At 33.5% G+C, this 71,042-nt stretch overlaps 8 protein-coding genes across 9 annotated transcripts in view; 5 read left to right on the forward strand and 3 right to left on the reverse strand.

The window, feature by feature from the left end:
• Window positions 1-241: 241 nt before the first annotated feature.
• On the reverse strand, window positions 242-3,193 carry LOC112280318 (uncharacterized). Its single transcript, XM_024515671.3, has 10 exons — window positions 2,823-3,193; window positions 2,413-2,471; window positions 2,130-2,170; window positions 1,930-1,961; window positions 1,697-1,725; window positions 1,506-1,542; window positions 1,325-1,381; window positions 1,140-1,216; window positions 801-874; window positions 242-639 (listed from the first exon to the last, which is right to left on the reverse strand). Exons 1-10 carry the CDS (start codon window positions 2,922-2,924, stop codon window positions 620-622), a joined length of 528 nt encoding a protein of 175 aa, XP_024371439.1. The 5' UTR covers window positions 2,925-3,193; the 3' UTR covers window positions 242-619.
• Window positions 3,194-3,950: 757 nt separating this feature from the next.
• Window positions 3,951-8,811, reverse strand: LOC112280317 (uncharacterized). Its single transcript, XM_024515670.3, has 9 exons — window positions 7,885-8,811; window positions 7,174-7,680; window positions 6,929-6,994; window positions 6,611-6,755; window positions 6,152-6,370; window positions 5,479-5,701; window positions 5,061-5,259; window positions 4,673-4,810; window positions 3,951-4,443 (listed from the first exon to the last, which is right to left on the reverse strand). The coding sequence occupies exons 1-8, from the start codon at window positions 8,556-8,558 to the stop codon at window positions 4,690-4,692; spliced, it is 2,154 nt and encodes a 717-aa protein (XP_024371438.1). The 5' UTR covers window positions 8,559-8,811; the 3' UTR covers window positions 3,951-4,443; window positions 4,673-4,689.
• A 2,751-nt stretch (window positions 8,812-11,562) lies between these two features.
• On the forward strand, window positions 11,563-14,091 carry LOC112279323 (uncharacterized). The gene is made up of 2 exons (XM_024513663.3): window positions 11,563-12,099; window positions 12,854-14,091. Exon 2 carries the CDS (start codon window positions 12,948-12,950, stop codon window positions 13,854-13,856), a length of 909 nt encoding a protein of 302 aa, XP_024369431.1. The 5' UTR covers window positions 11,563-12,099; window positions 12,854-12,947; the 3' UTR covers window positions 13,857-14,091.
• A 13,032-nt stretch (window positions 14,092-27,123) lies between these two features.
• LOC112280125 (photosystem I reaction center subunit psaK, chloroplastic) lies at window positions 27,124-28,249 on the forward strand. Its single transcript, XM_024515215.3, has 3 exons — window positions 27,124-27,311; window positions 27,604-27,675; window positions 27,971-28,249. Exons 1-3 carry the CDS (start codon window positions 27,213-27,215, stop codon window positions 28,196-28,198), a joined length of 399 nt encoding a protein of 132 aa, XP_024370983.1. The 5' UTR covers window positions 27,124-27,212; the 3' UTR covers window positions 28,199-28,249.
• Window positions 28,250-28,615: 366 nt separating this feature from the next.
• On the reverse strand, window positions 28,616-33,396 carry LOC112280124 (uncharacterized). Of its 2 annotated transcripts, none has more exons than XM_024515212.3 (11): window positions 32,881-33,396; window positions 32,008-32,320; window positions 31,512-31,808; window positions 31,217-31,256; window positions 30,966-31,049; window positions 30,577-30,750; window positions 30,253-30,331; window positions 30,062-30,112; window positions 29,497-29,843; window positions 29,266-29,340; window positions 28,616-29,064 (listed from the first exon to the last, which is right to left on the reverse strand). In XM_024515212.3, the coding sequence occupies exons 2-11, from the start codon at window positions 32,172-32,174 to the stop codon at window positions 28,828-28,830; spliced, it is 1,551 nt and encodes a 516-aa protein (XP_024370980.1). In that variant the 5' UTR covers window positions 32,175-32,320; window positions 32,881-33,396; the 3' UTR covers window positions 28,616-28,827. The 2 variants fall into 2 exon arrangements, with proteins under 2 accessions (XP_024370980.1, XP_090104786.1); XM_090248660.1 differs by having other exon boundaries at window positions 33,163-33,386.
• A 19,309-nt stretch (window positions 33,397-52,705) lies between these two features.
• On the forward strand, window positions 52,706-56,112 carry LOC112279339 (uncharacterized). Its single transcript, XM_024513687.3, has 7 exons — window positions 52,706-53,527; window positions 53,845-53,944; window positions 54,261-54,381; window positions 54,679-54,800; window positions 55,050-55,171; window positions 55,400-55,559; window positions 55,728-56,112. Exons 1-7 carry the CDS (start codon window positions 53,389-53,391, stop codon window positions 55,882-55,884), a joined length of 921 nt encoding a protein of 306 aa, XP_024369455.1. The 5' UTR covers window positions 52,706-53,388; the 3' UTR covers window positions 55,885-56,112.
• A 10,208-nt stretch (window positions 56,113-66,320) lies between these two features.
• Window positions 66,321-67,938, forward strand: LOC112279455 (uncharacterized). The gene is made up of 2 exons (NM_001426564.1): window positions 66,321-66,596; window positions 67,306-67,938. Exons 1-2 carry the CDS (start codon window positions 66,399-66,401, stop codon window positions 67,429-67,431), a joined length of 324 nt encoding a protein of 107 aa, NP_001413493.1. The 5' UTR covers window positions 66,321-66,398; the 3' UTR covers window positions 67,432-67,938.
• Window positions 67,939-69,102: 1,164 nt separating this feature from the next.
• The window catches only part of LOC112280693 (adenosine kinase), a 4,039-nt gene continuing 2,099 nt past the window's right edge, over window positions 69,103-71,042 (forward strand). The window contains exons 1-6 of the mRNA NM_001426566.1: window positions 69,103-69,343; window positions 69,978-70,031; window positions 70,238-70,284; window positions 70,408-70,439; window positions 70,614-70,715; window positions 71,012-71,042. The exon at window positions 71,012-71,042 is cut by the window's right edge and continues 37 nt beyond it. Coding sequence (NP_001413495.1) covers window positions 69,261-69,343; window positions 69,978-70,031; window positions 70,238-70,284; window positions 70,408-70,439; window positions 70,614-70,715; window positions 71,012-71,042 — 349 coding nt within the window. The 5' untranslated portion in view covers window positions 69,103-69,260. The remainder of the gene's footprint in view (window positions 69,344-69,977; window positions 70,032-70,237; window positions 70,285-70,407; window positions 70,440-70,613; window positions 70,716-71,011) is intronic.

The following is a 71,042-nucleotide window of genomic DNA, read 5'->3' on the forward strand; positions in this document are numbered from 1 at the left end:
ATGGAGAGATTTTTGAGAATTTTATGGATTATAACAATATCAGATAAGATACAAACAGATGTAAAAGGTGTCAAAAGATACAAACAGGTTATTGGAGTTATTTAACTATTATCTTCTAAAGCTCAAATAGCTACAAAGAATATCTCTCTTTCGTGGCGAGGCAAATCTTACAACGACATAGACTCCAAAATCAGCCTTAGGATAAGACAACAAGCAGAGCACAGGTAGATTGCATGCTCTATTCTTACAAAGTTCACATGGCGTTGTATTGATGGTTTGGACACACCGATATAATTACACAGGCTACTTGAACAAAGTCTACACTCCACAGCTTCTGAAAGGACAAGGTCAAATTCTAAGATCATGATCTACCCACATGCTCAAGTTCAATCTAAACTTGTGACCTAGAACATAGTTAGCAAACGGACATTCGTTTTATGCAAAGGTACATGAGAATACAATGCGTGAGCTGTGTTCTTGAAAGCCTCAATATCCGTCATCAGATTTTGAGGTAGGATTCACCGGAACGATACTTACTAAGCTCCATTTGCTTGATTGCTACTTGCTCAAATCTTCGATGCTGATTTCGAGCAAAAATTTCAGTGCAAGTGAATGGCTTTCAAATTCGCAAGTTTGCGGCTGCATAGGGCCAAAGCATGAGAAAGATAAGCTTCCACTATGAATCAATGGAATATTCAGTTGAAAAGTTTCCAAAAGTGCTCCAGCATGTTCACAAAGGCAGGTTTAGTAGCCCAAGAAGAATAGAACTAGGCTGAAGGCAACACGGAGTAGAATAATACCACAATAAACGAATTGATTGTAATCTAAGGTGATGCGCCCTTGTTTGGTGGTATCAAACGCAGTGAACAGATTCCTGAAAAATTTCACATCACTTCTATCAGGAAAGCCTGCCACATCTGCACATAACTTGATTCTCGATTTGATTACATCTTCTAGAGCTGGAATCAACGCAAACTCCACGATATGCATGGTTTGTACCTTAAAGAAAAAGCATGGAAACATCAAAGCAGTACCAAAATTCAGAAAACATCTATTGCAATGATCATTTTTCTGAATTCGAAAAGTGATAACTGAAAAGCACGAGCTTAAGAAGACGATTCCAAGCGAAAGGTGCTCACTTGGCCGATTGCAGAAAGATGCATATAGAGATGAAATCATTAATCTGGAACTTCCCTGATCGCTTCGAATCAAAGCTCTGAAAACCCACGCTTCAATGCTCATCACAGCCAGCTCAAAAAACATCATGAATATCTTTTTTTCAATAAGAGAAACTCTACAATGAGAAGAACCGCGAATGTCACACCTGACAAGTCGTAAGGAATGACGGCTGGTCCAGAGAAAATCCTGCCTGATGCAAGGCCTGCACATAATACCATCTACTTTTAAACTAAACTGCTTCATGCCTCTCAGTTTCTAAGAGATTGATAATTTCACGGAGAGTAAAGCGCACAGAGCTTTGGTGCCATGACGAGGAATCGACATACCATATAGACCTCATTCAACGACAGAGATTGTTGATTCCTGCAATCGCAAGCACATTTCCCAACTCCTCAGACAAAAATTCATAAGGATGCTTATCTTAAACCATTTCGATTAACAAGCTTCAGATACATACAAGTTGGCAGATGTTAGCCTAAAATGACGAGCATGTGAAGCAAATTTTGCAGTTGAGTACCTGGCAACATTTGAAAATGCACGATGTGTCTGCAATTCGAAAATAGAAGACCATTACAGAAAACTACTGGAAGTAAGCAGCCTGCTGTATAACTTTTAAAAAATCACAACAAATCCACTTGTAGAAATAACAAGCTTTTAAAAAATTAATCAATAAAATGTAACGTGTCACAGACCAGTCACCGTAAATTGATGAGCAAAAGCACATGAGGAAGCCAGAAATACTCAACGCACCATGTTGAGAAAATTGTGAAGCTTAGTGAACTCTGTATTTCATCCAACACCCCTCACCTATCAGGTTATACACTCCACGACAGATAGGCAATTGAAAGATGCAGAGCTACCCAAATTTAGTTCAGATCATCAACATATGAGTTAGTTGTTGTCTCGTTAACTGTTCAAGACATACAAAGAATGCTAAAACGAAGTCTTACCTTCAAAAGACATGGCACCATTTTGATCCGCATCGTACATTCTGTGCAAAAGATCAGTAAATCATTTATGGGAGGATTTGTAATCACTAATTGCATGCGAATTAACGTTTATCATGCATTACACAGTGCAAAGGCATTTAGTCGCCTTAAAAAATGTATATATATATATATTCGTAAATCGAAGCAGACAATTGGAAAACAACTCCAAACCTTAAAGCCTGGCTTTTAGACACTTGAAAGTGCAGCTACTAATATACAGAGTCATGGTTGGAGGTTTGGCTACCTGATCATCTGCGCCACAATTGTTTTAGGGAACCGTAAATTCGACGCTTCCAAAGCTACCTGCACAAAAACGCAGGTCCACACACGCACAATCTGAGAAGATCTGAAACTGCGAAAGAAATAAGTACCAAAATAAGTTTCGTCCTGATCTGTGAGAAAACACAGAGAACAACGATTCTCTATGTGAATAGAACAGAATTAACAAATGTCGGCAACTCACTCCAACCTCTTGAACCCTCTTCACAGTTCTGAATTGAATCGAAGTTCGGAATCCGGCATCTCAAACCGAACGAGAAGGACGAGATAGCTCACATAGACTATAGTATGACAGGTACAAGATACACGCTCATTCAATTACACACCCACAAGCTTACTTTTCAATCGAGCTACCACAGCATGAATTCCACAAACCTGAAGCTCATCGACGTTGATGGAATTAGAGTTATCCGTATCGACAGACTGGAACCACAACCGCAGCGACTCTATGTCCAATTCCGCAGACTGATGCTCCATCTCTCCACCTCAAAAAAATTTCCCCGCAGCCCTAATCCCAGAAAAAACGATGTCGACCTTTACCGCCAACAGCCTGGCTACCACGATTACTGCTCTTGCTGATCGGATTAGTTGCTTGCGCTATACGATTCACACCAAACTGCGAGCAATTGCCGCTAGAGACAGCTCAAAATCACTCTCTAATTGCTGAATCCGTCGAACAACTTTGTGAAAGACGATCGTTGAAGGCGTGAAGGCCTTCGTCCCGCATTGCTGCTGATTGCAGCAGTGCCTTCGACTCTGATACTCACCGATGGGCGCGTTCACACCGCGGTGTCACCAGTGCTCTGTTCGTTGCCTTTCTTCATCCGGATGGATGGGTGATTCTTGGAGAGACGACGTCTCATCGGTTGCCTTCATTTTTATAGAGCCTTGTGGGCAGAATTAATCTGAATTTATTGTTCCGTCCACTTTGTGAATGGATTGGTCTCGTCAAAAACATTTCACCTGCTAGATTTTCTTAATTTTTGGACATTGTGATGAAAAAAAAAAAATATTAGTTGTTCTTTTAGTTTGGTGTTTTGAGAGTTTCCATATATCTGTATAAATGGCAATTTCACATTATGGACAAAGAATTCTATAAAGTTCTAAATATCGATTTGTTACTTAAATTCAAATATGGATGTGATTGTATTAATATTACATTAATACATGGGTACCTGAGTGTATGCTTTCTTTTGCACTTCATACCAAAAATTTGATTTTTGAACAGAGAAAAGAAAATATTGTGTACATGTTCAAATGGTTACAACAGCTACAACTTCACTCTAAAAGGAAAAGCCTTAGTACCAAGTAAAAAAAAGAGTATTGATGAATCAATGAGTAGGTCATTTAACATATAAGTAAATATAACAAGAAAGAAAACAATTTGAAAATAGCTTAGGTTTGTGGTGAACTGCAAGGGAGATATCACCTAAATGACATTTTACAAAGCAATCAACACGTCAACCCAAGCATAGGAGAAGAAATTTGCAGGAGAAGCCTTCATAAGTAAAATCATCCTAGAATCATGGCTCGAGTTGAGCCCCAAAAAATAATTGCTTTGAATAATTAACATGCCTCATTAGCCATTGATCACAATACCACAGAATCAACACTGGCTATAACAAGATAAAGACGATGTTGCGGCAATTGCTACGATGGAATGTGTCAGTCATGAAAGAGAAGACCTTCTCTACATGTTCGAAAGCCATTTGGCTGCTTCGAAATGCTAATAAAAGCCCACCAATTGGAACTAAAAATTTCAAGAGATTCTTGTCAGCCCATCACGGCTCTCTATAAAACCTTGATTAAGAAGTAACTAAGCACTACCAACCTTGTCCAGAGCTTGTCATCTAAAATAGCCCTAAGGCACTACATACTGATTACATTCTAAGCTGCCAAAACCAGCATCCTCAGAGAAAAATGTTACAAAGAATGATACAGATATTCGTTGGATCATCAAGAGGCGATAAAATAAGACGCCTTACCCTCCGTAAACCTGAACATTGTAACAACAAGCAAGGAGACGGCATGTCCAAAGGCATCATCAGGCAAAGTTTCTGGTTCATTAACATTTTCTTATATAAACATAACCAAAACAAAACAATCGGACCTAACACGAACAAATATCATATAAGATGTTCATGTTGAGCCTAACCTCCACGTAGCCGCAAGCACCCGATAATTAAGTTGAAAACGAAGGTATGCAGGAAGGCATGTGTACTCACCCAAAACGAACCGGACACTAGGCTTCGTCATCGGAACCTGTTTTTTGCCTTTTCCATTTATAAGCAGCTTCCAATATTTTAAGGTTTGGAGCCATGCCAGTCTCCTCAGGAAAGATGTAGTCGGTATACTCCTCGAAACTTCATGTAACAAAACGATGAATGTCAAAGAGTGTGAACCTTTCGAGACTTAAAGAAAACAAACAAAACATAGCAGATACAAACAGAAACATAGCGTATTTGCAAACTAATTGAGGTGGTGCGCATAATAATAGAAAATACAAAATTAACTGAAAATTAAAATATAGAAACAACTAAATGAAATACAGACATAATAAACATCTAACTCAACACCCTAAACCAAATAGATATCGAAGAAAATAATACATACCCAGCAGGTGTTCCATCCTCTGATATTATTGGACGCTTCCGTTTTACTTTCCTTGGCAATTTCCTTTGGACAGCCGCAAGATCTCCAAATTCTCCGAAATTACGCTCTGTTTCCTTCCACTCCTCTAACAACAAGGCTCTTTCTTCTTTCTGTTCAGGTGATACTGTTCGCAGGCTCTCGTACGCCCTTTCAAACACCCCTACAAGACCACAGAATACAATGATAATATTCATCACACTTTAATGGTCTATTGGACAAAACCTACTACTGTATATGATTAACGCATGCAAAAAACAGCAATCTAAAAGTAAACCAAATCCTGAGAAGATCACATTCTGAGACAATGACCCAAGCACCAACTCTAGTCTTCATGCACTAAACGCAAACAGAGTAAGAATATTAACAGAAGTTGCATTACCTCTTGCTCTCTGAGCTCGCTCTTGAGCTTGTCCAGCGGCCTTGGCAATATCAGGTCCCCTGCCTTCTTCTTCCGCACGTGCCTCCTCCTCCAGGGGCACTGCTGCCTCAAACTTGGCATAACTTACCCAAACCTTCAAGTGCTTGGTCCGGTCCAAAAGCCTCTCGTACAGTTTTCGTGTGCGATCATGCTCCCCCTCAGAGATCTCAAACTCAATGTAGCCCTACATTATGAAAGACGGCATGTCAGTGTGGGCTACGTTTCAGAATGCCAGGGTTTTTCCAGCAACAAGTCAAAACTAGCTAAAACTTGTATGCAGTCCCTGTATAGTCATCCAAAAATATTTTGAAATTTACCAGCCGGATGTGCGCGCCTCTATTCTTCCTACGATATGGGAACAAAAATAATTCAAAACGGCGCTATGGGAGCAGGCGAAAGAAGCACAATTTGAAAGTGGTAAACTACCACTAAGCGACTCTTGATCATTTTTAAAAGTATTAAAATAAGAACACTACTCCAGCCAGGAATGTTAAAATCTACTCGGGAGTATTATCTAACTGCATGAAAAGTCTGTTTCCGAGTAATGAAGAAAGATGTGCGACCGATGCAATTACATCCTTAAGTGACAAGGTGGATAATGCAAAACCCCTCCAATACAGGATACTCCACTCACCTTCCACAATAACTCAGGCATGTCAAGGAGCGGTTGTGCAATAGCGATTTCAAAAATTGAACGCCCTCTTTCAGTCTCTCCTAAGGACCTCTCCAATTCAGCATATTTACTCCATGCATAGCAACTAGCAGGTGACCACTCCAGATATTTCTCATACAGAGTTCGACAACGGTTTATGTTGCCGAGCTGCAGTTCGATCTCAATATACGTCTTAAAAATCTGTGTCAGCCCACAATAAATGAGGTCAATGTAAAGGGTGATAATTAAGCTCTCAAAAGAATCATTTGAAGCTCTTCTTATAAACAAACATGTAAACCCATGACCAAGCCACAACAATAGCCGTGCTTATTCAGATGAAACTCATAGCATATCAGACACCACGAAATCTAGAACCTACCGTAAACCTAACACGAAAGAGAAGAGGCAGAGACACAGAAAAGATCAACTTTGGACAAGAACCTTGTCTTTCGGAGCTCTCCCAATAGCATTACCGAGAATATTTCGTGCAGCTTTAAGATCTTTCTGCCGAATCTCAAATTGAGCTGCCATGATCCATATTTTGGCAAAGGTAAACTTTGCGTGCGGAACAATACTCAAGCATGCCCTGCAATGTATTCCGGTCATAGGAAGAGGAGGTGAGACCTTGTATAAACGGAAACATTCAAGGTATGTGGAACAAGACATCGAAAAAGACCCACTTGCCCATCCAAGCAAGTTCAACAAAAGACAGCAGCCGATATGTTTAAAGTACAACTAAATAGACGAGCCGGAACATACTTGAAGACATCTCTAGTCCTGCCGTAGTCTTCAGCCTCCAGTTCCTCGTAAAGGGCATAGTTAATCCTGAAACAAACACAACAATCACAAAAAAAGATATAAATATCGGAGCCAACTCAAGCTTGCAAACGTGAGAACAAAAGTACAAGTGGAAGTGGAAATACATAGAAAACCCAATATCCCGGAGGATAATGATGTTTAACAATGCTACCAGGTGGTAAATGAAACTTTGAGACTAGAAATACCATAAATAAATGTAACGTTGCCAGTATCGCTTTTCCTGTGCAGGAGGCAGATTGGAGATCGATCTCTCGTAGACCTCTCGAACCTTTTCCTTGTCCCCGACACTTTCCTCCAAACGAACATAGTCGAACCACGAAACATAGTTCAAAGGATTCTTCTTCACCTCATCTTCATATTGAAAACGCCTTTTTCCCACAATAACATTCTCAATACCCTCCCTATCACCATATTGCTTCTCGAATTGGACAAACTTCTGATAAACAGTGTCAGCCTTGCCTTTCGGAGTATGATCTAAGGCATACTTGTAAATAACTCTTGCCCGATTCAGCTCTTTGCATCTCTCTTCGAACTGAGCAAAAGCAACAAAAAGTTCCTCAGTCTGCCCATCTTCACCCAACTGCTCCATGGAACGTTCGTAGCACTGTCTTCCTCTAGCAATCTCTCCATTCTTCACCTCAAATTTTGCATACCGAATCCACGCTTTATCACCAGGGTGGCATTCCACATACCTGTATCAATATGTATTGTGAAATTGTTTGATCAATGTAAGTGAAGCAAGTCAAGTTGACAAAAAATTGTAAATTCGCTTCGCTATGCTTGTGTCGAATACAAAAATCACACAAACATTGACTACAAGCAATCATTATAATTGACTTCAACTACTAAGATTTAAAAAAGTTCGGCAATAGTGCACGAGTTCATTCAGTGCACACCTGTCGTAAATCGACCTCGCCCTGTCGGTTTCATTATATCTCAACTCAAACTTAATGTAGGCAGCCCAGCCATGATGATCGGGCTCCCAGGTCATCCACCTCTCAAATACTTGCCGAGCTCCAGCTATATTTCCTAACATCTCCTCCATGTGAATATACTTGTACCAAAGCTGTTCGATTCGAGGAAGTAAAGACACCGCCCGGTCCCACACATTTCTGGCATGATTGACGAATTTGTTTTTCATTTCCATCTCCGTGTACTTGAGCCATAGTGTAGCATTGGTATAATCTACCTCTAAGGCGCGCTCCCAGATTGACCTTGCGCGAGGAAAGTCTTTCTGAATCTCCTCCCACTGCGCATACTTCACCCAAACGCTGGTGTTCCATCTCACTCTCCGAATCAGGTCTTCGTATTCTTTCCGTTTCCGCAATCGGTGCTCCGCGAGCTCTTCCGCGTCGATGATCTTCTGCTTCGGGGGTCGGATTTCAGCTTCCTGTCTCTCTCTGGCCTCACGCAGAATCTGCTCCGCGGTAATTTGGACGGGCGCGGGGGTTTTATTCTTCACCCGGGTGGGGCGAGGCAACTTCACCTCCGTCTCCTTCCTAGTGAGGAAGCCCAACGCCGGGTCGGCCTCCTTATTGCTAAGAGGCTCATTGTACTGCGCGAGCTCCATGTAAATGGACACAAAAAAAACCTTAATTCCACTCCAAACAAAGACTGCAGTTCCTCCCTGCTCACGAAATGAGCAAAGCCCTAAAAAATAAAAATAAAAATAAAAACCCTAAAAAGCTAACCGAGTGGGAGAAGGAGAGGAATCACATGCTGATGTCATAACGATCGATACAGGAAATGGAACCGAAATCAGAGCAACAAAAGGGTTTGGAGAAACTTCTACGAACACGATCTCTCTCTCTTTCATGCTCTCGATCCTCAGAGACAGCGAGCCTCGCACACCAAACTGAACCCAAAACCTCGCGACGACGGACCGACCGGCCGACCGACCCATTTTCCGAAAGACCGCGGAACGCCGACCGAACTTGACCAGTCAGCCGACGTTGGGAGCTTTTCGAATTTTCAAAAGTGAGTTTGAAGGAAATCTAAGAATTTACTGGATTTCGTGGAATCTTTGATATTTCTAAAATTTAAAATCATTGGCCACAAATTTGGCACTCGGCTTGTGGCTCAGAGGGATTTTTTACTTCATATAGTAGTATTAAGGGATTTGATATCCAATTTGAATGATTTAGATGGGATAATTTGATATGGTTTATTGTTTTTCATTATGAATTTTGTGGATAATTATTTTATCAAAATTTTGGGATAAATGTAAAACTTAATCAACTTAGAATCTTGAACGTTATGTGATAAATCTATCGCATTTATTTCATAATATTTGGAGTCTATGTAAGAAGAATGTAATCACCTGATTGTGAGATGTCTAGATATACATTTTATGAAATAATAATAGTTTACGTGAATACTCAAAGATTAACAATGTCTAATTTAGAATTCAAATAAGAAATATTATTACTATAGACAAACTATGTGTCAAGTGGCACATGAAATTAAATCATGCCCAAGTACACAAAATTCACGAGCTTCAACCACAGAGAATCTTTTGTTTGCAAATATATATATATATATATATATATATCTAATTTTTTTGTATACATTCATGTAGACATGTGAAAGACATATGATATTCATTATAGGGCCTTACTCTTTGATACTTTCTGTACTTAAATCATTTCATGTATGTAAAATATGAATGTTTATAATTAACTAAATATCAACTGAGTTATCGAGAATCAGGTATGAACGTTAAATATGCAAACATTCATAAATTTATTTTTGTAATATTTGTTTTTAAATTCCATTCGAAATATTTAAGTCTAATAGTCTATAATTAATTATTAACTATAAAATGTAGTGTTACAATTATTCTGAAATAAAACAATTGACATAAAACAAAAAATTATAAAGGATGTTCTAGTGGCTTTGCTTATTGAGTTATTGAAAACATGTCTGATTTTTGTTTAGTAATATTTTTATACTTAATTAATTTGATCATATCATAAAAAATCGATTTTGTTCATCTATTTTTTAAATGTATTCTTAATGGTATTTTGCCTTTGTAGCAATATGCACAAAACAATTTGTAAGAAGAAACCATTACTGAAATAATGATACTAAGAGCCCTAATTGTGAGAAGTAAATAATGAACACATCTGACAAGTTTTTTGCATGGAAGAATTTGTGGGTTTGATTTAATGGGGATTCTTTACAACAACAAAATTGATGGACTTGACAATATATTGAATGAAGTTATAAACATCTCAAGGGCCAAAACCTTCTAAGCTTGGAACTCTTGAACACAAAACTTCTCACAATTAGGGCTCAAGTAACTTTTATTTACACTTATTTTTTTGTATTGTTATTATTATTATTATTATTTCATCTTCTCCTTGGACTTGCAAGATCATATAGTATACAAATTATTTTAGTTAATGTCAACACCTCCTGTAACTATTTTTCTCTGTTTGTGTAATATTTCAGGATCTGAACCAATATGTGGTTTACCCTTTTGATTGTTTGGTGTAATTCTATAACTGTTAGATACTAATCCCAACCTGATTTTCTAATATAAAATTTTAAAATAATAATATAACCATGATTGTTTCTCAGTATTCAGAAGAATTAACTCAAACATGTTTCAATAGTATATACTTGTTGACTCAAAAAGATTCAACAATGGAGTGTTGATTCAATTTTTAATTATAAACCCACAACAACTAAAATTCAAAACCATTGAGTCACTCACATACATGTAAATAGAAAAAACAAAAAACCTAGTAAACAAGGAAAAAAATAGCAAATCTACTTAAAATGCAAAAATTGCTCACCAATAAAAACCCATCTCTTGTAATTCAATGTTAACCGAAAATATACGTAAAAATAAAAATTTAGGGCTATTTAGGGACAGTTTTCATCCAATATTTCATCGAACATCCAAAAACTGTAGGCTGGCAGTACTCCACCTCCGAATAGTAAGAACCACTTTAATGAACGAAAAACAATACAACTTCATTCATCCTATCGTTCAATTACTGACATATGTTCATCCATATACGAGCGTTCGTCAAGCCTTTTTCCTCCAACGGATGAACTGTACGACACTGGAAAGTCACACGAACTGACGACGTGTTCACATTAGGCGCCAATGGAACCCGGGTATCACCTAAGTATTAGCCCAGTATCAAAGGATGAAATGCCGGCACCGTCGGTGAGTGTTGTTGTTGTTGGTTCTACTTCTTCTATGATGGAGATCGCCTTATTAAAGCAGTTGAAAAAGGCGAAAGGAACGCCGTAGGTTGGCTAGAGCCGAGATTTACTGGAGAAAAGGTGCGGGCCGGGTCCACCACAGTCGGACGGAAATATCATCGGATACGGGGAATCGGGAACCTGGTGCCCATTGGAGGACCCGGGTAACTTTTAAAGTAGATTCCCGAGTGCCTTTTCATCATGTGGCGCTTACGGGCTCCACTCACGGTCTTTATGGCCCCCGTCTGAACACGTCGACTCTCCCGCACGTCCCTGTCCACCGTGGAGGCCCGTTCACACCTCCCACAGGCAATGGTCGGAACCACTCCTCGGCAGCTCATGGCTCACTGCAGACCAGCAGCCACCGATTGTCGTCCGCCACTGAGCTTTACAATCTTTCGCTCCTCTTCGCAATCATGGAACTGTTCGTTGGGGTTTGCGTGAGAGAGAAGGAGAAAACGAGAGAGCGAGAGAGCGAGAGCATTTTGCCTCATCTGCAGTTCAGTGTGTCCTTCAGGGGAATGTCAGACCTTGTGCAGAACCTGGCTGCGGTGCGGTAATTGATAGTGCCCTCGCATTGTGTTGAGAGTGCGGTTGGGATTTTTCTTGCTGCTTGGACTGTGAGAGAGAGAGGCCTGCGGGACCAGGGTTTGTAAGGGACCAGAGGAGCCGTCTGTAGGACTTGAGCCGGCGTGGGAGTGTAACCTGCGTGGCGTGACTAAGGAGTTGAGGCTGACGAGAGAGTGTTACGAATCGGGTAATTATTCCCTGTAGGTCTGGGCTGAGTTCGCTTTGGATCAGTTTCGGCTCCTGCGATTGTATTTATCAGGTTTGGAAAGACAGAATGTCATCTGAGATGTTGCCTCGTCAAGCGCATGGAAGCTGTTGTTGATGTAAGTTTGCTCAACCAACGCTGTCAACCTGGTCTGACTTCCTTCTGAGTTTGTATAGATTGTGCGATAAATCCCCTCGTGTTGATCGCTCTCAGATACAACGGTCCCAGTTTGTAATTCCAGTTGTGGATTCCGTCCTACCACTGTACTCGGGCGCACTAGTTACATTCGCTCCATTCATTTCATGCATTTAGGAGTTTAAGTTTAGTTCGGGGTGTAGTAATTGACTCATTTCACTTTTTCTTAACGAAGATGGTGTGCCTCAAACATTTTTGTTTCTGGAACAAAGTACTAGTGTCGAAACATAATTCTAGTGAGTTCTTCGACTGTCACCCTTACCTTCGGTTATCACTTTACTTCGTTTAAGAACATAGTGAGATTGCGTGTTGATAAGAGTAGTATGGCAGTTTGTCCAGTGTCTTGAAGTGTTTGTCAGTAGTCAACTGAACGGCCTACTCGGAGGTAGTCCAGTTAGAAAGTGGTTCTAGATTCAGGGACATGAGAATCCACTCCAGCACATTTTTGAGTACAAGTTCCAATGTTCTCGCTATGTCCCATAGAATCGAGCCGAAACGTTAACCCGTGCTCCCTTCCTTCTGAAAGGACAACGAATAGAAATATCCATACAGTTAGAATGTAGTAAACTCACCTGAATGATATAGTGCCTACATCGAAGCTACTTACAATGATGACAGTCAGTCTCTATTTTCTACTGGGTGCTTGACTAAGCCTTACCTTTTTTTTCTTACACAAGGTTTCAACTCGATTAAGTAAACCGCGAGCGCATCTCAGGCGTGTTCGAGCATTTCCAGAATTCCTGGAGGTTACACTTTCTCGAATCGTCTGCGATGGCCGTAAGTAACCAGACTAAGAAAAACTCCAGCACGAGCCGAGTATTCTTTCCGGCAGAGATGTTGGAACGATGTGCGGACGTCAGCAGGAGTTCCCAGTCTCCAGCTTCTTCAAATTATAGGAAACGAAGCGTCTCCGTTGGAGATGAACAGAAGGGCAAAAGTAGAAGAGTCTCCTTAGATGTGTCAACATGGAGCTTGCCTTCATCTCCATCTGAGACGGTCTCTGACAGAGTGATGAAAACGCCTTCGGGTTCTGCCCATGGAGGGGTGCGCTCCTGCGTCTACCCTGAGTCTCTAAATGTGTCCTACGAACCGAGCCCGGTGCTGGAGAATTCTGGCTTTTCCTGCTACGAATCAAGTCTCACCGGACTTGGATGTCCAGGCCAATATGATGTCCTAGTCCAGAATAGTGTGGAGACCAACTCTCCAGTGCCACTGCTCGCACCTCTACCGACGAAACAGAACAGATTCAACCTTTCGAGGTACCAGTTGGATGACGACGAAGATCTCTTCGCCACGATCTCCGAACCTGCAGCAGCTCAAGACGAGGCCAAACCCAATAAATTCAAAACCCAGAGAGAGCGACTGATGGTGGCGATGTCTCCAGAGAGTGAAGAGTCTGATAGCACTGCTCCTGATTGCGACGTTACGAATCTCCCACATGGGGGTGATGAGTCATCGCAGGACAGTTACATGTCCCAGAGAGAAAGGCTGAGACGCTTCAGCAATGAGCAATGTCGTAATGTGGTAATTCCCAATCAATGGGAGGGTGAGACGAAGTTGCAGGAGTTTGTGGCGTTCGGAAACATCGAGGCCGCGCTGCGACCCTTGGGATTGATGATGGCACGCGCGGCGCTGGTATCAGACTCCGTTAACACCAGGCACCACCGCCCGACCTCATGAGAGGCCAACATACACTACCCTTAGCAACCCAGTGACTTTATTAGACTCCATTTTGAGTGTAGAGCGTCGGCAGACAAAAAGAAAAATAACGTTTTTGCTTAGTGTACATTGTTGTACCCGTCATTGATTCTCGTGCGCACAACTCCAAATAGAGAGCGCACAAAGAGTCTGGGATGATTACATTCTCTGTATCATATTACATTTTGAGGAAAATTCATTCTGCATTTTTGACGATTCTAAGTCTGACGCCGCTCATTACCACATGCTTCTTGTGCTTCAGTTTTTCAGCATGTTAGCGGCAATTGCTTGGGCAATTGCAACACGAAACTCCACTACTATGTAACCATGACCCATCTGTTTGACAGTGAACACCGTTTTCTTGCTATCATTTTGCATACATGCTGTTGCTGCTGTCCAATTTTCCTCTTTCCTTTGATTTCTGCTCTAACCTGTCGGTTTGTAGATGTTCTACTTTGTGTGCCATTATACGTCGTACACCATTCTTGTGTTCCACTCTTGCTGTCATAAGCTCTTTTGATGCCTCTATGCATTAGCAGTCTGTGCATAGTGTTTGCATAGTCCTTGAACTGTTGTGGTGGAACTTGTTGCATCTTCTCATTGTCATTTCGACCACTGTCTATAAGACCAATTGTCAGCACTTGCCATGGCATAATTGTTGTTACTCCATTTTATTGTTGCCTTTCATCCTTGCATTCCATAAGGAGATGTGGTCTGGCCATCTGTTTAACTTGTATTTTGTTGTGATTTTGTGATTGATTTTGATCGAAGTAGTGATGTGAATAAAGATGATTTTTTTATTTTTATTTTTATTTTTTTTGAGGCTTAGTGCTACGAGTACAAATTGGGGTTGTGAGATACATCACTACTCCAAAAGAAACACAAGTTATCACAAAAATAAATTAATCTTTTTGTTAATCTAAGCATTACATGCATTTTGAGCAATTTTCCATTTGAAGAAGAAAATGCCAAAGATATTTTAATTTGATGGAGAAACATACTTGTTGAATGGTTTATTTGCATAAATCATGCAAATCGTACTTTTTGGGGTTGTGGTAAAATGTCTTCAACTTTTTGTTGGATATTGAAGTGTGACTTCTAAAAAGTACAAGTTAAAAAATATATTCTAATGTGCAACAATTATAAACTGTTATTTATAATTAATCTCAAGAAGGTGTTCTAAATTCTTCTTTATTGTTTATTCTTCAAAGGCAAGTTAACAACTCAAGAGGAATCTATGCTTGATTTTTATTTTATTGTGTGTGTGTGTGTATGTTTTTTTAAGGTTTTATTGATTCTATTGTTGTATACTTGTGTAAATACATTCTGAAGAGTCAAGGATCTTTTTAATGTTGTAATGTAAATAACTTAGTTATGCCAAAAAAAACGATTTTTTTTTAGTTTAAAATGATGAAGAAATTATTTAAAAGAAAAATTAAAAATACTTTTAGGCCTTTAGATGCTATATAAATTGCTATATAAACTTATAGAAAGAGTTTTGTTGCTACTACAATAATGTCAAAAGATGATTGAATGAACTAGTTTAAAATCAATAGTCTAATAAGATTTTAAATTTTATTTTAGAATTTATAGTATAAAAGATTTTTTAAATATTAGTTATTTCCAATATATTAGGATATTCATTTTATAAGGTAGGGAATTAAAAGTGGTGTAAAAAATAGAAGTCAATCAAGTTAGTTGCATTTGAATATTTTTAAATAAGAAAAAGATAGTGCTTTTTATTAAGTCTTTAGTTTTAAAGGAAAATAAAAGTTCTTCTTTAGAATAAAATATACATATAAAATTCCATGTTGAGTGTGTTTATATGCATGAGGTATGTATGTTGCAACAAAATTGGTAAAAAGTAGCAACAAAAAAATAATTATGTGGATTACAATTGAACATGATAAAGTATGTAGAGAGTAAAAAGATATGAATTATATAATTGAATAAAGATTTTATGATAAAGTATGTAGAAAGTGAAAAGACATGAATTATATAATTGAATAAAGATTTTATGAATGTATACTAGAAAAAATCATATGAAGATAATAATCACTTTTGCAATAAAATATTGATTGATAAGTAAGGAGTTAAAAAAACTATGGTGCAATAATTGAGTACAACCAAAGAGAGTGTGAATCTTTTTTTTTATGGCAACAAAATAAGAAATCTAATAAGAGACAAAAAAATAAGGCAATAATTTAAATTAAATTAATGGATTAGAATGATACTTAAAATAAATTCACAAATTTACAATAGCATCATCAAATAGGATGAATTCGGTAAAGAAAAATAATGCATCAAATAAATGAGATGAATATAGATATAAAAATTTATGAAGCAAGAAAAAAAAATTAATTAATAGCCAAAGACAAAAAGTATCATTGTGAAATAAAATGAAATTCTAGCAAAGATATTAACTATTGTATGATAACAAAAGAATAATAACAGAAGAGAGATCAAATAGATAATAATAACTATTAAGAGCATTAAATGTAGCTGATGCTCTTCACAATATTTATTGTAATCTACAATCAATACTATAGCTATAGTATTTGGAATGTAATAGAAAAAAATTATTTATCCTCTCCCCTTCTCTTTTTGTATATGAGACACAACTAGATTAATAGATTTTATGTGAAGCTCTATCTTTCCTTAAAAACTCTCTTATATGTGTATTACTTATTACTACTCTTGTCTCTTTCTAAACATTCTCAATACGTTATCAATATGATTTGCTCCTATATACTATTGTAATTTTTTGTTCTAGTCTTGCTGCTTCAAACATGTTGCTACTCCTACTCTCTGTGTGATTTTTACTACTTTGGTATGTGACTCATGATCTTGCTACACTTCTTGCTAGCCCCTCACACCTTAGCTACTTAGTAGATTGCCTTGCCTTACCTACTTGCTTAGAGTAATTGTTCCGGCCGTATCAACTATTATCATTGCATTCCAACATTTTCAAGCTCTTTTATTTCTACCATTCACTATGGATGGAAACAATTATCTATTATGGCCAAAAATGGAAAAAACAAATTTATTTGCAGAACAACTCTCAAATACCATTATGTTTAAAGAATCTCCTAGAATAAGCACTTCTATTCCTCCTGCTATCTATTGAAAAGTACTTCTTCTCTTTCGTCGTCATCTTGTATCTACATTATAACATCAATATTTGAAAATAGAAGATCTTACAGAACTTTGGAAGAATCTTAAATCTAGGTTTGATCATAAAAGACCATTTTCCTTCCACGTGCATGTCATAATTGGATATATTTATATATCTTGGATTTTCCAAATTTAAATACTTTCAATAGTGAAATATATAGTATTGTCTCATAATTATGATTATATGGACAAAGCATCTCTAAAGATCAAATGATTGAGAAAACTCTCTCTACATTTCTTCTTATATGTGCTATGCTTGTACAACAATATAGGAACATGAAATTTTAGAGTAATTTTGATCTCATGTCCTATCTACTTCTTGCAAAGAAGCAAAATGAACTACTCTTGTACAATGTGGAACCTCATCCTATTGGAACTATGGATAGTTCTAGAATTGCATGCACTTAATATTTCAAAGTCTAAGAAAAAATTATATAAACATGGAAAAGGTGCTCATAAGTAACAGGGCAGTCATAGTCATGATTATTTCTATCCATAAGGAAAGAATAAATATTCTATTATTAATTATAGTAAAAAATAAAAATCAAAGATGTATTCTTACCATAAATATGGAATAATTAGAAATTTAGCACAAACAAGCCATACTTCAAAATATTTTATTAAAATATTTCAAAAAAATAAGAAACTATGAATTGAAGCTTATGAAGTTCATACCATGGATGCATATATGGATTCAATTGATATTGATGATTTAGAAGCTTATATAAATGACAAAACTTCTAATAATGAATCAAATGATGCGCCATTGATTTTGTAACACATAATATCCTGCGGGATAGACGATTTTTTATTGAAAAATCTTCAACTTCGCAAACTAAAAATATGATGACTATGGTTGGAAAAAATGCGTTTTGTTTCCAAGAGGGAATAGTGATGGTAAAATTACCTACGAGTTCCATCATAAAATGTAAACATGTAATGTTTGCACCCTCAGTACCTTGGACTCTGATCAACTACCAAGATATATTTATCAATGGTTATCATTTCTTGACCACCAATTTAAATAGAAAAGAGATTTTGGTTCTTGTGAAGAACCATAAAGTTGTTAAAAAAAAATTTGTTACAAAAAATGGTTTATACCATATTGCAATTCGGCCTCCAATTATATTTAATTTTGTGTCATCTATCACAGAGAGTCATGCTTTTCTCTGGCATGGACGATTGGGACATCCAAGATCTACATTATTTAGAAAGATCATTCCATATATAACTGGGCATAATTTAAAGCCTATAAATGTAGACTCTATAAAATTATGTCGTGCATGCGTGCAAGGTAAGATAATTACTCGGCCTTCAATTTGGAAACTCCTACAAGAATTACCACCAATGCTTGAAAATTTGCATGGTGATATTTGTGGTCCTATTAATCCAATATTGGGACCATTTTATTATTTTTTGGTCCTTTTTGATGCATGAAGTAAACAATCTAATGTTTTATTATTATCAATCCGAAATATGGTGTTTTCTAATCTTATATCTATACTTATTTATTTTTGGGCACATTTTCTTGATTATCCTATAAAAATATTGCGTATGGACAATGCAAAAGAATTTGCATCAAAGACTTTTGAAGACTATTTTACTGCAACAAAAATTGAGTTGACATATTGTGTTTCATATGAACATGCTCAAAATGGACTTGCAGAGTTATTTATAAAGCATATACAATTCATTACTTGGCTACTTCTCCTTCACGTAAATTTACCTGCATCTATGTGAGGTCATGCAGTTTTACATGCTATAACATTGATACGCCTCCGCCCTTCTTCTCTTGAAATTGTTTCAGCACATGAGCTCATTTTGAATCATGTTCGAAATGTATCTCACTTACGAGCATTTGGTTGTCGTGTTTGGGTTCCAATATCAGAACTTCAATGGCGTACCATTAAAGCTCATCAACGAAGAGACATACATGTTGGTTTTGATTCACCAAGCATTATTCATATTATTGATTCATCAATTGGCACATTATTACATGACCATTTATAATTTTTTTATTTTCAACAGAATGTATTTCCATCTCTTCAAGGAGGAGTATCCAATCAACAAAGAAATAAAGTACTTATATTTGAAGCACCAAAAATATTTACAATGAATCGTGATCTTAGGACATCTTTGGCTGAAACCGAAGCTGCTAAGATTTTGTATCTAAAACGGATTGCAGATGAAACACATGATGGCTTCAATGATGCACCTAAGATTATAAGATTTTCTATTAATGAAGCTCAAAATATACCTGCTCAGATTATAGTGCCATTGACTACAATATCTCAAGTTATAACAACAACAAATAAAAGAATTCATGGACTAGATAAGCAACCATGTAAGAAAAAAACTATAATATTGACTAATCCTGGTATTATTTCTCAAAAAATTCTCACTCATTCTATGGGATCACCAATTCATGATGATATATCCATGCATAATGTACCTTCAATTCTTGTGAAAAACAATCTTGAAATTGGAAGGAATAAGATCGAGTTGAGTAAAGAATTATCTATTCTCTATTGTACAATAGATGATATTTGGGACAAACTATCTATTATAGTAGATGAATCATTTGCATGTATGATTATAGAAGCTCTTTCTTGTGAGGAAGACGACCTTGAATTTCAAACCATCGAGGAAGCAATGCATCGCTCTGATTGATTAAAATAAAAAACTACCATTGAGGAGGAGTATGCTTCTTTACATAAGAGGAAAGTATTTGGTCCAATTGTGGACTCTCTTACTTCTTACATTATGGAATATAAGATGGTATTAATACACAAGCGAGATGCTAAAGATCAAATAATCCACTATAAAGCTTGTCTTATTGCTCAAGGATTTATCCAATAGTATGGCATTGATTATGAATCCATATATTTTCTAGTTATGGATTCAATTACATTTCGATATATTATTGGAATGGTAGTTCATTCTACCCTTAAAATGAGTGTCATGGATGTAGTAACTGCGTATTTGTATACTTCACTTCATGCAGATATTTATATAAAAATTCTACCTCATTTGGAATCAAGAACTCTAAATGCACGTGCTTTAGGACAATATCATGGTATTAAATTACAAAAGACCTTGTATGGTCTAAAACAATCTGGACGCATGTAGTATCAATGTCTCTGAGATTATTTAATTATAAATAAGTTTGTAAGTAATCCACTAATCCCTTATTTATTTATCAAATGAGATAAAATTGATTTTGTGATCATCGCTGTATATGTTGATGATCTTAACCTAGTGGGCATTAGATTTGTATGTGTTGCAGCTATTAATCTACTTATACGTGAATTTGAGATAAAAATACTAAAAAAATAATTTTTTGCATTGGTCTTCAAATTATGCATCTCACAAATGGTAGCATTTTTTTTTCTATCAACTAATGTATATTAGAAAAATCTTACAAAGATTTAATATGATTGATACTTATCCATTGTCCACACCAATGGTTGGATGTAGTTGTGATGGTCATGACCCATACCGTCCATGCAAGGAACAAGAAGAAATATTATGAGAGCAATACCCATACCTCGAAGCAATTCGAGCACTTTTATATTTAACCACATCTATTAGACCAGATATTACATTTGCAATTATTGTTCTTATAAGACACAGTGCATGTCCAACACTTCAACATTGGAATGACATCAAACATTTACTACATTATTTAAAAGGTAGTGAAGACTTGAGATTATACTACACACAATCTAAAAATCCAAAATTGGTTGGATATTGCGATGCATGATATAAATTTGATATTGCAACAATTAAATCTCAAACATAATATGTATTTTTAAGACGTGAAGCTGTAATATCATGGAAATCAATGAAACAAATTATAACTGCAACTTCATCCAACCATGTAGAAATTATTTCCTTACATGAAGCATCCTGGGAATGTATTTGGTTGCCATCAATTGATAAACTCATTCAAATAATATGTGGATTTTTATATGATGATTCTCCAACTATCTTGTATAAAGTTAATAGTACTTGTGTTGCATAGATGGAAATTGGTTTTATTAAAAGAGACATGACAAAGCATATTGATTCAAAGTATTTTAGTTATACCCATGACTTGATTACTGATCAAACACTTATAATTAAGAAAATTGAATCCACAAATAACCTTGCTGATCTCTTTATCAAAGCTCTCCCATTGTGCAACCATTGCCGACTTACTTATGGCATTGTTATGCAGCGACTTGCTTTTCTTGAATAAGAAAGTTAATGAATTCTTTAAATAATTAAGAAAAATGATGTTGTACTCTTTTTCCTTCATCTATGATTTTGTCCTTGAATACAATAAGGTTTTTTTAGATAAGGTTTTAATGAGGCAACAATTATTGATCTTGCAAGATTACAAAAAAGTATAGATCATAATTCTATACAAATTTTATATTATGTAAATATTATGATGAGCGAAGAGGAGTGTTGAGAGCATTAAATGTAGCCGGTGCTCTCCATAATATGTATTGTAATCTACATTAAATACTATAGCTAGAATATTTAGAATGTAGTAGAAAGAAACTATTTATCCTCTCTCTTTCTCCTTTTATATATGAAACACAACCACATCAATAGATTTTGTGTGAAGCTTTCTCTCTCATTAGAAACTCTCTTGTGTGTATATTACTTACTACTACTCTTGTGTCTTTTTAAACATTCTCAACAATAACAAAGACAAACACAATAGATGTAACATATTATAGAAATAGTATTCCAATAGAGTCAATAAGACTAAGGAATCAATGAGAAAGTGATAAAAATACAAGCATGAATAGATTTGCAACTTAAGTGATAAGAAAAATTAAAAATATAGTAGTAATATTATAAAAGAGATAGCAAACAAAGGAAAATCACATATTTTATATATTGTAGTAATCAACTAAGTATTAAAGAATTATAATAGTAGCATCAAAAGAATCTTTGGAAGTAAAAATTAATCAAAAATATTATAGAAGAATCATACAAAATAAAGAAATAAGATTCAATAAGTAATATTAATAATATGTAGTAAAATTATGTCTAAAAGTAGAAATTTAAAATAAAATATGATAGAAATTTTTAACAAAAATAAAAAATAATAAAAAATAATTGGTACAATAAATAAAATAATAATAAAAAATAATTGGTACAATAAATAAAATAAAGAAGAATAAAAATCTATTTTTTTGGTAGTAAAATATAGACCATAAAAGACTTATAAGAAAAAGTTATAGTACATAAAATAAAAACAAAATTATTGTGTAATTGTAGCAAAAGAAACTTGTAGACAATTGAATAAGTCAAAAGATACATATATTTTTTTAAAGTATCATTTAACAAAGATAAAGAGAGGCAACTAGGAAAAAAAAAGTTGGGCAAGTACAAGCAATAAATGTGATTGAAGGTTTAGAAATATTAGAATATAATAAAAATTAGGTCACATTGCTCCAAATACAACTTTGCGGTTTAAATTAATAAAATGTTATTTAAGAAAGAATAATTAACTAAAGATCCCAAAGGCTAAAGAAAAAGAAATAGGAAATTTGATTTTCTAAGAGAGTTTTAACAAACAATTTATGATCTTGTATTACTCAATATAAAATAAAGTCTTACATGATCTAAATAAACTTATATACATGTTTAAAACAATTGTAACTTTTTAAAGGAGAGTAAGTTGAAACGGTTAGTATGTAACATTCTTATCTATGATATAATACTATCCTTTATGGAAACAAAATTTAACTTTTTAAAGTGAGTTTATATTCGAATTTTTTTGATTCCACTTTCTTTTTAGGACACATAAGTTCCAAACAATAAGTCAATGTTACTTAAAGAGACCTTCTCTCACAAAACTGATAAAAATCGAAGGCATTGTTCATTGATTGATTGTTGTGAAAATAGAAACAAAAAGGCCAGGTAGAAATATATAGCTTTAAAAAAGAATTAAAAAAAATCTCAATTTTTTATGATTTATAATTTTATTTAATTTTTATCTCGAAATGATGATGCATCTACTTAATACACTTGCAAATGAGGGTTTGATGGTTTTGTTTCTTAATTAATAAATCATCTTGATTTGTGGTTTATTTTTGCTCAAACTGGTGCTTAATTAGAAATAAATATGTTATTGAAGTTTTTGCTCTATTTCTTCTCAATTGTATATTATCTTTAAAACAAATATACATGTGTATGAAGCCAAGTGAAGCTATGTAAGAAAAAAATATCTTTGAGTAATAAGAAATTGATAATTTTTTTAATGTAAAGAATATCATTTGATTTTAGTTTCTATGTTATGAAGTATATAATCCATACATCTTAAAGTGAAGAAATAATAAAATTTCATTCCAAATTTTCATATTTTTGAAATTTACATTCAATTTTTAAAATTTTAATTATTTTTTTTTAAAAAAATTATAAATTTTAACTATATGTATATATTTCTAATTGTATTATATAGATTTAAAGGTGCTATTGATAAGTAAAAGACTATGTTGTGTAATATAAATTATGCATAAAAGAAACAAGAGATTATGTAGAAAAACAAAGCCTTTAAAAATAAAATACTCAAAGATTTGTGTAATTTAGAAGTTTAGATTTCCATATCTCTTTTGCACAACACAGACCTAATTGTATATCATAATAGATTTTTTATTCTTTGAAGGTGTGTTAACACTATTAATAAGAATTATAATCCACTTCATTTTTATATAGTAATTTATTTTATATATTATAAAATTTAAAGATCTTAATATATATATATATATATATATATATATATATATGTGTGTGTGTGTATGTGTGTGTGTGTGAGATCAAATACAAGAAGATGATACTAAATATTCTTAGATTTTATTTTTTAATTTTTAAAAACAATGGTTTGTAATAGCCTACAATAAGAAAAAAATATTTTATTATTATAATTTAGATTTTTTTGATGTTTTAATATTATTAAACTAGATTCTATTTGAAAGTTAATATAATAAAAAATTATCAACTTTTTTTTGTTAGATTAACAAATACTTATTTATTCTAATTTATAATATATTTACACCCACACACACACATAAAGAAAACCACAAAATATTGGATTTAATTTAATTTTTAAAAATTAAACAAAATAATTTTGTTAACCAAATCAAATAATATCCTTTAGAAACAAAAAAAAAGAATACATAAAGAAATTCAACAAAATATTGAACATTGTGTTGAATGCAAAAGAAACAAATTATTGCACAATAAAGAAGACAAACACATGAAATTATACAATGTGTCCAACAAGAAGAAGTAATTGGTGAGGAAACAAATCTACATGATGACAAAAAGAATACTATTTATAAGACTTAACATTTGAAAGTACATAACAATGATAGATGTTTAAATATAAAAACTCAAAGTCATGGAATGCTAAATTGATTAAATGAAAGAAAATTTATTAGTAAACAAAATCCAAATATATTGAAGAAAGAACAAAATAAAAGGATTTAATTGTTTATTTTATTTTAAGATCTATTATTATCAAAACAATAAGATAATAAAAGATAGATGTGACAAGATAAACGAAGAATTTTACATTGCTTAGAGTTTAAATTGAATAGTAGCATTTTTAAACATTATGGTTCTTATTGTATTCATATACCTGAATTATTTTAATATAAAATTGGTATCTATTGTAAAAATATTTTTAATCTTGTTATGCATTTATAAATACTATTAATAGATAAGGTACATATAAACCAAGAATGGCACAAATTACAATTTTTTTGGAACAAATAAAGTGGAAGCTTAAACCATGATTAGGAAAAAATTAGATATGTTCCTTTATTTTTGGCTAAACTCATAATTAATTACCATAGGCAAGACAAGAATAATAAATAATTAAAAAATAATGTGTAAATTTGAATTTTTAGGCAAATAATAACATGGGACAACATACTCTCCAATAACTTATTTTGTACTTAATAAGAAAATAAATTTAATATTTGATGTTTAACATATTTTATTATTAAACGCAACATCTTAAAGTTATGAAATATTGTCACTTTATTTACTTTGGTTACTTTGTTTAGACTTTGAATGCAATTTAAAGAAATCTAAGACATAATTATAGGATGACATAGATGATTGTTACAATGTGTTTACAAAGAACATCTAACTTATTTATCACTTCATTATATTATTATGTCTCTAAGGAGAAAAATGAATGCACAATATACATTTAAGGAAACATGTTACATAATGGAAATGAAAGCCAATGTGAAACAATAAGAAACTTTCTACATATAATTAAAAATGGACCTTTATTCATTCAACTCTTTTTTAGAAGATATAAATACTCTATTGTTTTATGTGGTAGGAAGTAATTCTACAAAATTATGGTAGGTGCAGGGATGACAATGAATAAAAACAAATAAGGTAAGGAAGAATAATTCAAGTTCAGTCTTTTCTTTATATATATAGCATTATCAAATTTAATAAAAAAATGCACAAGAATTTCAAATATTCAACTTGGATTATAAAATAATTAATCTTTTCTCTGAAATATTTGTACTCCTACACATGCAATATAATATATTTACAAGTATATTTGCAAAGCATACAATAAGACAACTATACAAATAAGATACGTCAATAATTAAACTTGACAATATATTAATATAAGATATTCAACTGCTTTATAAGTTGCATGGCATTTGATTAGAAAGTTATGAAATGTTGTGCAAACTGCCTTACATCTTTCAAAAAGTAAGATTCTATCCAATTAATAATGATCAAAGTATTTTTATAACACGTGAAGAAATAATCGTAAGCATTCATTGCACTTTTTGAAGCATTTTTCTCTATTAATAATAGTTATATATATATATATATATATATATATATAATTCCACAACAATACATTCATGGAATTTTTTAAAAACAAATGTGAAAATTGTCAATGTGGATTTTCAATAAGGAGCTTATTTTTATTTATTTATTTATTTATTATTTTTTTTCATAATGCAAGTGAAAGATTTTATCTTAAGTTTATATTAATGAATATTCAAAATTTTCAATAATTTTAAGATTTAAAAACAATAAATTGAGTGATTCATCCAATATTTAAGAACCCTTAAATTGGAGATGGAATTATAAACAGATAAAAGAAGACGCATTCAATGTCTTGACATAAAATCAAAAATAAAATAATAAAAAAATAAAAATTGCAAGCAATCACAAGCACAATTTGTTAGTTTTTTTTTTTTTTTTTCTTTTTTTTCTTCAATTTACACCAGTTTTTTTTGCAAAGCATCAAAAGTAATACCAAACACTTGTCACTAGTCATTTCAATAACTACTTGATTTTTGGACATATGATCCAAAATTCTATCTTTGATCCAAAATTCTATCAAAGATAAAATATTCAGTATATGGGTATAGTTTGTTCCCTTTCGTTTCTATATATAAATATATATATATATATATATATAGGGTAATATTAAATAGACCCACTGTTGGGTTGATTTAGTAAAAACTTTGGTCTATTTAACATTCCCATATATATATATATATATATATATATACATATATATGGGAATGTTAATCGCACACACATCGCACACACATACACATTCTCTCTACTTTTTTCGTGGTATCATTAAAAACATGGTTTCAAAATTCTGGGTTACAACACATGCATTGTGATTCACATTGTAAAGCGTGGAATAAACATTGAATTCAAAGCCATTTAACTTACTCGCAGTCCAATACCACCAAAACCAGGTGCAATAAAACTTTACTTCACGATCCACGCAGCAGGAAGACAGGACGAGCTGGCACTGAGCTGGCACCCAGGGCATCATCCCATTGGTTGAGGAGACTCCTCACCCTTCCCACCGGGTCCAGGTCTGCAGAAAAAGGCGCGGGGCCTTATCTGAAGGGGGGGGGGATTTGGGGCAGAGTGTGTGTGTGGGTGGTGCTCGAAGGTCGCGGCTATGGCGATTGGCCCACGGGCCCCCATAATCCACATCGCTATCTCGACGACGGCAACAAGAGTGCCGATCCTCGCTTCGCCGTTCCCCGCAGCGCATTCTAGCTCTCTTCTTCTTCTTCTTCTTCTTCCGCCTCTGCATCCCGTCTCCATACCGTTTCGAACTTGTTTGTGCGGCGGAATCCATCTCCAATGGCAGCCATGGCCACCACGATGTCTGTCGCCACCGTGCGCCAGTTCGAAGGCCTCAAGGCCACCACCAGCAGCTTCAGCAAGCCCCTCCCAAGCTTGGTACGTGATTTTGCGAGCTGGGTCGCTGTGGAACTTGTGGGTCTCAAATGGGTTCGAGTGTCACCATTATTGCCTTACTGGGTTTTCATGCATGGACTGGTTCAGTTCCAGGCAGCCGAGTGTGGGGGGCTGTAGGAAGTTCATGTAGTTTATAAATTGTTGCGTCAGTGAGTAACCTACAGGATTATACTTTGGGAATTGTCTCGATTTACAGCTGCATGTTGCTTTATCATCCTGAGTTTGATTAATCACCTGCGATTGCTGTCTTACTGGGAAGTACTTTGGAATGTAGGCTTTGAGGAAGACCGCCGGAAAGGGTGCTTTGGGTGCCCGCTGTGACTACATTGGATCATCCACGAACCTGGTATTGACCATTCTTGACTAATACTGTGATGGAAAGTTGATTAACTCGGGATGCGCAATGTTTGTTTTTGACGTAAGAGCTGGTAGTTTCCAGGAGTCGATGACTCACTCCTACTGAGTGTGCGTGAGTGTAGTGTTAATCTTCAGCGTGATTCGCCGAGAAACAAATCCGCATTCTAGGTTGTCAGATGCTCCCACTTTCGCTGGTCTCGCTGTGGATATCTGTCGGATCATGTGTTCTTCTATGTGCATATAATGAAACCTATCTGACGGGATTTCAATGTGCGATGTTGCAGATCATGGTTGCTTCGACCACTTTGATGCTGTTCGCTGGAAGATTTGGCCTTGCCCCTTCAGCCAACAGGAAATCAACCGCTGGACTGAAGCTTGTCGACAGAGATTCTGGCCTTCAAACTGGTGACCCCGCTGGATTCACAGCAACCGACACCCTGGCCTGTGGCGCTTTGGGACACGTGATCGGTGTAGGAATTGTTCTAGGACTTAAGGCCACTGCTGGTCTGTAAAGTGTACTGTTCGCTGATTTGTAAAGAATTTAAGTTTGGAACACCCTCAAATCTTCTCTTCCTGTTGGGATATCTTATTGAACTCGTCCTTTTTTCAATAGCAGTCTCTTGAAGTTGCATTTGCCTATCATTCTTGCTGGTATTGTATCTTCTTTTAAATCTGAGTCTAAGGTTTCAGTTGTAGGGTCTATCATTCTCGGGATACTCTTGCCCAATCTAAAAATCTGAACTACACCCATCCCTCACAGTTGACTCCCAATCGATCTGTCTGAAGTACTGTTTATTAACCTTAATAATGACATATGTTCGTTTTTAAAATAAACGAGTGTATTCAACTTCTTCTGAAAGTACTTTGCTGTGGGTCACAAATCATACATGAATATGTCTCAGTAACCTATTTTTTCGATCGGTCCAATCTTGAACGTGGCAATCCACCCTCAACGAGAAAAATCTTTTGAATAACAATGCAATATTCTCGTTCTCATGACAGATTTCATCTTAATCACATATAGCCGTGCAAGTGAACATACTCTACTCCACTCTAGCTATAAATAGCCCACACTGGCCCATAACGCCGGACTGTGAATTCGCAAGCACACTCCCTCTATGACTAGATCTATTCAATTTAACTAACCCCGCTCTTCACCGATCTCAAAACTATCAGAACTTCCAAAACTGCCTGTTCCTACGAAATCCATCATTCTTCGCATGGATTCAGACCTAGCGAGAGGACGGCCAGTTCGTTTCCGTCTGTACAAATACAAGGCACTCCCGGCCACAAACAGCACAGCCACTGCGCCAAATAAGGTGCCAACAATGATGCCTACTTTCGCCTTGCTCGACAGCCCTTCTGGTCCTAAGTAAATCTGCACAAAGTGGTGGCATCTTAGTATCAGGATACTTTACACAAGTTATCGGTCAATCTGATCACTGATCTACTCGCAGGTTTAGGTTTGTAATGATACAACGCTGATCTAATTTGGTGGACTTATCATCAACTTTACGACCATGACAACTGGAAGATTGATCCATCGATTGCAATTTGGGAAAAAGGAAGACTAGAGTACCGAATTCAGACCGCTCCCAGGTCGTGTAAGCACTTGCAAACCGAGCAAAGTTCCATTCTTTATCTCACCCTTGACCTGCAAACAAAGTAATGTTCAAAACTGACCTCGAAATGCTAGGTGCCAGCTTTTGTTCAGCATGAGCAGAGAGGAACATCACACAAGCTTTTCTACGAATTCGGCTCAGAAGTATGTACAAGTCGGAGAATCATATGAGGGTTATTTGAGACCAACCTCCCAGAGTGCCTGTGTCAGTAAGACGAGATCGTAATGAGGAGCCTGAGTCGCTATGCTTCGGCTTCCAGAAGCAGGATCAAACGAGACGTTGCCACTACAACCCTCAAACTCAATAACTCCTGGCCCGGATCCGTTGAGTGCTTTAATAACATTGTCTTTGGTGACATTAGCCTTCGCCTTGATGAGGTTATCGACAATAATGAAGTAAGTTTGCACAGCATCAATTAGGTGGGGGACGTAAGAACGCGTTCTGGTTTTGCCTTCTGAAGGAGAGCCTGGATACTTTTTAGATTTCCAATAAGAGTAGAACTTCGCGCATGGGCCGGTGGTGAGGATATCGCCACCTGAGCCAATGGTAAAGAATAATCCCGAGTTTACTTTCATCACGAGTAGCACATTGGTTTTGCGCTATTTTGTAGTCTCTCTCAGTAAATCACAATTTCCACATTGTGTCCCCCTACATTGATCACTTTCCTCTACTTGTAAGAAAAACAGATCCTTCACGGGATTTCTGCAAAAAGGGGAAATATCAAATGCTCCTGTCATTGTGTGCATTACGTACCATGTGGAGAAACTCCAATTTCTCCTTGTATTGCGTTTACCAACTTGGGATCTGCAATGAGGCAAAAACTGTTGAGAATTCAATGTAGGTATCAAATCATTAACTCCCTCGGATTAGGAATGAAGAAGTCAAGTGCAGCCCTGACTCTCATCCTTGCTAGTCACATGCCTTGCAGGAGGAAAGAACCAAACCTGTTACATTCACATCTGCAGGATCAAAAGCAGTAACTCCGTCCGTACCGAAGTACCAAAATGGCCACCTCAATTTGTCCTGGAGAAAAACAAATAAGTTTAAGACTACAAAAAAGTCCAATTCATAGTCTCAATGCTGGGAGAATCCTATTCAATGTAAAACTCGGCAGATTGTCTATTACACTGCAACTGACGCTGTAATCGTTGCAATGTAGAAAGGATTTTGCAGATTCCAGTTAATCAAACATTCTATCTTCATTGCAAGAGAGATCTGCAGAAAGCCTGTCTTGGAGATTGAAATCTGATGAAGGGTACACTTCATACCAATTTATAAGCAACCTTCCAAATCTCCTGAGCCAGTATTGGATGCACCGCCATGACAATGAAGTCTTCCGTTTCAACCGTCTCTAGGATGGCTGCAAGCTGAGTCTCGTTGATCATCGATTTCTCTCCAGATGATATAGTGTAAACCGTTGTATTTGCTAATGAACCCACCGCCTGCAAACAATCAACGACACTTGTGATATCACCAAGGCTGCTTTGGGGCTGATGTCATTAATTACCAGAAGTAAACCGATTCAACGTGTGAAGAACCACACCACAGGGAATCATCCTTTTGATCGTGTGGCCTCTTTCATACATAGCCTGCTTCAACGAGTTTTCGTGCGCAACTGAGGACATAGTTACAAAATATCCTGTGTCGAGGTACTAACCGCATTTATTTCTGAACCCAGATTCATGCTGTAATAACTCTTTACTGTCAAAACATGGAGACGTTTGATTCCCATTTCCGCCACCTGTGTTCAAGTCCATGTAAGTGAAGCAGCACACAGCAAAATACAATCTTATTATATGTCTGGGCTAATGATACCCACGTCACATCGTTAGAAGCATAACCTATTCTAATCATACATTGGCAAACACCAACTTTGGACGGTCGAGACATGAAATGGGACACACTTACACTGGCTGCAATGGCTGCTGCCTGATACTCATCACTGAAACTGCAATAAAAAAGCAGGAGCAGGTCAATCAGGAATATCAGACAGCTTGCTCAATCAATATACGTCTGATCCAGTCTTGCTCGAAATTGATTGAATTACCACTGATGACTCATGTTAAGCTAATGAAAAGCTACAACGTAGATATCGCTGACGCAGCTACAGAAACATGAGAATCATGTCCATCCATTTTAGTGAATGAGACGTCAACAGTCTGCTCAGTGGGCAAAGCAAAGTTGATCATTTCGGTACGCTTACACTGTTCGAAAAGTCATTGGGAAGGCAACCCGGCTTGAGAGCTTAACTGAAGTGGCAGCAAATGAGATGTGTGAATAATTCCTTTCCCTGAAGACTCGACCAGAGGACATAGCTGCATCTGTGCAAGCAGGGCCTACTGCACCGATCAAAGCAGGAACTATTTGTGGCTTAGTAAGCTGCTCAGTGGCATGCTGCCCACACTGCCAATCACATTCTGTATTTTCTATGCTCGGAATAAAATTATACGATCTGTCCTCTGAGTTGAGAACTTCCATGGCCACCATGAATGCAGAATTCCTGGAAAGTCACCCACAAGCACAGACAAAACTCGATTGGATGTTGCAACTTCTAAAAGGATGCTGGAAAGAGCATCAGGGTAAGCTTTACACAAAGGAGAGCACATCAATAGAACTTAGACACAAACAATCAGTCGCGTGCAAGCTTGTCATACTTTATTGATGAATGTCAGATGAATCATGATCTTGATAGGACTCACCATTCATTGGCCAAGCTGGTGGGGATGAGTGAATCTGGTGAAGGCGACAGAAAACCTAGCCTGTAAGTTGTGTTTACGTTGTATGTTTGTGCTTCCGCAAGTATCAAGCACATGTGCAACACTGCTACAGTAAGAAGTGCCACAGCACTCATCCTTCTCTTCCTCATCGCAGCAAAGCTTTTGAAATCTCTGCGTTCAACCAGACGCAGCGATTCTAAAATTCTACCTCCTCCACCCTCTTTTGGGAGGATGCGATATAGCTCAACTTCTCTGGCCCAGTTAAATAGTTCCTTCTAAACGTTGCGCACCTGCCCTGAAAACGCGATCAGGAAGGGTTCAACAGTGTCAGAGGATTCGCAAGGGCAGTTCTCAAAGCAACAATTGATCCGTGTTCCACATGGAAGTTATCACCTTTAGAATTAGCGACCACAAGACGGATAAACTAGCAACCAAATTTTGATAACACAAGGCAACATGTGCTAGACAGAAAGGTAGAGAAGTAACAAAACGGTTGCTAAGAGTCACTGAAAACGAAGAGGACAGTACTGTAGCCCCGCGTCATCCAAAAGGAAAGTATTGCACAAGGCTGGGAACAATTCATCAATCATTCCATGCGGAGATACTCTAACGACGTATTAATAGTTTAGGCGCAGGAGGGTTGCGTTTGCTTCTAAGATTCCACAACATTCATCCGAATGCGTTCTCCAGGGTGAAGCTAACATTAAACACACCAGGTTTGTTCGCTTCATGTGGTTCAAGTTAGTGGGTCAAATCTCAACACACGCTTGAATGAACAGGGAGCAGAGCAATTAGCTTCACAAACACTAAGCACTCAAGGATTCACCCGATAGCGCAGGCAAACGGAGGCTTTACCTTCTATTGCAGTGCAAAACACTGCAGCAACACAATTGCTCTCGGAGGAAAGAAAATTGGTACGCACATGCGAGCTCATTCCCTCGGAAGCATAGCACAGAGCTCATGTCCAAAAAATAGAAATCGGTCAAGCGATTCGTGCAGGATTCACCACCCCGGACGGCAGATCGACAGCAGGGCGCATCCGACGCGACAAGCTCCGGGCAGAGCTAAGACAGACCAAAACCAGCATAATACAGACAACTGGGACTCGGACACCTTCCAGCGAGGATGATTGCTCACATAATTCAGAGACCCGGCGGGCTTGGAGGAAGATTCCGACACAAGCTTGGACTGCCAGAGACGCAACATGCAGGCAATCAGTAGGCCGAGCGGTATGCACAATGATTGACTAGGGCTGGCACCCAAAGATATAATATTCTGTCCTCACCGGGAAACAAAAAGACTCTCCAGCTACACAAATCGGAAGGCCATCGTCGATACGCCATGGATCGACAGCCGAAAAAACATTGTCTAGATCCCCCCCCCCCCCCCCCCCCAAGCCGTTGAAAACCCAACGCACAGGAATGATTTTCCGTGGGCTCAATCAGACCCGGCGCAGCTCTGGAGCTTCGCCCTGGTCTGGTGGTAGCGACCCATCGCCGATTACAAGCAATCCTACGGGTCTTTTTTTGTAACAAAAAACAAAACTGATTGCATGGGGGGACAGGGAAGTAGTTGCGTTGAAATCCTGCGCGAAGAGGAGGAGGGAGTGGGGCCCCGCTTTGACTCTCTCCCCCGATCGTCGTCGCATGGCTGACTCGCCATCGCGAGAATTGCTAGCTCATTTGCGAGGTTTTCCCGTGCGCCTCCTCCTCCTTGATCCAGGCACTCTCTCTCACACACACTCTTCATTCCCTTCTTGCTCTGTAAAGAGCTATTTTCCCTTCATATACTCATCGAAAAATTATTTAATAATAACAATAATAAAAATAAAGTTTCATAGAGCTTACAGTTTACCCCCTTTTGAATGCAAAAAAGTACTTTTTTGCAAGGATTATGTGTGTGTGTGTGTGTGTGTGTGTCTTGAATTCTTGTTTCTTTTATTTTTGTTCTTTGTGAATGCTGGTTTTTGTCTATGATTTGGAGTGAGGATGATTTTGAATGGAGTGGATTAATGTGATATAGGCAAGTTGGAATATTGGGGTGCAAAGAGGATTGCAATGTTGAGACTTTGGGATAGAGATGTTGGAGTTTGTGTTGGGTGGATTTTAATGATTAATGTTAGTGAAAGTGTGATTATTAATTTAACAAATGGTCCTTTTGGTCAGAAATGTTGAGGTTGAAGAGTGAAAATTATTATTGAGAATAAGTATATGAATATAATATATGTAATGATTATTAGTCAATATATTCAAGGATTTTGTCAACTAATTATGCAGCACCACCTTGTCAATCATGTAGTTTTTTTTGAAAAAAATAGATTGGTCAGATACCTTAGGTATTTATTATAAAATCCTTCGTCTATACATTATTAAAAAAAAATTAAAAAAAAAAAATCTTTGACCAACATGAATCCATACTAATATAAGCTTGGTTTTTGTTGAAGCACATTTGATAATCTTTAGAACTATTGCATATGTATTTTATTAACATCAAATAATTTTTCTAAAATAAAAAATTATTATTTATAAAAAAATAAATGCAAAAAGCTCTAGTTTACTCTCAATTTTATCAGTTAGAGAAGCACAAGCCTCATACCATTCAACTAAAGCAAAATTACTTTTGTATCTTTCATTACCCAATTTATTGTCAATTTCTTCAATTACATCCAAAGAAAGTAATAATTATAAATGCCTACTATAATGCATATATATATATATATATCTCTATATACATAGGTAATTATTAAATGTTATATCATTGATTGATATTACTACACTCAATGTGTCCTCCTCGGATACAATAAGCTAATAATATGTCTTCTTTTTTTGCACATTTTTTCCTTTCTTTGCTTTAAAAAAGATTGGTGGTTGAAAAGGACACATTAAATATTTTGTAAAAAAATAGATTGCGAGTTGTTTAATTTATAAGAAAAATTTATGCTTCATAATCTATTTGATTTAAATTATTTGATGTTAATAAAATACATTTGGAGTTTGTATTGGATGGATGTCACAAATATACATATTTACAATAATATTTATTTCTATGATTAAGTAGAAGTAGGTAAAAATAGATTTATTTCATAATATTTTATAGATAGTGCTTTGATTTTATATGTATTTGTAGTTGATTAATAGGTTAGAAACTTTGTCAACAAGTTAACCACATGTTGGTAGCTTGTGGAATAAGCTAATTATGTGGTGCACATATAAAAAACTTGTCTTATAAGTTAAAATATGTATCTTACAAAGTCAATACTTTTTGGAGGTCATATAGGACATTGTCACATAGCTCCTAATTAAGAGTATATATAGAGACAAGAGTGAAGCCTTCATCACTCTTATCAATGCTTGTTTAGTCCTTAGTCTTGTTTTCAAGACTTTCTAGTGTTGTTGACTTTGATAATATCCATTCTAGTTTAATATTATATCAACTTTGAGTAATTATTTATTTTTTTTGAATGACACAAGAGTGTCTTGATCTTTTAGTTCTTAAAAAAAAAATACCCTTGATAATTTGACAAAAGTGCTAATTCATTGTTGTTGTCTTATTTTAAAAGTGAGTAGATTATGTCACTTCTACTATTGTATTTTGAAGGTTGTGAATTACCCACCTTTAAACAATTTTTTTAATTCTCTAACATTGATATTTTTTTAATTTTCTAACATTGATATTTTTTTTATAAGAGTAGATTATCTATCTTTGTAGAAATTTTCATTTGATATTAGAAGTTATAAATTACTCTCATCTAATTTGACTTGTGGATTTATTAAGTTGTTTGAAATAGGAGGAAAAATCATGGATACTACACTTGGTGAAAGTGAGAATAGATTTGCAACTATTGTTGATCTTCATGAACTTGTGTGAGGTCAAATTTCACTACTTGATGAAACCTATGCCACACAACAAGTCCAAAAGGTGGAATTGGAGAGCTCCCAATTGTGTAATTGTTAAATTAATTTAAATCTTATATTAAAAATTCAATTAGTATTAGACCTTCCAAGCAATGGTTACCAGTATTAAATTAACATGTTAAATGAAATTTACTATGCAAACACAATAAAAATAATTAACTAAATTATTACTATTAATTGACCATAAGAATAAAAACTTAAGTTTGAATTAAAAGCTAAGTTAAAAGTTAAGTTTAAAAAGTTAAAGTTAAAAATTAAGATTAAAAGATTAAGTTAAAAGTTGAAATTAAAAGGTTAAGTTAAAGTTAAAATTCAAAGCTTAAGTAAAAAAAAAGTTAAGTTAAAAGTTAAGATTAAAGGTTAAGTGAAAAGTTAAAATTAAAAGTTCAATTTAAAAGTTAAAGTTAAAAGTTAAAGTGAGAATAAAAAGGTTAAAAGTTAAACTTAAAATTTATTAGCCAAGAAGTGAAATGTGGAGCTTACAAGTCACTGTGAAGATGATAGTAAAAATAAAGTGAGAGAGGTGAAAGTGAAGGTACCTTGACAACATGTAAGGATTGAAGGCAGCAACCTCCTTCCACTCCAAAATTTGCCAAAGTTTATAATCGGCTTCAATTTGAATGATTCTTAGCTTATTGCAAGGCTGACTTAAAGATGCTTTTGATCCAATAATTCTTGTTGCAATATAATGACTTAGTCGTGAGAATTCTTCCTTTGAAGTTGAGTGATCCAAACTGCCGTGGTGACCAATCCTCTTCACTTAGAAATTCACTAAAAATTCAGATTGTCTTTAAATTCAACAAAACTTGTGCCTTTTAGAGCTTAGCTTATAAATCTTGCTTCTCCCAAAATTTCAAATAAAGCCAATTATCAGGCACTGAGAAATGCCTTTCCAAACTCGATTGATTCAAACTGCAAAGGCAGTCGACTCCCTCAAACTCAAAAATTCACCAAAAATTCTTTCTTACTCCAAATCAAGCAAGTCTTATCTTGTTAAAAAGCTAACAACAAAATCTACAACCCTTCAGAATCTCACTTTGAAACAACAGAAATTGAGTGACTGATTGAAGAAAATCCAAGGCCCTTGAAACCCTTGGGGTATTTGAAAGGCCGAGGAGATATCTACCTCAATGAAACATATTTTAAAACTTAATGACCATCCTTCACAATGAAAAATCCATACATACACAATCACAAGGTTCACAATGAGAATTAAAATCTAAAAAAAATTAAGATTAGGATTTCGGCCAAATTTTGGCATGACTCTGCCCTTCACCCAAAAGAGGAGAGAGAGAGGGCTTGGAAAGCCAAGCCTCTATTATACAATTGAGTGGAGGCTTGTAGAAGGTTGGCTACATCTCCACCCTTGATTTTTAAGATCCCTAATCTAGATCTACAACCTTCATTCATCCAAGAGCCAATCTCGTCACCAAGGCTAATGGCTCTTGTAAATGGCCAAGAAAGCATTTTTTTTATAAATCTAACTTCACTATTGTATTCAAAACACCTTTTTAAGCTAAGATCGACTACTCACATGCCTCAATCCATGCTCAATTATAATTTTTATGGAAGTTTTTACTTACAAGGATCTTGGCAATTTTTGTGAAAATTTTCGCGAAATGAGAATTTCATTGCTTTTCTTGTATTTTGAAGGAGAGGTTGCTGATCTCGTTTTCTTCACTCCACGAGGTATATCCGGTGCCACCATTGCATTAAAAAGTCTCCTTTTAAGTAGAAGAACCACCATACCGCTTGAATTTGTTGAATTTGGAGGAAAATCCAAAATTATCATTGCTAACTTCCCTAAATCTTTTAGAGAATTATAATTCCAACTCCTAAATCATGTGAATGATTATGGATGCACTCATAGGCTTTTAGTCAACCCTTATAGTAATGACTAATAACCTCTAAATTATTAAACTAACTAAGTTGCTATTCTAATTTTTTAACTCTTATCACTTTAGTCCTAATTAACATAATTCAAGGAATTAGGCTATAATTTATACCATCAAGGGTTGTAATCCTAAAAATTCTATAAAACTAAATTCTACTTATATAAATCCTAATCTAACATATTTAATTATTATAAAATTAAAAAATAACGAAAATTTAAATTTTAGAATATAATTGAGAGCTCACAACTTGTCAACATTTTTAGGGTAGAAATTTTATGCATCACAAGCACCAACTATGAAAACACTAATCCTATGTCTATGGAAGAAGTTTAGAATCTATGTCAAGAAGTTGTAAAGTTGAAGGAAGCAAGTAAATCAATCTTATAACTAAATATAGGAACTTTTGCTTCTATAAGTATAATAAAGATAAGGATTAGTATATTCGAGAAGTTTAATTGAATCAGATAAAAAATTCAAAGATTTTTGAAATAAATAAAGTTCTATCTAAGATTGAATTTCTTCCAATACCTTGATGGATTTACTCAAGTTAGATTCATAAGCATACTTCTATCTAAAAGTGCTTTTTTTTGATTTATACCTTTAATAAAAAAATATTTATAATTCTTTTATGATTTGAATTCATTTCTAAAAGATTTTACGACTACATTTGGAAAAAGTCATTGAGAAAGAGTAATAGAGACTAAAATCTTATCATCACAATAAGGATCACGATCAGCCACTATATATATTGCTAAATTCCAAAACCTTGCTTGCAACGTGAACTAGAATGATAAAGCCCTTATCAATCAATTTTGATATAGAGAGAATGATAATATAAAAGATTTGTTATTGAGAATGGAAAAAAAAATATTTAGAATAATTTATTATTGAAGCCATTGCATGTGACAATTGATTATTTGAAAAAGTCAAGAATAAAGACTTGGTTGAAGAGGACCAAGTCAAGTAATGACAAAAACTCCTAAGTTTTCAAAAACTTATTTATTAAGACTAGAACCAATACAAATTGTTACAATATATTTTAAATCCTTTGGAGAACATGAAAAGATTTAACACTGTCAATAGAGTTTGTGCTAATATTATGGAGAAGCTAAATATATTACTCAACATTGTTCAAAGAAACAACACAATTACAATATGAGAAGCATGGTTGCTAAAGATGACAATATGTCAAAAACAAGTTTTTCTAGCTATAATAGGTATCGTGCAATTAGAATCTTCCAAAATTTCTAGTAAAGGTCATATTTTCTCCTTAGATCCCTCACCTTATTTTACAATAGAAATTTATTTAGGACTAGAAAATCACAAAGTCTTAATCTTGTTAGATTTATGAGCCTCAACTTCTTTTATAGACAAGAAATTTGTCAAGAAATAAGAAATATCATTAGTCAAGAAAACTAAATCCATACATATAGAAATCATAGATAGTTATTTGATATCTTTTAAAGATATCATATATGAGATTGTTCTTTTAGATATAGCAATTAAAGATCATAATAGCATAGTAATATTTAATGTAATAAAATCTCTATTTAATCTAATTATTTTAAATTTATCTTAATTAAAAAATATAATCCTCAAATAAATTAGATTTTTCATAACCTAAACTTTTCTTATAATTTGATCTAAAATTTTGTTAGTCAACTAAAAATACATAATCCTAATACATCCAAATCCTTATTGGTAAATACAAAAGCTTTCATTACTCCGGCAAAAAAAAGATTATCTTTTATTATATATGCCTCTTCTATTTTTGATAGTAAAAAGATGTCAAATAGTATCCTTAGCTAATATCAAGGTTTCTAAGGTGTTTTTAAAAAGAAGAATGCATGTATTCTTCCAAAGCATTGATCTTATGATTATTCAATTGATTTGCAAGAAGGAGCTTAACTACCATTTGGACTAATTTATAGCTTATTGCCAAATGAATTGACTGTACGAAAGAAGTATATTGAGGAGAATTTGGCTAAGAGCTTCATATGCCATTTGAAATTTCTAACAGGAGCACTTAGCTTATTTATGAAGAAAAAAGATTGATCTCTATAAATGTGAATAGATTATTGAAGACTTAACAAGATCACCATAAAGAATAGATATCTTGTATCTTTGATTTCAAGACTTTTTACTAATTCAATCAAGCAAAGATCAATACAAAAATAGATCTATGAGGAGCATATAACCTAATCCACATCATAGAAGGATGAATGAAAGACTACTTTTCAAATTAGGTATAGACATTTCAAATATAATGTCATGCCTTTTGGACTCACAAACGCACCAATTACATTTCAATATTTCATGAATGCCATTTCTTTATAGATTTTTTAATGATTTTATTTTTTGTTATTTAGATAACATTCTAATCTACTCTAAGAATACAAAAGATCCTGAATTTTATGTTCGACATGTCTTACAAAAACTTAGAGATAAAAGAATGTATATCAAGATGAAAAAGTATGTATTCCATACTATTTGAATTGACTTTTTAGGATACATTATTTCCAACAAAAGACTTATAATAGATCCATAGAAAGTTCAGACTATCATGAATTGAAAGATTCTAAAAATAATTAGATATATGTAATATTTTTTAAGATTTGTTAATTATTATTAAATCTTTATCAAGAACTTTTCGAAAGCTGTGACTCTTCTTACACAATTTACATGTTAAGATAAACTTAAGTAGAACAAAGAAGCTTGAGCATCTTTTGAAGCTTTGAAGTTAGTATTTATTTTTGCATCAATTTTGTATCACATCAATTTTTTTAAGGAATTCTTTATAGAAATAGATGCATTAGACTTTGCTATAAGTAATGTTTTGTCACAAATAAAAACAAATGACAAGCTCTACTCAATAGCTTTCATTCTAGGAAGTTTTTAGTAGTTGAGATTAATTATGAAATCTATAATAAAGAGCTTCTTGTAATCATAGATTTATTTTAAGAATGGAATCATTATTTAGAAGGTGCCTCAAGTTTAGTCACCATATATACAAATCACAAGAACCTCAAGTACTTCATATTAGAATGTATTTTGAATTGTTGTCAAGTCCATTGGAATATATCTTCATCAAGATTTGATCTCAACATCACTTATTGACTTGAAAAACAATAAGGTTTATTAAACAACCTTTTTAGACATTCTTATATTGTACCACAAGAAAGAAATGCAACTTTTGATCAATAAAAATGATTCTTTTAAAGTTAGAGCATTTTCATCTTTAAGCAATAAAATCAACATTGATTGTTGATTCAACCTTTGTCATACAAATTCAATCAAGTATGTCTTTTGATTCTCTTATTCATGATATTAAGAATAATTCTTCTACATCTTGTGATACTTTCAAATTCAAATTCAAGAATAATCTACTATATTTCAAGAGATGATTATATAATCTTGAAGACAAAGTATATATATATTCTTCATGATTTTGACGAATCGAATATTTTGGATACAACAAGAGTTTAAAGCTAATATTTAGAGATTTTTAGTAGCTTCAAATGTAGAAAGAAATCAAAGACTTTGTATAATTATATGATATTTGATTAAGATCCAAAACTCATCATCATCAACTTTATAGATTTTTTCAGCCATTATCTATTTTAGAAAAATCATAGTCTTTTATTTCTATGAATTTTATCATAGACTTTCTTGTCTTAGTTTCATATAATATTATATTCATGATAATAGACCATTTTATCAAAATAATATATTTTGTATCATATACAATATCTATTACAAACAAAGAAATAGCTAAGTTTATATTTGACAATATCTATTGCTAGCATGGATTGTCTAAAGATATTATATGAGATAGAAGGATTCAATTTATATTTAGATTTTAAAAAATATTTTTCAAGTTTTTAAAGGTGAATATAAAGCTTTCTTTGGCTTTTCATCCTCAAATTGATGGAAAAATGGAATAGGTGAATCAAGTTTTATAATAATATAAGACTGGTATCATCAACTATCATCAAGATGATTGGACAATTCTTTTACTATTCGCTAACTTTGTATATAATAATTTGGTATATTCTTCTATTTAATAAATACCTTTCTTTATCAACTATCGTTATCATCTATGACTTAATACTTTTGACTTTTTAAAAGTTAATAATTTTGTGGCAAAAGATTTGGAAAATCTTTTATTAGATCTATATACAACAATGAAAGCATGCTTAAACAAAGCTCAAGAATAATAAAAGATCAATGTAGATGCCTATCACAAGGAACAACCAAAATTTCATATAGGTAAAAAGGTATGAATACTTCATGATAATAATAAGATTACTTATTCTTGTGACAAATTGGACTATCAAGAATTTAAGGTCCACGAAGACTTAGATTCAAAGAGGCATAGAAATAAATTCGAATATTTTATTTATTTGTGCATATATGATATTAATGAATGCATATACAAGCCAACAAAGAAACTTGAAAATGTAATAAAGAGAGTTGAAACTTTTCGTTGATGACATCTATAAAAATTAAGATAAAGAATAACAAATCTTTGCTATAAAAGAAACAAGATCTGAGAAAGATAGTGTTAAGAACATAAACTAAAAGATGATATATAAACCAATAAAATCTCTATTAAAGAAAGAATAACAAAATAGAAATAAGAAAGTAAGTATATTAAAAAATAACTAAAATTTCTTTTCCAAAAGACAAGGAAATTTGAGACTCTTGAAACTAGACTAGAAGCAAGAAAGAAGTTGATAACAATGAAGAAGACTTCACTCTTATCTCTATATATATTATCTAAATAAGGGCTATGTGGCAATATTTTATAGGACCTTTAATAGGTATTAACTTTGTAGAAGACATGCCTTGACTTATAAGGCAAGTTTTTCTACATGTGGGCCATATAATTAGCTTGGTCTTCAAATTAACAACATGTGTAGTACATGGCCAACTTTTTTACTATTTTTCTAATCCAAAAAATCAATTATAGACACCTATAAAGTTAAAGCACTATCTATGAAGCTTCAAAGAAGCATCTATAGAAGATATTATAGAATTAACTTACTTTTACTTACTTCTACTTACTTCTACCTATTTATACAGGTGATTACTGGCTTACATGTATATATTTGTAATATTATCTTCCCTTCTAGGGACGAGTTATACAAAGAGTGGTCATCATATGATGACGAAGTCTATGATGTGATGAATTATATTCGCTACATACTCAGATCTTTGTTCTCTTCAAAGATGGTTGATTGGGCCTCTCAACCATTGATAGTATCCTTTACCAGGGCAGAAAGACCACCCTATTATTTGATTGTTGTTGAGGCCTTCATAACTTCCTTCAAATAAAATATTTAAAATACTATCAAGAGTTGTTCCTACCTCTAATAAAATTACCAAACATCGATAGTCACTTTCAAGGTTGTGATACCAAATACATTGTATCTCGCCATCTATTCAAGAAAAAATATGTCATTTTTCAAGATCTTCATCTCAATTGCGTCATTTTGAAGGTTGTGATAATTATAATGTTTCATCGAACAAGTCAGCAAACGAAGGCTCTTCAATCGAATTTGCTAGTTATTGGTTCTCCATCTCTTTAGTATCATAACTACAAAGAAGCTATAAACAAGGATTAAAAGTAAAATGTTATCTTGCTTGGATCTTATTTCTTTTATAAACAAGATTTTCATCTTGATTTCGATGGATGTCATCGATAAAAAGCCTCTACCACCTTTGTTGTATTTACAAGATTCTTTATTAGCTCCTATGTGTGTTTATTAATATTATATCCGTGCTAATGGATAAGATATTCCAATTTATTTCGGCACTGCCTTAAATCTAAGACTTCTTCTACTTCAAACTCTTCATTATTGTCAACTTCTATATGAAGAGGTAGAGCTTATCTTTTTCATGATGTATCCATTATCTTGTATGGTTCAAGAAGAGACACATGGATTACTAGATGGATTTTCATTGACTCCGGTAGATGTAAACGATATGCAACTATATTGATTTATGTAGAAATAAGAAATAGTCCAAGTTTACGATAGTCCAACTTAACACAAGGATAAGTAGTCTTGATATTATGACAAAGTAACTATACCTTGTCACTTATGTGAAATGGTGGTTGTTCCTTTCGATAGATATCCGCATTGATCTTTTGTTGTTCTTGAGCGTCTTTTAATTATGCCTTCATTGTTGCATGTAGCTCTAACAAATGATTTGCCAAATCTTTTGCTGTAAGATTATTAGCTTTTGAAAAGTCAAAAGTATCTAGTCATAGATGATAATTATAATTGACAAAGAAAGGTGTTTGTTTTGTAGAAGAATATATTATATTATTATAAGCAAACTCTACCAATGACAAAAGAGTTGTCCAATCATCTTGTTGGTAATTGATAGTACATCTTAAATACTGTTCTAAGACTTGATTAACACGCTTTGTTTATCCATCGATTTGAGGATGGAATATCAAAGATAGTTTTATATCCACTTTTAGAATCTTGAAAGAAGTCTATTAAAGTCTTGATATAAATTGGATTCCCCTATTGGATATAATATCCTTGAGTAATCCATCATAGCGATAAATATTGTCAAGAAAGAGTTTAGCTATTTCTTCTTTTGTGATAGATTTTATACATTGTACAAAATATGCCATTTTGATAAAACGATCTATTATCATGAATATAGAGTCATAAGAACCTAAGATTTGAAGATCCATGATAAAATCCATAGAAATAGAAGACCATGGTTGTTTTGGAATATATAATGGTTGAAGAAGTCTATAAGGTCAATAACGAGGAGTTTTTTATTTTAAACAAATGTTGCATGAATGAACAAAGTCTTTCACACCCTTCTACATTTGTGGCCAGCAAAAATCTCTAGATATAAGCTCTAAAGTCTTATTGTATCCAAAATGCTTTGTTGCTGGAAAGTCATGACGTGCTTGAAGAACACATAATCATGCTTCTCTTTTTGGAATATATAATTGACCTTCAAAATAGAGTAGGTTGTTTTTGAATTCAAACTTAGAAGTATCTTGGGGCGGAAAAGAAGGATTCTTGATATTGTGAACAAGAAGATAAAAAGACATACTTGATTGGATTTGTTTCAAAAGGATCGAATCAATAGCCAATGTTGATTTCATTACTCGAAGATGAAAATACTTTGACTTTAAGAGAATTGTTCTTTGCTGATCAAAAGATGCATCTTCTTCTTTTGGTACAAGATAAGAACGTCTAGAAAGGGGGTCTAACAAACCTTATTATTTTTTGAGTCGATATTTGATCTTAAAATCAAACCTTGATAAAGACATGCTCCTATAGGCTTGGCAACGATTTAAAACATGTGCTCACATAAAATACTCAAGATTCTTGTAATCCGTATATACGGTGACTAGATTAGAGGTGCCTTCTAGATGATGACACCATTCTTAAAATGAATCCATGATTCTAAGAAGATCTTTGTCATGGATTTCATAGTTAATCTTGGTTGTTGAAATTTTTTTGGAATGAAAAGCTACAGGGTGAAGTTTATCATTTGTTCCCATTTGTGATAATACTGCATCCAAAGCAAAGTCTGATGCATCTGTTTCCATAAAAAATGCCTTATAAAGTTTACATGATATAAGGTTGGTGTAGAAATAAAGGTTGACTTTAAAGTTTCAAAAGATGCCTCAGCTTCTTTGTTCCACTCAAGTTTGTCTTTGCAAGTTAAACGTGTAAGAGGAGGTATAACTTCAGAAAAGACTTCAATGAAGATTTGATAATAGTTGGCAAAGCCCAAAAAACATGGAACATCTCTTAATATTTTTGAAATCTTCTAATTCATAATCGTTTGAACTTCTTTAGGATCCATCATAAGTCCATCATTTGAAATGATGTATCCTAAAAAGTCGACTTGAATAGTGTGGAATACACTCTTTTCTATCTTGGCATAGAGTACTGCATCTCTTAATTTTTATAATACACGATGAACATGAAGTTTATGTTCATCTGTATTCTTAGAATAGATCAAGATGTCATCCACATAATAGATAATAAAATCATCTAAAAATTCTCAAAAAACATCATTCATTAGATGTTGAAAAGTTGTCAGTACATTTCTAAGTCCAAAAGGCATGACATTGTATTTAAAATGCCTTTACCTACTTTGAAATAAAGTCTTCCATTCATCTCCTTCTTTAATATGTTATAGATTGTATGCTCTCCATAGATCTATTTTTGTGTAGATCTTAGCTTGATTCAGTTGATCGAAAAGTTTGAATATCAAGGGTAGAGGATACCTATTCTTGATGGTGATCTTATTGAATCCTTGATAATCAATACAAATCCACAATGATCCATCTTTCTTCTTCACAAATAAGATTAGAGCTCTTACTAGTGATTTGGAATGACGTATGAAATTCTTGGCCAAATTTTTTTTAATAAATTCCTTGAGTTTAGCCAATTCATTTTGTGATAAACTATAGATTGGTCCAAATGGAAATTGTGCTCTTTCTTGAAGGTCAATTGAACAGTCATAGACACAATGTTTTGAAAGAGTATCTGCATTCTTCTTCTCAAATACATCTTGAAATTCTTGATATTAATTAAAAATGCCATTTGAGGTCTTTACATCATTAGAAACAAGTGTGGCATAAACAAAACAAAGTGATCCTTCTTTTCGAGCATGCAAGAAAGCTCTAGCACCTTCAAACATAGGTTTAATTGCATTAGACTTATGACTTTTTACTAGAATAATTTTACTATTAATTATGCTTTTAGAGAAGTCAAGGGTACAAGAAATCCAATCTATTCAAGGATTATACTTTTTTAACCATAATAAACCTAAAATGACTAGATTAGAGGGAGATCTAATTATATTGAAGATAACACAACTACTATGATCATTTATTGCTACATCTATAGGAAGAATTTCATGAGTAACATCTCCAAAAGACAACAAATGATCATCTATGACCTCTATATGAACAAGTTTGGTTTTTTGTACTAACGATATTTTATGACTTTTAACAAATTCTATGTCTAAGAAACAAACTGAGACTTTTGAATCTATTAAGGTGGAGGCTTTATAATTATTATGTCCTAAATGTACATCTATTATAAAACAAGGAGAGGGTTCTGAAGAGAAGATGGAACCTTCATTAAAAACTATATAAGATTTCAACTCAATGGTCTTTGTTGTAATTGGACAAATTTTTTTTCCCACATATTGTCTTCTTTGATAGATGTACTCTTCATTTTGTGATTTTGTCGCTTCTTTGGATAATGTTGAACAATGTATTTAAGCTCCCCGTAATATAAGCACAATCTTTCTTGACGGCAACAAATCTTTTCTTACTTGATAACAGATTTAAAACGTACTACATCAATTTGCATATCCTCTACTTTTGAATATATGTTTTGAGGAGATGTTGGTGTTGCCATCAAATCGTAGTAACATTGAGGCCCATTTGTGCAACTCTCAGATCAAAATTGAAGAAGTCAATTGTCACATTTCACAACAAAGTCAATTACTTGTCTCAATATTTGAGGATCAGATAAGTTGAGCATCAATTTCTTTATTTTATATTATAATCCATAAATTGGCTAATAATTGCAACATCATCCCACTTGATATGTATTGCAAGTTGTCAAAACTGTGAAGCATATAACATTACAAATCAATTACATTATCACAAAATATGGATCTTGTTGGTTGCAACACAAGTTGCATCATGTTCTTTATACATGGATCGAAATTCTGCCAAAAATGCCTCTAGATTGTCCAATCTTAGATCTTGTCATTCAAAAAAAGATGAAAACCACGATAGAGTTGAACCTAAAAGAAGTGTACCAATGAATCTAAATTGTGATCCTAGAGTTGAATAGCTTTGAGGTTGAAGTTCAATCACAAGTTATACTTAATTGATAAATCCTCAAAATTTGGATCTTATACCATTAAACTTCTTGGACAAAGAAACTCTTGGTTCTCTAATACTTGAAGTATGTTCTACCATGGGTAGAGGAACATGATTTGGTACAGATCTTGAAGCAACTCTAATCATCTCTATATCCTCACTTCCTGCCATTCTTGTTGATCCTTGTGGTAGTAAGCCAAGTTGATGCATTGCAAGTATCAACTCCCTCAATTGCTCTTGCATTTGTACTATTGCATTCTTCATTTCAACAAGATCTCCCATAATAACATTCAAAACAATATCTAATACCAATCAAGACAAGTAGAAGAAAAGACTTGAGGACAAAGAAAATACTAAGAAAAATATCAATTTAGAAGACGGTAATCTAGAACTTCTAATATTGTTATGTCTTATCATGAGAAAGGGATAATCCACTCTTAATCAAGAAAAGACAAAACTATGATATTGTAAGTGTACTCTTGTTAATGTGTCAAGGACATGAAGTAAAAGGTGATGCATAAACCAATGAATTCTGTATCAAAGAAAGAGTAACAAAATAGAAATTAGAAAGTACATATATTAAAAAGAAATTAGAATTGTTTTTTGCCAAAAGACAAGGAAACTTGAGACTCTTGAAACTAGACTAGAAGCAAAAGAAGAGTTGATAACAATGAAGATGGCTCCACTCTTATCTCTAAATATACTATCTAATTAGAAGCTATGTGGTGATGTTCTATAGGACCTTCAATATGTATTGACTTTGTAGAACACATGCCTTGACTTACAAGGCAAGTTTTTCTACTTGTGGGCCACACAGTGAACTTGGTCTTCAAGCTAACACCATATGTGGTACATGGCCAATTTTTTTTATCACTTTTCTAACTGAAAAAGTCAATTATAAACACCTATGAAGTCAAATCTGCATCTATGAAGCTACTATAGAAGATATTATAGAATTAACTTATTTTAACCTACTTCTACTTACTTCTACCTATTTATACAGATAATTATTAGCTTACATGTGTATGTCCATGGCAACACAACCTCGATTCTTTTCAAGTAATTTTGAGGCCTTTCAAGTTACAATTAGCTTTTAAGTTAGTTTTAGAAGATATTACTTATTTATATCTATACACCGTTTTTAGGTACCTATAGAATAAAAGAAATTAAATTAAACTTTAGGATTTGAAGATTATAAATTATGATCTTTTGTATGAATGTATTTATTAATCCCTTTAATAGTTGTCTTTTAGCTTTGATTCCTTATCTACGAAGGTTCACAAGTTAATGCTATTAAGAGTCAAACACCTTTTCATACTTATTTATATATATATATATATATATATATATATATATACAAAAATATGAAATATTAGGTGTCAAATTAGCTTTTAAAATTTCTAAGATATAAATACTTTTTTTAGACAATCTTTTAATTTTATAAGGATTTATTTTTTCTTTAAATTTTTTAATAATTTTTTTAAAGTATAAATAAAATACTTGATTTTTTTTTAAATAATTTTTTTTATGTTAATACACTTATTTCTTATAAATAAATTAAAATTTTATAAGACAAATTTAATTGTCATTAGGATTATTTCCAATTTAGCAATCTATTCTACTTCTTTTGGCAATAAAAACTTGCATATGGATTCATTTTCTATCCTAAAAATAATATTTTAAAAATCCGAATATATCAATGAATATAAATTTATTTTTTAATTTTTTTATAACAAAATCTTAATAATATTATAGATATTAAATAACAACTTAATTTTGCTATTGAAAGTTAATATATCTAATTAGTAGTATCAACTACTATATAAAGTCTCAAGTACATTTTTGAGATTCTATTGATCCTCTTGGTTTGGATATGCCCTTCTAAATTCCAAATTATCTTTATTGTAATTTTTCTTCTTAATTTGTATATTACATAATACAAACATAACACAAAGAACTCTACTTCTCTAATAAACATCATTCTTTTATTTTGTTTGACTTAAAGAACATACACCCTTATTTAAATAAACCAATCTGTCTTTATTTGAATACACTCCAATTAATCTTCTTTTATATTAATTTTTTTAGATTTTTTCTTGTGCAAAGACTTTTAAAATCTTCTTATAATTTTATTACATGAATTGACTATTTCAACTAACTTCTATATAATGTTTTTACATTTAAAAACTATGAAACTTCTTTCTTCAATTAAAATTCTTTTCATTGCAAAATTACTTACATTTACATGCATCAAAAATGGGAGGTGACATTGGAGATATTAAAGATTTGTCAATTAGATTAGAATTTCCTTCAAATTTTAAAAAGCCTACTTAAATATATCATTTGATTTAATAATTTTATTTATTTTTATGAAAAGTTTTTTTGAAGGTCCATATTACTTAAAAATACGGAATTCATATGTGTAGATTTAATTAGATTATTTAGAGTAACTAATGTATTGCATAACTCACGTAACACATGCAAAACACAAGATTTATACCTTCTCTTCTATATTATTTTTAATACCTCCTTTTACTTTTTAAATTTAATAATATCAAATTTATTTCTATTTAGCTTATTTAATTAGATATTTATTTTTAATAATTAATATTTTAATTTTATAGTATTTTTGTTGAATATTCAATAATTGATATACAAATTTTATTTACAATCTTTTTTATTCACAAACATATTAAGCTCCATTCAAAGATTTGTTGGATCTTAAGTAGCTACAATTTAATAAACCATTGGTTTGTTTTCTAAACTTGCCTAAATCAACTTAATTGAGTAAATAAAGGATTGTACTTTGAACTTCTATACTTGATATAAAGTCAATCTTTCAATGAAGTTCTTAATATGGAAAGAGTTTTTTTAGTAATATATTTTTTAAAACTTCTTTAAAACCAATTCATTAATTTACAACCATATTTAAAGAAGAAATATAATTCAAAGATAGAATCTTTATTTTTAAAGTTTTTTTTACTATTAAATAAAGAAACTAATATCTCAAATTGTATAAAATAATTATTCTCTTTTATCTAATTTTATCAAACTATTAAAATCTTAGACTTATCTTATATAAGTAAGTAGATGAATGGCAAGGCTTTTGATAACTAGACTTGATTACAACAAAACAATTTACTTAAATATATCATCCAAATTCTATATAATTGTAATTTAAAATAAAAAAATGCAATAGAATACTACATCTAAATTCCTTTAACTTTACATTTCAAAATCATAATAAAAGTCTATATTTTTTTTTTAATATTTTCTACTTTTTACTTTGTTGACTTTACTACTCTCTTATATAATAGAAACTTTTACCAATCCTTGTCTTTTACAAAGAAATTTAAGTTTTGTTATAAAATTTGGATTTATGTATAAGATAATGGTGCTTGTATTAACAACACCAAAACATCAATTTTCCTAAATTAAATCTTATAGTAAAATAAAAAAATATTTGTTCAGTTTTATTAAAACAATGCTTGCTTCAAATTTTGTACTTTTATAAGAATCATTTGGCTCAAACTTATTATTATAAAGTTATAAAGAAATATTACATTAAAAGTTTAGAATTGTATGTTTAGAGATATTTTTTCTTTGATGAGTATCATTAATCATTGCTTAGACTTTCTTTTTATAATTTTTTATTATGAATCCTTGACTTTGACACCTACATCACATTTTATTATTGTGTTTGCATTATTTTTTTCTCTTCAACTTTTTTTATCTCCTTTTTGTATCATTTAATAGTAAAAAGTCTCTTCATATTTATTTTTTATGAAAAAATTATTGGAACTTCTAAAAAAATTGGTGTTTTCCTTGATCTTACTTTTTAAATCTCTAATTTCTAATTTGTCTCTAGTTGAACTAGGCCTTAAGTCCTTGTTTTCTTCAATTAGAATTAGAAAGCTAGGACCAAAGCATTTTGAAGGATATTTATAATATTTATTTTATTTTTATTTTTTTATGTTCTCCTATTTTATATTGATAATGATAAAATAATAATAATAATAATAATAATAAAAATAATACTTTTAGATGAATATACATCCATTGTTTCTTAAACTTTTGTTTTAGTCTTGTTTGTGGCTTTAGCCAATATGCCTTCTATTTGGTGGAGATTCATGTTGATAAGTAGGTTGCAACATGAAGATAACTTTTGTTATTAGAATTTGTGCAATCAACTTAGATTTTTTTCTAGATTTTTTTCTAAATGCTATTATGACTTTTGCAACTAACTTAGATTTTTTCTTTATGTTCTTCTTGAAGTGATGCTTCAAGAAAATTTAATTCTTAATCAGCCTCCCTAAGTTGTCTTCTTCATCTTCTAATGAAGAAAATATTTGCACAATATTTATCTCTATTGGCCTTGTTTTTGGTATTCCAACAATTTATTGTTCCTTAAGTCAAATCAAGGACTTCGCCTCACTTGCCTCATTTGGATCAGCTGGGGACAATTCCACTCACACTATTCTTTTAGACCCAAAAAACTTCACTTAAATTTTGTTAAACCTTCATTTGCCAGAGTAGCTTTGGTCTTTTATCCCAATTTTAATTCCATACCATCAACAGACGCTCACAAGTCTGGGCCATTGCAGCAGCAACGACTCATTTGAGTTGGTACAAGAGCTGCCAGTGCTATAAGTGTGTCAGAAAACAAATTGATCAGTATTAGGGTTTAGGGATTAGGGTTTGCACACAGCAGCACACTCGAAGGATTTGCAATGCACACAGCCACTGCAGCGCAAGCTGCACATTTGTTTCACAGGGGAGGACGACCCACTTTGGAACGACAAGAACGAAGTTGACGCAGAACTCAACTCCGTCGACCTGCAGGCAGCGACAACGAAACCATTGAGTGACTTCACAGTAGCCATTTCTCACATCAGCAATTTCCCCCTTTACTTCGACATCCCGTGAGCTTAATGCTACAAATATCTCTTCTGAAAACTCCCAAACTTCATTTCCTAACACCTACGATCTATCTAAGCTCCCAAAATTCCTCCAGCCTCGGCACTTCAAGCCCCAAATGAAGCTGAGCTGAATGAATTATCAGGCTACCGATGACTTTCGATTGGAAGCAAAACATGAAGGGATTCTTTGCTTACGTTATCGATTTCCGTAGGTTGAGTATGTTCCGAGTTTCTGCTAAGACCATGAGCTAACACTCAAAATGCGGCGTCCAACAACCTTGCTGATCTGACAGCTCGCGGTCATGGCCCCATCAACCCAGGAAGAATAACACTACGCCACCAGTCATCCATGCCCGTGACCCGCCTTTCTTTGAATTGAGCGTTTCTCCCAGCTCGCTCAAACTCTACCATCCCCCTCGTCGTTGTTTTCTGTATTCGAAAGCTGGGCTCCACCCGTGGATTTGTTGCTCCTCCTATTCCAAGACGACCCACTTGACTCTTTGGTTTGTACAGTCTTCCACTTTTGCTGAGATGCAGAACCTTTAATATGAACTGAGCTGCTGTAGCGTGGTAGGGCTGAGAGACATTGATGGTTTAAGGCCTCGAAAGTTAAAACCCTAGCCTGAGTCGTAGTTCCGGAATTCCACCCTGAGCTTCGAGAAGTAGAGGCGTTTTCTCGATTTTTAGAGCGCTGAATTTCTTTTCAATACGGAAGCAGTGGAAAAATAAGCAGTGCTGTGAAGATGAGGTTAGATGGGAGAGGGCAGAGATTGGCCGTATGGGGTGTGGCTGCGTTTATCTTCGCTGTTCTTATGATCGTTACTCCAAAAATTCCTCAAGATCAAAAGTATCATCAGTTTGCTGACAGGCGGAATTTCTTCGGTGAGTCAACTGCTTGCCTATGATCTCTCAGACAACTTTTGCTATCAATTACCTCAGTAGATTGTACCTCATTTCAGAACCCTGTAACATCCTCTGTTTTGGTAAGTGGTCGCGGAGTAGCTGATTGTTATATGTGGGGAATACATCTGATTAGTGATGCATTATTTATTCAGTGAAACACTTGTCTTGGTATCACTTTGAAGTGCTGGAACAGACAATTAGAGATGACCTAGCTCGGCTGGGACATTTTTAGTAAATAATTGCTATCTCTGCAACGTTGAGTGATAATTCATCTACTATAACTTCTCACCTTTCAGGTATACCGAACACGCTGAATGTTGTGTCCAACTTCCCTTTCTTGGTCATCGGCATTGTAGGCTTAGTTCTCACGCTTCATGGCAATAGCTTCGGATTGAGGTTAGCTTTCTGACGACATAATTTCTCTCCTGTTTCTTGATGCCTTCGCATTCCCCTAAGCATGAGGTATTCTATGAAGTAGCCCACAAACCAGCTGTCAGTCTGTTGCTGCCTTGGAGAACAAGGATTTGAAATTTTTCGACGCTCGAAACGTTGTAGCAGGCGACTTGGAATTATCGTATGTTGATTATATCTGAATATTCCATGAACATTTTTTCGTGATTTTTGATGAATTTGGTGTCTTGTTGTTAAATTCTGTTGTGTTGTGTTGTGTGTGTGTTTTTTATTTTATTTTATTTTATTTTATTTTTTTCAGTTTGCAGGGTGAATTGCTGGGGTGGTCAATCTTTTTCCTTGGGGTCACAGCCACTGCTTTCGGGTCAGCATACTATCATCTGAAGCCCAACGATGCGCGCCTCGTCTGGGACCGTCTTCCTGTAAGTCAAACCTTTCTATTTTGCTTAAGTGGTTCGCTCAATGTAACAGTATCAGAATGTGGTTCTAATAAGTAAATATGATCTATTTCCGAACTGTATTGTATCAAGGTCGTCTCATGTGTGGGCACACTAGCCTGTTTCATTATTTAGATTATTGTGAAGCTAGAAATCGGTGTAAAATGGTTGCTTTTTTAGATGCTAAAATAACTCTCAAGTAAAGGTCACAGCTTACCTTGGAACCCCAAGTGATAGGCTACATATTTTAGACTCTGAAGAATCTGGTGTACTGCATTTCAGATGACCGTTGCTTTCGCCTCAGTAATGGCAGTGTTTATCATCGAGCGAATTGATGAGGCCACTGGAAAAGCGTCCATCTTTCCCCTTCTTACTGCTGGGGCAGGTAGTGTGGCATACTGGCGGTAAGTACTGAAAAAGCTTCGTACGCAGAGTTACTGCTGGTTCCTGATTTCAAAAATCTTTCACACGGTCCTGGATTTGTGGAAGTATCTCCACTTTTACATGGTGATTCTTAAGCTGGTTTGTGGGTCATGATTGAAGTGCGTTGATACTTTGTTGATCTCAATGATAATATTTAATTTAGCCATTCTAGTCCCACGAATTCAAATTATTTTTGTTTATTTAATTTATTTTGCGGGGTTGAATCGCAGGTTTGCAAATGATTTGCGGCTTTATGCGATAGTTCAATTTGTGCCATGCTTTGCTATTCCCGCTATGGCCATTCTGCTGCCGCCCAAATATTCCCACTCCCATTACTGGCTTTGGGCTGCAGGTTCTTACCCACCTAGAATAAGTGATGAAAGCATAGATTGCCTGTTTCTATGTATAGAATTAACCACATTTCACATGGTAGTAGCATGGGGTCATGAGTCTTAGCATTTGGCATAATTAAGCTTGGCTATCGTTCCAGAGTTTTTATATGATACATACTAATTAACTTAATCCCTTAATCTATCCAACTACTTTTAAGTTGTTATTGTTTTTATTCTTTTGAGCGCAGGCTGGTATCTACTAGCAAAAATTCAAGAGGCGTTGGACATGAAGTTTTACAGGTGGACTTACTTCATAGTGAGTGGCCACACTCTGAAGCATCTGAGTGCGGCCATGGTTCCAGTGGTTACTATCGTCATGCTCTATTGTCGTAATGTGCGCATAGAAAGGTATATCTGAAACCTTAACCGACAAGTCTGTTTACATCCCATGCCTGCTTGTCTTGTATATCCGGGTTCACGATTTCCATGTGTAGTTTCTACACACGTCAGTGAAGACCGCTGCTTCGATGCTAATTTTGTTGACACGATTAATTCACTTTGCGATTGTGCTTTTAGGCAAAGTTTACTTGATAAATGGCGACATCAGGCGAGGGGGACCACTAGTGTAAGCGGGAGTGGAAGTACCATTTCACAGAGATGGAAAGCATATTGGAGCGGAAGGTCTTCGAGTTCCAATCTGCACGATGAAACTGAATCTCTTGTTCGGGCATGACTGGCAGGTAGTTCGCCTGAGCGTCTGTATGGTTTGTACATTCGTCTCATGGATCTTATGTCTGAGGCAATTGTGTTAAGATCTCAATTGTAGTCTAGCAGATGCGGAACACAGTTCATCGTTTGATCACAATTTGACACAAGGAAAACTTGTGGCATTGAGATGAAAACTAGGACAATCTGGCCTTTTGACTTCAAGGATGTGAATTTGCTATTACTTGTCACCCAACCGCTGTCCTTCAATTTTTGTAGATTATTGATCTTCATCTTTCCAAATATCTCTTCAATCATGAACCAAGATGGAATTCAAATTTCGCTAGATAAGACCAAAACATTATATATCCCTTGCATCCAATTATTGGAGCTAGTTTGAGTAAACGAAGCGGATTGTATGTAATAGAATCCATAAATGATACGATAGTCTTTGAATTGGCAACTATACTTCATCACTGTGATGAGAATTCTCTTGTAAAAGAAAATCATTGCATATGCAGTACTTGCAGAGGATTGAATAGTAATAAAGTTCATGAAATCCTGGTCTATGAGTCGAGATCCGAGCATTGATTATTTGAGACCTCATGAAACATCAAATTAGATTAGGTTTACAATTATTATGTAATAGGACGCTAGTTTTATTGAAATTGATGTGGTCATTCTTGGTGCTTTGTTTTGTTGAATTTAGCATGTTTACACTACACATGGAAGTTTGTAATGTTAACAGAAAGAGTAATGTTTTAATTATATGACAAATGATGATTTTTTAATATATTATTCATATAATGGCATTTTTGTAGTTAAATGTCTTAAAACCTAACTTAATGATTGCATGTAATAAGTTTTTAAAACAACAACAAAAAATTAATTCAATAAGATAAAATAAAAAAATGTGTTTATTTAAAATATATCTATATGTAAAATTCTATCTTAAATCTTGACCAAAATAATTACCATGTTAGAAAGGTAGATTTTGTAATATAACATGGTAGAATTCCTCCATTAGAAACACCAAAATCTATTAAAATTAACATTCTATGCAATCTTTGACTAAAATATTAGCAACAAATAGAAAAACTCAATGACTTCATGGTTTTGGAATCGATTAGGAAACATGGCCCAAAGATCAAAGAATTAACCATATGAGCGAAGAGTAGGCTATACTACTTCAAATGCATGACCATGCAAGAGAATAATCATGTCAAGGTTTATTTCAATCAAATAAATAATATTAAGTTGATACTATTAAGCTATAACTTTAAAATAGATAATAAAAAAATGTGCTTCTATCTTTGGACACCATACTATAAATTAGATCCTTCTATCAAATACAAGTAGCAGAAGATATATCTATAAATACAAGTTTTGGAATTTTTACATGGACTACAAACCAAAGAATTTTTCTACCCCATCTTCTCATAAATTTTTGAAATCATAATGATAGAAGATAATAAACTCTATTGTTCTAAGATCTATAGTCTTAGAATGCAAATCCTTGCAAAAAACATTACAATACTATCAAAGACTATCAAAATCACAAAAATAGACATGAAAGAGTAAATCAAACAAGAACATATCCTTTCTTTTAGTGAGTTCAACTTACAACACAAGTGCTATCACTATTACAAATATAATACAATCAAATGCACCACCATCTAAAGACCTATTGAAGAATACATAGCCAAAAAAAGATAGGAAACATATCTCAATATAGAATATTTTAAATTATATTATGCTTAGGAGTAGGTAGGGATCTAACTTTAATGATACAATACCAACTTCTTGCTCACAAGAACAATCAAAGAAGAGGTGAGTTTCAACTATAAAAAAAAACTAATGGCTTTATCAAGCAATCTATTACATAACATTTCTAGGATAAAGTTATAACCTCTTTTTATAAGGTAGCAATTGGTTACAATACCACGCATATATATTTTTCTTTGTGGACAACTCTCAATTAGAAAAATTAGTCTCAAGGCCAAAAATTCTCAATTATAATAATACTTATTATTGTCAATAAGAACAATAATGGTCAATACACAATTCTATTATCAATATACAAAGCATATCTATTAATAACTTTTTACTAATATAATTCTTGAATAAGACAATATGGATACAAGAAGAAACATACAATCACCTAGTAAATAAAATAATGCAACAACTTCGATCTAAGATCATTAAAAATATAAAAAAAATCAAAAAACAAATAAAACAAAGAAACAAAGAAACAAAAGGATCTACTATGCAAGTAGGAAGATGCACTCTAGATGTACAAATTGCTATGGTTCTCTGGCATGGTAGCACTAAGCATCCTTGTTATTCTTATTACTCACAATGACTCACATTTTTTGTTTAAGGTACAATACAATTACATTTAGCATATATTCTTAGATTTTATATAAGGTTAGATTCTTGCATTAATGTCTTTATAAGCTAAGGCCTAAGAAATTAGAAATGAAGGAAGACAACTACTCTTTTGCACCAACCTTTTCTAAAACTTATCATTAGATTTTATTACTATAATAGTCATCTTAGAGGCCAATGCCTAATTAACTATCCAAAATTAATATACAAAAAATAGAGTTGCTTGCTTCTTTAAAATAGACTTGAAAGAATGATAGAACCACTTGTTCTTAGTTCCTTGAATGTTTAATTTTTGAATGGCAAACAAGTTGGCATTAATAAATAACACAAGTCCAAGGATTTTTTTTGTAAGAACTACATCCAAGCCTGACCTATTATTAATATAAAAATATAATTTTTTACTTTTCAATTGTCAAAATAGGACTCACTAATTCTTATCCCTCTACAGCTCTATTCTACGGAGTAAGGCCTAATACTTAGCAATTTAAGATTTATTCACAAGAGAGATTGGCATCCTCGTATCTAAAAAAATAGTAGACCAAATTTGTAAATATGGCATAATAGAACTTGACCAAGTTTAATATGTAACATTTCAATTGTTTATAATATTCAAAATAAGAATAATCAATATCTATTGATATATCAATAATAGTAGTAGAATCAAATTATAGAAATTAATCATAAGATACTTTCTTTCAACTATACATTATGTATTAGTTGATGATTTGATTTGTAGAGAGTAATTGGAAGATAAACAAGGTTTTAGAAAGGCAAGAAAAAAATCCTTTATGTTAGACAATGGAAAATAAGCACCAAACATAATCTATTTACAAGTCAATACAATCTATTTGCCAATTATAGTCTAATTTTTTGATAGCCTCATACATATTTGATGTTCTATGTCCCACAAGCTTTTAAAAAACTTTAATTTGATTGGCCTTTCATAGTTAGATATTTCTAATTCAACACACAATTACTCATAAATAAAAATATTAAACTTTGATACTACAAGCCTGGATACAAGTTATCTCTAGCCACATAATCTATAGTTCAAATACCAAGATTATTGTGACTATCAAAGCGTTTTAAAAAAATCAGTGATAAAAACAAATAAATAAATAAATAAATGATAGAATAAAGATTTCAAAAAAATAATATACACACATATACAATATCAAAATGATCCTATAAGACCACTAGAATGATAATAAAATTAGAAAGAAATTAAATGAGGTCCATGCAACTTAACAAAGAAATTGATAAGATGAGATAGAATATAACAATCAAAACCTCATCATACTACTATTAAATATTGAAAAAGCAATTAAGTGATGAATTGATGTTTTTTTCAAAGCAATAATAATATATGTAGGCTTCTACAAAAAAATGATAGATTTTTTTATGGCACTATATATAAGTGCATTTTCATCTATATGCCTAAATGACTTATTAGACAAATCTTTTTTTTTAAATACTTAGTGCAACAAAAATATTTGTTGGCACCCTCTTTCTATCTCTTTATTGGATGTATTTATGATTACATACTTGACATTATATAACAAGGCTTCTAAGACTTTACACTCATAAAATATAATAATAAGATAAGGTAATGTTTACAGATGATTTGGCTCTATACCTAAATGGAATAAAAACCAACTTTAACCACATTATAAAAGGCATTGAAATATTTTTTATACCTTGGAAACAAAACTAAACTATTAAAAAACTAAAGATATATGGTACTCAAATATACAACGAATTTGGAATTGGCATCACAACTAGGATATAAAATGGCTCAAAGAAGATAGGACAATATTATACCTTGGCTTTTCCACAGGCTTTTGTATTGCCACAAAAGAATTAAATAATAAAATTATATTCTAATTCACAATGGTACTAAATAATAAGATTATATTTTAGCTTACAAAGGCACTAAAAATGGGGGAATTATACTTCATATCATTAATAGTGTTGTAATATGTGTTGTCTTATTTGAAAATCTACTTGCCTAAAAAAGGTGAAGTTGTGTTTTACAAATATCTAAGAAACCTTAATAGGTTTTAATTATCTAAATACAAAGTAATTCAAATTTCAATTCAAAAGTACTTAAAGCCAATACAAAGTGCTCAAAAATACTCTTTTTAGTAACCTCAACCATATACAAATTCCAATTGCCTTATTACTTTCATAATTAGGTAATTTCAATTTTTTCTTGTAAATCTTAATCCTAGTTAGTGAATTTTAATAAGCTGTAACTTCTAATTTGACCATCTATTTAGCATACAAATGCCACTATAAGTCTTTACATGCTCAAAAAAATTCAGCCCAATCCAACTTATAGATTGCAAGGAAAAGCCCAAAAATCACACTAATGTCACTTAGCCGTTAACTTAAAAGTTTTAGTAGATGTTTTAGTAGCGGTTTCTCCTTTTCCAACTGTTAACTTCAACTTAAAATTAGTATATTGCTTGATCTTAAAGTCTTCTACTACCATGCCAAATTTCACCTTGATGCAACTAATAGATCTTCAAATAGCATAGAAATTCTACCCAATCCCAAACTGCCAACTTTTAATACCTTCTTGTATCAAAACCTTGATATCTTTTAATTGCATTGTTTAATTAATAAAAAAAAATTCACACACTTAAGACATCTAATCAACAAAGCAATTTCAAATTTTGAACTATAGATGTGACACCAATTCTACGAACTAGTCGAGAGTACTTGCTTTAATTATCTTGTTTAAATCCCAAATCACTGATATAAATCTTGACTTTAAACAATGATTGCAAAATCATTCCTAATCCTTTGAAAAAAAAACCTTATACCTTTAGAATTGATTTGAAGCTAACTTACCAATTTTAATTTTTGATCTTCAAATGCCTCTCTATTTTTCCCTAATCAATTGTTATAATGGCTAGAGGTCTAATTTCAACCCTCTCCCACAAATAGTCGACCTCCAGGAATCAATTTCATCTATTCTAGAGGTTTTTTAGTCCAACCCTACCTTGAACTAAACTCTAGTATCAACCATGCTAATTATTTATTTTTTTAATCTAATTTTATCAAGTTATGACCTTTCTAAGGCAATAAAAGAATTTCTACATTCTAGAAGGTAAAGTTATTAACCAACCTTTAATCTACTAGCTATTGAGACAAGAAAATAAACTAAGAGGCTTTTATAAAATCCTTGTTTAAATATCTTGAGCTATTATTAAACTAAGATGATTAGATATTAATTAAAATTTTATTTTTGATTATATTTTTACTATATAGTCGTGTTACAATATGACAAGGGGCCAAATTATGATAGTATATCAAATATTCTTTACCACAATCTAATACATTTGCTCATATGCATCCATCAATGATACAACCTTCAAACAAACTAGAGTTGTAATTCAAAATTATATATGGAGATTAAAGACATGAAGCAATACATGAGCCAAGTAGTATAATCTATTACCATGTAATCAATCACACATTGAAGGATAAAATTCTTTGATTCCAATATACAAAAAAAAATACTTCTTTCTAAATTATTAGTTCAACCCTTATAGCTAAGACCTAAATTTTAAAAAACTTTTGTTAGATATTATATCATATAAATTAAGATGACAAGGACTAGAAACTAGCCAATTTATCTTCATTTGATCATGAAAACATAAAGACCTCTTAAGGATAGCTCACAATTGAGGATAATAACTTTCAAGGCATAGATATAAATCTTAAATATGTTGAACCAACTCACCGTAAATATTACAAGAAAATTATATGGTAACCAATCTTTGAAAAGTCACTCATTAAAATCTAATTGGGCTGTGAAGTTAGTACCCATTTGGCCTTCAACTACAATATTAGAAAAAAGAATATAATTTTCTACCTAAAAGATCTATGGCACCTTCACAATCAGGACTAACTGCAGAAAGATCTTCTATAATAACAAATAAGATTTAGAAACATATAAATATTATAAGTAGGAATAATCAATTCTATATTATAGTCACTATTTGGTATCTTTTTTCTATAATCAAGCAAATGGATTATAACAAAAATAAATGAGCATATTAATATCATCTATTACATTCTAAAATAATATTGTAAGAAATCGCAAGTCGACTAATATTAAATACTATACATGAAAGAACTCACATCCATCTCAGAAAGAGCAACCAAAATATTACTTGATAATCTTAAACAAATCTAAGTCATCTTCATATCCAAGATGAATAAAGTTATTGACTATAATCATGTATTGTTGACAAAATACTACTATAGAATTTAGCTCTTTAGATCCATTCCAATATTATTTGTACCATAAAACCTAACCAATTAAAATTAAAGAAATACATAAAGCATGAAAGGTGGAAACTTCTATACATACATTATAAATTTAGAATGTTGAATTATCTTTACTAAATAATTTGAAAGCATGTATATAGTATAATATCTTTAATCAAGAAGATACAAATATATTAAATGCCACAAATTTCTACATTGAATATGTTATATATGTTTCTTTTAAAAAATAGCTTCTTTAAATTGGCTCACCTTGCAAGATGCCTTTCTATCAATACATGGCAACAAAAGGTTGGTTGTAAAGGCTACTACTACATCTCTTGTGGCTCCACTGCCTAAATAGCTAAACATACTCTAATGACATGTCCAACAATTACTCTTTTAAGTATATTTTTTTATAACTTACAAATTAAAATATGCTTTATGGATTTCTATACCACTTGAATATACATTCTATACAACCTCGTCTAAAAACTTAACACCACATGAAAATATTGTGAGACTATATTCAAAAGTATTTTTAGATGCAAACAAGTAATATGTCATACATAACAACATCTCTTTGAAAAATCTTGAAAGCAATTTTATTAAAAAACCATGGGTACTAAAATGTAGATATGAAATTAATTAAATAACATTCAACTTTAAGGCAATGCTATCATATTCTGTGAAATCTTGCTTGAGAATACGTTGAATACCTAGTTGTGGAAGGTAAAAAAAAATGAAAACAATAAGTCTTATCAACTCTAATAGAATTATATATAAATTTTAATTAAAGCTTAACAAACATAATCAAACATTGATTAAGTCTAATTAAAATTTTAAATAAATTATAAAAGAAATTTTAAAAAATCCTAAAAGAATCCTTATCTAATCCTAAACAAATTATAATCAAAATTTTAAAAAATCAAAAAAAAAACTAGAAAAATTCTAATCAAATCCTAGACAAATCTTTGAAAAATCCTAATCAAATTCTAAAAAATTCTTAGACAAATCCTAATTAAATTCTAGACCAATCTTTAAAAAAATTCTAAATAAATCTTAGAAAAATTCTAAAATTAACCTAATAAAATCCTAGATAAATTTTAGATAACCTCTAATCAAACTCTAGATCTTAAACCAACTCTAAATCATAAATAAATTCTTAACAAACCTTATGGCAGATTGAAACTTCAATAACTAACAATCAAACTATTGATTTCAATTCAAATTTTGTACATCTCTCAAAAACTAAGCTATCAATAAAAGAAAATATTTCAAAGAAGATCAAACTCATTAAATAGAAGATAATTCCTAAAATATGCTTAGGTGTTAACTGACATCTTTTTTTAATCTTGATGCCAATCTCTTCAAGTTAAAATCTCTTAATTCCATCATTAAATACTTCTTAAAAGTTACATATTTGTTGAAAATCAAGTCTACTACCTATATACATAAATTTCACCTCAATCTAATGAGCAAATTGCTAAAGATGTTAGAAACTTTCACTGACCCTCTAAACCCTATTTTTGAGATTTCAACCTATTTGAACTTTAATAACCTTCACTCTAATTATTTGATCATGCTCAATTCTACAACATACAATAATAACTATTGTAAAAAAAAATCTACAAATTTTCACCTATAAGTCTTCTATCAAACTTAGAAATTTCTTTAAAATATAAATTCTTTTTTTATTACACAAAATTAGATTCATTGAAACAACCCTAACTTTGCAAATTTCTTACAAAGTTATTATAAATTCAAATTTCTCAAAATCCATGTTTAAAAAAATCCTATAAAGTCTTCTTTCAAATCCCACTCTTTGATTTACAAAAGAATCCTAAAGTTGCTAAAGATACGCAGTTTTGTGCTTTAGGATCTGATTTCAATCCTAATTAATAATTGGTCCTTTTTCGGATATCAATTCTTCTTTTTTTAAAGTATTTTTTACTAAAATCAATTCCTAATTTTCTTATATATATATCTATATTCTTTATTTTTCTATGCTATCTTGTTTTGCCTTATTTATGGTCCTACAAAATAAGTAAAAGTCCACTTTACAAAAAGATAACTTTTATACTTTTAATTTTACTAAATTTTGATTATTATTTATATTTCTAAGATAATTTTTATAATATTTTAAAATAAGATCTTCTATAATATAATATTTTTTTTTTTACTTTTTTACCTATTAGCCATGATACATTACAATAACACTCTTTTACTTATGAAAAATCACAATCTATGTTGGCATAGAATATTGGAATCCTAATTATAAATTAGAATGTTTGTATAATATGACATAAGCCATGACTAATGTTTTGAAGGAAATCTAGATACAATCCAAAACTTTTTGTAACATAGAAGTCAATATACATTATTGAAAATTTCTTTTACTCCTTGCTTTCTTACCACAATACCTTGCTTTTATACTCTTACACAAGCCATATTATGCTCCTACTAAAAAAGAGCCTACAATTAGTATATCCTCTCTACCATCACATAATGACCTAAATTTAATAATTGATCATATATTTGAAGACCTAATAATATAAGATCTTAATGGTAATAATCTAACTTTAGGACTACCAACAAACTTAGATGTACATGAATTTGTCAACCTCTCAAACTTCTTATTACATACCATAAATCTTTTACAAACTCCTTAGCAACATGCATGTGCTAACTTTATATCATAGTGAACATCCAAAGTATCAATCAATATATTCATTGATCAATCTAGCTCCTACTTAGTACACCTATTGTTAAATGACCTCCATTTAGAGATAGATATCTTAGTTGTGACCACAACATTCATACTAATAATAAGTCCACATTAGCAATATATTTGCATCACACTACTAGATTTATTGAAGAAATTGAAAGAAAGATGCAGAACATAATAGATACAATACCATACATCCAAGAGAAATTATTTCAAATTTTGGAGGCAACAATGTGGATATTGAACTTCTAAGGTTCTCTTATTATATTAAAAACTTACGCTGCCATAATCCAATACTTTAGCACCAACAATTACTAATGTTAGATACTAGATGGCATAAACTACTTTTCTTGTGAAAAACAACATCCAACATAGCATCACACACTACACATAAAATTAAGAAAATGGCTACTAAGAGTTGCTTAGAGAGTACATAATTGCACATCACTTTCATCTAAGTTTTTTAAAAATTTGTTGCTATTAGTTATATAAATCATACTACCATCAAGGTTTTCAAAACAGAAAGTATTACTCTGCAAACATAATAGAATAGGAGTAGGCATTGCACTGTAGGAAGTTTCAATGCTTTTTTGGTCGTCCTTGTTGTCTAAGTCCATTGTATATTTCATTCTTGACATGTTAAATGACCCTACTTTGTGAGATAGATTCCATGGTTTGTTAATGGCTCCTTGGCCAATGGCCACTCTCCAACACAATGTAATTTTAATATTACTTTAAACCATATGTGGGAACTTTAAGGTTTTGGCCAATATAAATAATTCAAATCAAATATCATAAACTTCATTTGAAAAAGTTGGTACCAATGCTTAGGGACTATGTTGGCTTCAGACAAGTCTTTGGTTCGAAGCTAGCCACTTGCATAGTAGAATAATTATGTTATATCTATGTTTCGATTCTAATCCCCCTTGCTAAAGCTCTTTTACATTTGCTTGGGATGAATATTCGTCGACTGGCAGAAGCGGGCACGGTTCTGAGTACAAGCTTCGTCCGGGTATCAATCAACGTCACAATAAACAAGACACGATGACAAGGAGAAGGTCTGACCTAATTTGGAGGTGTGTTGTAGTGTTGGTGAGGGTTTCGCAGGTACCCCTGGATTGTCGACGGTGCGGTGGAGGTTTGGAGCCATGTCGGGACCTGTTCACCATGTCTACAGGGACCTGCTCAAGGCTGTGCGCAAGCATGCCGCAGCCGATCATTTCAGCAGCTTTGTCCGTCAGAGTTTTCGTGACTCGATTGCCTCGAAAGATGCCGATGCCTTGCAGAAAAGCCTCGCTTTAGCTAAGGATTATGCGTATTTAGTCAGGAGCGTTCATGCTCACAAGGTGCGAAACTGATTTTTGCGTTTTTTTATTTTTTTAGTTTTATTTTTATATCTCCTCCCTTTTATTTTTCAAAATAAAGGTTATGTATGATCTCGTTACAGTTCTGCTTCTTCGTGTAGATAGCTATGGTAGATGTGAGCTTAGCTGGGAATTTTCAAGGCGGTGAAGTGGCTCGTGTTCAATTTGTCTTTTTAATCCATCAATCACGCTCTCTGTGCTTGTGGTGGTGTGAGAGTGTTCGCGATTCATGCAGTAGGGTTATTACTAACTGCTTGGCGCGTTCTAGAAGGGTCTAGCGATCGATTGAACTTGCAGAATGAAAAATGAATTGGAATGTTTTCAATTCTTCTGCAAGTGATGTTACGTCTCTTCTCTTCTCCGGAAGTGCGATGTTGCTCTAGAACAGGTCATGACCGTGCGATCGATAGCTGTTCTTTTTCGATGAGGAAAATCGCTATTTCTAGTGCCTGTACTGAGTCTTCTCTCTCAAGGGCGTAGAATGTATTGCTATATGTACCTTATCCTTAAGTGTTGTACTCTAGCGTAGAAAACGCGATACATCATCACTCTGTCATGACGATGCAAGGAACTCATCAGATTTCGAGATTTAAATCAGAGCGTGTTAATGAGCCGCTTTCATTTTCTTCACTCGTTGATGTCTCCTTTGCACACGTAAAGTTTTAACGATTTTTTTGTTTCGTCTGTGTAGGATCTCCTCATCTCCTATAACATCGGTGTAGATAGGGAGACAGAGCAGTCAGTTCGATTGAAAGACACTGCTAACAGAGTTGGACTTTCCATGCCAAAGCTCTTTGAAGAAGAGCAGTCGAAATGACGTCCATCTTTCATCAAGCATGCACAGAATTGATCCCTTACTGGTGTAGATCCCAGTCGAAAGCTGCAACAGATACATCTGGGACGTGGTTATCTAATCGGATCCAATACGACGGCTCGCTTTTGATGCTCTGCTTGCCATTCGCTTGGGCTAGCCCTGTGGAAGTATTGTGATACACGCGTTAAGACTAAAGTTGATGAAAAGACACGCAATGTGCTGACTAATTATGTTGTCACAGCATGTCGTCACCAATGTATTTCTTGGGACTACGTTCACTCGCCCACCTTCGTCGTATCTCGAAGTTCTCGTTTGACAGAAACAGTATTCCCATATACAGTTCTGCGTGCACGTTGGGTGAAATTCCATTCTTTTGTTCCGAGGCGCTTGTGTCTAGCATCCATGTAGCGTTGCGTAGGACTTCGGAGTTCTCAGAGGACCACCAAGCATGTATTTTGATTTCTACATTTACGTGCGGTTTGTGACAGGAAACATTAGAGTAATTTCCTCTCATTGAATACTTGTTAAGAGCTAACTGCCAAGTGGGAAATGGTTTTTTGCATGTCATGTTTTGTTGTTTGGTATTCTGTATTTCTCCGACTATTGACTGCCTCCAGTTTCTCTGTAAGATGCAAACTTTTCACACGTACTAAGGAATTATCAAGTAGCACTATTTGTTTATTCTTGCAGTCCTTTGGATGATGTTATTATGAAGTGCGTATGTCAGAAGTCAGTCGCTTGCCGTTATCTTCACGAACAACCCACTAACAAGCAGGAAACCTTGAACGCTCAATTCCACACCAAATGCCCCCAGAAAATGTCTTGCTGCTACTAGCGGAAACTGCCCACGACTGATCCTTTCAACTTTCAGACCTGAACTGAATTTGGAAAAAGACATGCTATTCCAAGATGTGTAGATTAGTTGTGGCACATGGATGGTTTGGGTTGTTCTACGAACACATTCTGAAAAGGGCTCGTTGCAGCCAGTGCAAACACTGATACGAGCTTTTAATTGGCAACTAGTTCAATTTAGTGTGTAACAATCACAAAACCTTGTTTTGATTGAATGAATGATTTAAGTGGGTTTCAAGTTCAGTTGGACTTTGTACTACTTCTGTAAAATTGAGTATTTTTTTCTGAGATATAAAAGAAGAAAAATAAGAAAAATAAAATGGTTTGTATGAAAAAAGAACAAAAAGAAAAGACTGTAATAGAGCAATTGAAGTATCACTTCTCGCAGAAGGAACATTAGTTGAAAGGGATTTGTTGAATAACTCCAGATAGTTCAGTATATGAATCAATATTAACACTAACGAAACATCAAAAAGAAACAGGATCAGCAACGCATGTACAAATCGCCATATATTTCATCTTGTAATATTAGTAAAAAAAAAAAAAAATATGGTAAAAAAAGCATACGTTCTTATGTGTGACATTCCAAATCGTTACTATTCTCTACCAAAAGAATAAAACTAGAGGCAAACGGATCTCATATAAAATATCTAGGCTTCTTTCATCGCCTACTGAATCGGGGAACGGTTCCCCGCGACTGGAACGCAAAAAGTACTAAGTGCAAATAGCATCCACCGAATCGAGTCATGCTGATTCCTCCTGCAGCAAATGGATGAATGTGGGTCGGATGGGAATAAAAAGCATTAGTTCGTCCATTTAGGTACAGCGCTACTTGCTTCCATGCTCCCTTCACCCTCCGTGTTATTGCGGAGGCTGCGCTCACTTTTTGTGTCTCTCGTCTCCGCACTCTCTCAGATTTGTTGCTGCTGTGGGTTGCTAGATCCCTCGCTCTTATTCGACCACGCATTCTCTCTCTCGCAATGGCGTCCGAGGGTGTGCTTTTGGGCATGGGAAACCCCCTGCTCGACATCTCCTGCGTGGTCGACGACGCATTCCTCGAGAAGTAACGGTTCCTCTCCCTCGTTTCTCTTCACTTCTTTGGTTTCCGTGCTCGTGTGTTGAGTGTGTGTGTGAGCTAGTCTTTTTTTTTTTTTCGGTTGTGCATCTTCTCTTGTTCTAACCCTTGGTGTATTTTTTATAATTTATTTTATTTTTGTTACTTTACTTGTAATGGGTTTTCTTGCTACATTCACTTTGACGTGCACCCGCAGTCTTGGTGTGGAATGTAGATTCCTTTTGATGCCCTTCCCTATGTGGGTAGAGGAGGATCGGTTTTTGACACTCGTGGGTGTCTCAGTTGGCTGCATTTGTTTGAATCTGTCTCAGGGTTGTGGATTCACCTGAAAAGGCCCGTTGTGATTTGTCTCGTTTTTTTTGTTTTTTGTTTTTTGTTTGTTTTCTGAGGGTGTAACCTGTGGCTATGTCTCTCATCTTCCATACTTCTCCTCTCAAAAGGGTGTTGAAGATCCCTCGAAGATAAGAGAAAATGTGATTCATCCTTGGACTGCGGTCTGGAGATCTATGTATTGGACTTCCCCTAGAAGTTATCCTTCTCGATATGAGGATTCGACGATTACTAGATTTGATCCCTCTTGTATTAGATCCACATTCTGATTACTTTGATGTCTGATGTACAGGTACGGGCTGACGCTAAACAACGCTATTCTTGCTGAGGACAAGCACCTTCCCATGTATGTTAAAAATAATCCCCGACACCTTATGTCATATGCCGGCCCAATGTTTTGGGGCTTTCTGTAGTAAGCTGTAAGAGATTGTGAGCATCGGATCGACTTCAGAAAATTTCTTCATGCAAGCGCTAGAATGGAGATGAATAAATGTGAGTTGACGTAAGCATCGGATACTTTGTTTGCTAATGTGGATGTCTTCGGCATTGCAGGTACAAGGAACTGGCTGCCAATCCCGATGTAGAGTACATTGCAGGAGGTAAAGCTCAGATAAATATCTCCCAATACGTCGTAGCATACGTAGGTGATAGTGTGCTGTCTCTGTAGCGCTCTGGTATTTGATGCTCACAATTAACCTGTGGTCTGCTTGCTATGACTACAGGTGCTACTCAGAACACCATCAGGATTGCCCAGGTACTTTTAAGACAGCTCCAAGCTTTCAAAGTTACACATGAAGTCGAACGGCTTTCACTGTATCTTGCATTGGCTTCGAAATTTAATGAAAGCCCCTTTTCTTGCACAAGTTTCAACATATGCACGTGTTCTCATCCCAATTTTCTAAAATGTTTGTTCTTTTAAACTACACAGTGGATGCTAGGTGAATCGAACGCAACTAGCTACTTTGGCTGTGTTGGCAAGGATGAGTATGGCGACCGTATGTTCAAGCTCGCCTCTGAGGGAGGTGTCAATGTAAGTTTTTATCCAAGGTTCCAAACAATTGATGTGTACCGCTGCTGGTAGAATGTCTTTGGGATCGGTGGGATAGCTTCTCTTTTATATGATTTGTTTCTGGTAACTACCAATACGTCCATCTCAACTGATAGTACACGATGATGAATGTTTAATGCTGTTATGTTCAATGAACTTTAAACCTTCAAATTAAGGATCTGAGTACTTAGTTTGCCTGTGTGTAAAATAGGAGCGAAAATGAGTTTTCTTTATTAGATGCCTCTTTTAATGAAGACTTCACTTATGTCCTGCCTCAGATCCGATACGATGTGGACGAGGATCTTCCCA

This window comes from Physcomitrium patens, chromosome 3, assembly GCF_059467195.1.
Source record: "Physcomitrium patens ecotype Gransden chromosome 3, ASM5946719v1, whole genome shotgun sequence".
Lineage (NCBI taxonomy): Eukaryota > Viridiplantae > Streptophyta > Bryopsida > Funariales > Funariaceae > Physcomitrium > Physcomitrium patens.

Excerpts from the sequence above, each read along its gene's own strand:
- LOC112280318 (XM_024515671.3), bottom strand. The coding sequence starts at position 2,924 with ATGGAGCATCAGTCTGCGGAATTGGACATAGAGTCGCTGCGGTTGTGG. Across the intron at positions 2,472-2,822 it reads TCAACGTCGATGAGCTTCAG|GTAGCTTTGGAAGCGTCGAA; the intron begins GTTTGTGGAATT and ends GTTTTTGTGCAG. Across the intron at positions 1,217-1,324 it reads CATTCCTTACGACTTGTCAG|AGCTTTGATTCGAAGCGATC; the intron begins GTGTGACATTCG and ends GTGGGTTTTCAG.
- LOC112280317 (XM_024515670.3), bottom strand. The coding sequence starts at position 8,558 with ATGGAGCTCGCGCAGTACAATGAGCCTCTTAGCAATAAGGAGGCCGAC. Across the intron at positions 7,681-7,884 it reads GCGAGGTCGATTTACGACAG|GTATGTGGAATGCCACCCTG; the intron begins GTGTGCACTGAA and ends ATATTGATACAG. Across the intron at positions 6,995-7,173 it reads CAACGTTACATTTATTTATG|GATTAACTATGCCCTTTACG; the intron begins GTATTTCTAGTC and ends TGTTTGTTTCAG.
- LOC112279323 (XM_024513663.3), top strand. The coding sequence starts at position 12,948 with ATGGCCGTAAGTAACCAGACTAAGAAAAACTCCAGCACGAGCCGAGTA.
- LOC112280125 (XM_024515215.3), top strand. The coding sequence starts at position 27,213 with ATGGCAGCCATGGCCACCACGATGTCTGTCGCCACCGTGCGCCAGTTC. Across the intron at positions 27,312-27,603 it reads GCAAGCCCCTCCCAAGCTTG|GCTTTGAGGAAGACCGCCGG; the intron begins GTACGTGATTTT and ends TTTGGAATGTAG. Across the intron at positions 27,676-27,970 it reads TTGGATCATCCACGAACCTG|ATCATGGTTGCTTCGACCAC; the intron begins GTATTGACCATT and ends GCGATGTTGCAG.
- LOC112280124 (XM_024515212.3), bottom strand. The coding sequence starts at position 32,174 with ATGAGGAAGAGAAGGATGAGTGCTGTGGCACTTCTTACTGTAGCAGTG. Across the intron at positions 30,751-30,965 it reads TGGGTTCAGAAATAAATGCG|GCGGTGGGTTCATTAGCAAA; the intron begins GTTAGTACCTCG and ends GATTGTTTGCAG. Across the intron at positions 29,065-29,265 it reads CTGGGAGCGGTCTGAATTCG|ATTTACTTAGGACCAGAAGG; the intron begins GTACTCTAGTCT and ends CACTTTGTGCAG.
- LOC112279339 (XM_024513687.3), top strand. The coding sequence starts at position 53,389 with ATGAGGTTAGATGGGAGAGGGCAGAGATTGGCCGTATGGGGTGTGGCT. Across the intron at positions 54,382-54,678 it reads TCGTCTGGGACCGTCTTCCT|ATGACCGTTGCTTTCGCCTC; the intron begins GTAAGTCAAACC and ends ACTGCATTTCAG. Across the intron at positions 54,801-55,049 it reads GGTAGTGTGGCATACTGGCG|GTTTGCAAATGATTTGCGGC; the intron begins GTAAGTACTGAA and ends GTTGAATCGCAG.
- LOC112279455 (NM_001426564.1), top strand. The coding sequence starts at position 66,399 with ATGTCGGGACCTGTTCACCATGTCTACAGGGACCTGCTCAAGGCTGTG. Across the intron at positions 66,597-67,305 it reads GGAGCGTTCATGCTCACAAG|GATCTCCTCATCTCCTATAA; the intron begins GTGCGAAACTGA and ends TCGTCTGTGTAG.